This window comes from Microchirus variegatus (assembly GCF_963457635.1).
Source record: "Microchirus variegatus genome assembly, chromosome: 3".
NCBI lineage: Eukaryota > Metazoa > Chordata > Actinopteri > Pleuronectiformes > Soleidae > Microchirus > Microchirus variegatus.
In genome coordinates, this window is record NC_139804.1 from 8,479,386 (window position 1) to 8,535,430 (window position 56,045).

The 56,045-nt window shown below is 40.1% G+C and overlaps 1 protein-coding gene across 1 annotated transcript; it reads left to right on the forward strand.

Moving 5' to 3' along the window:
- Window positions 1-7,578: 7,578 nt before the first annotated feature.
- sox13 (SRY-box transcription factor 13) lies at window positions 7,579-43,689 on the forward strand (the record flags this gene model as incomplete). Its single annotated transcript, XM_083886611.1, has 13 exons — window positions 7,579-7,797; window positions 7,889-7,991; window positions 11,212-11,298; window positions 12,876-13,048; window positions 14,823-14,891; window positions 14,999-15,113; window positions 23,789-23,865; window positions 26,008-26,173; window positions 28,427-28,545; window positions 32,656-32,746; window positions 34,672-34,842; window positions 40,874-41,090; window positions 43,356-43,689. 13 exons carry the CDS (start codon window positions 7,579-7,581, stop codon window positions 43,687-43,689), a joined length of 1,941 nt encoding a protein of 646 aa, XP_083742737.1.
- Window positions 43,690-56,045: the final 12,356 nt, after the last annotated feature.

The following is a 56,045-nucleotide window of genomic DNA, read 5'->3' on the forward strand; positions in this document are numbered from 1 at the left end:
ACAAGAGAAAGAATTTGCATCGCCAATCCCTTGAGGGAGGAAATGTTAGTTTTTCACATGTTACAACTTGTTGAGTAACTGAAGGTTTTGTGTGAAGTGATTATTGTGTTGTGGGAAGTGTAAGGTTTCACTGTTGTGAGTGTTCAGGAGAGAAAGAGCTGTCATCCTGTCTCTTAGTCCACCCGGGATGGACAGGACAGGACAAACCAAACAGATCATGCATTTCATGTTTTGAAGCAAGAGCATTGGAGGTAAACGAAGATGTGCATTGCTGTTCTGAGGCTAAACCCACATTGTCTACTCTGTAATCTAATCAATATTTATTAAGTTTAAGTTACTTTAAAGCAGGGCTCTCAAACTCAAATGACCTGGGGGCCCCTGAGTGTCTAGTTTGGTCAGTAAGGAGCCGGTGAAGTCAAAGACATGGAAATAATAATATTTATCATGATATTTCACATACTTTCACATCAAAAGTGATTGTTTTACATTTACATTTAGGGCATTTGGCAGACGCTTTTGTCCAAAGCGACTTACAATAAGTACATTTGTCACAAGAAAGGAACTTTCCATAAGTGCTATGATACAAGTGCTGAAGGTAGGAACATATTAGTACTTTAGGTTAGTGCTATGTAGGGTCGAGGTGAAGTCTGAACAAGTGAGTCTTGAGTCTTTTGCGAAAGACGGCGAGCGAATGTTTTGATATGGAACAAAAGAAAAGTTGACAATATAAACATATTTATGACAGTTAACATAGTTTACATAACATAGTAATACAAAAATATACATAAATAACTCATTTAGAGCTGCAACGAATGATTATTTTCGTAATAGATTAATCTGTCCATTATTTTCTTTTATTAATCATTTAGTCCATAAAATGTGAGAAAATATTAAAAAACGTTGATCAGTGTTTCGAACGTGAACTAGTTTTTCCAAACCGGGAAATTACAATTTTCTCAAATGTCTTGTTTTTGTTTGAATGATTTATTTGTTTTATGGAGCAACGAATCTTGCTTATTCACATTTTGAGAAGCTGTATAATCAGAAATCTTGTTATAATGATGAAAAAAGCTTCAAACCGATTAATCGATTATCAAAATAGTTGACGATTGATTTAGTAATGGATTAATAATCAATGAAAAGAAAATTGGCCACATGTGCATATGTATAGTAGACCTCTAAGATCTTTTATGGTGTATGTTGGCCTCTTCTTCTTACACATTGAACCTTTACTTTTACACACACTACCAAAAAACATTTGATTCTTTATCTTCATTGATGTTAATTTGTTCTTCATTGATGCTAATTTGTTCCCACATTTAAATACGTTTTCCAGTGTTTTGATTGCTCTGTGTGCACAAGGTGAATATAAATAAAGCCAGTACAACAGAGCAGCCTCTCCCATAGCGAGCTGACATGCAGGTGACTAAATTCACTCAGTCATTTTGCTTATCCTCATAAAATAAAAGGTCAAATAAATCCCACCAACACCCACTACAAGGTATCCGCGGGTCTTAAAAAGTCTTAAATCCAATCATTTGAATCTAAGGTCTTAAATTCTCCTAAAATGTAATAAAAGGTCTTAAATACAATTTGAAAGATCTTAAAAATCTATTTACATTATCTTTATTTAAAAAATGCTAAACTTCAGTCTCTGGTTGAAATGTTTTTATTTTTGAGGATGCGATAACAACAATAACTACAACACGGAACTAAAGTAGGCCACCTGTGCTGCCTGGGGAGAATTTATCGAGCACCACTAGCTAGTGTGCTGTGCGCGCGCCGCTGTGTGTTACAGCTTAGCATAGCAGCGGAGAAAACTTAATGAAAGCCCACAGCTAAGCCGCATTGCAAGTTCAACGATTTGTGGCTCCAATTTTCCTTCATGACTTTTTTGCCAGAATGGATTTGAAATAGGTCTTAAATTGTATTCATTATGGTCTTTAAAAGTCTTAAAAAATCTTAAATTTGACTTGAGACCCTGCACTAACACTTGGCTAATGTCTGCAGTGGAAAGATAATACAATAGATCCACCAGTGATGGAAACAGCAAACTTGCTAAACAATATATAAAGCACAACATTCAAGGTGGTTAAACAATGATTTATAACCAGTGGTGCCTTTGAATGTAATACACCGTACAATATGCATTTGTTTACGTTTTCCATTAGGAATAGTGCCAAAATAGCCAACCCAAACTGTTCAATTTTTTGGTACCCTGACCTTGGGATACCAGAGTAATGGTAGCTAGACCCACGACAGTCAGCTGGTTGGGTGAGAGAAAAGTGTCACTCCCTGTAACGACCACAGTCTTTTCCCATACAGAGCCACAAACGAGCAGGAAAAGAGCTGTTGGATGTCCTCCAATGTTGTCTGTTGTGTTGTCTGTTACTTTGTTGTCTGTTGTGTCGCGTCCAATGCCGTTTGTTGTCACCGCACTGCACCGTTACAACATCACGCTACGTATCTTGCTGAAACAGCCATCAGACACAGCACACCGTCTACACTCTACTCTTAAAGCTACTGTTTCCGTCGAAATGCAAGACTGACCCAGGACTACATCAATGGAAACGGTGCCGTACTGTACCAAACCAAACTGTACCATCATGGAAACACAGCTTAAAATGACCATGAATACAAAATAGAAAAACTGGTGTTTGTTCTCTTCCTTGTTGTGGCTGCATCACAGGACATAGAGGTGAAAAATGACAAAACCCACAGAGTCAAAATTGAGTGTAATTGAATCACATTGACTACAGTGTAAAAAAACCATCTCAGCAATGTGTCACCTTGTTGATTTTCTTGGGTCTAGATACGTTTTCTCAAGAAGATTGTACCCTACCCAAGTGTTTTCAGAAGAACATTCTCAGGCATAATTGGTGGTCACTGTTGTACTTTGTTTAGCTCAGCAGCTGCTCTGAGGTCTGTATTTCGCTCTGATTTCAAAGCAGCATGTGGTGGTGAACACTTGTAAACGCTGATCAGCACTGTGGGTGATTGGAAAACAGGCCTCAATCAGATAACCTAGTAAGAAGGCAATGCTTTTTAAATCATGCAACACACACACACACACACACACACACACACACACACACAAGGTCAGGTTATATGGGTGCAGTTGGCAGCAGTGCTTATTTAACTAGATGAGAGTGATGTGGAGGGAAGAAATAACTTTGACTGGTTTGCATTGTTCAAGCTAAGATGCTAAAGGCATTGTTTAAAAAAAAAAAGACACACACACACACACACACACACACACACACACACACACCTTGACACATTCCTTGCTGTCAACAGTTGTGTGGGTCACTTAGATTCTGTGCATACCTCTGCATTGGGTGACACACACTTTACATACAAAAGCCACCTGTGGCAGCTCTACAGTGAGCTTCTGTGGAACGTAGGGGGGAGACCCAGGAATAACTTCTAGCGTGGGACAAAACTCAGTGTGCCGCCACTGCCGGCCCAACCCCCTGCAGTCAAGCCATCAAACCCTTGCTGGTGCCGACAGTGGTCGCTGCCATGTTGGCCTAACAGCTTCTCTCCTCTCAATCTCCAAAGTGCAGTTCTTATTCCATTTCTCAAGCTCAACAAAATACACGGCAGACCTGAACAGAGCAATCAGACAGGACTGGGCTGAAACAGAGAGCTCATATTTTAGCTCAGTGGTAGCACAGTGTCAGTGTTGGTGGAACACATACACAGAAATGTTCATTTTGTTGGCCTTATACATAATACACAGTATATAGCCTAATATCACATTCCAAAATGTTGCTTAATATTTGACTTTATCACTTTTATCCAACAGTTTATCATGGCTTTACCGATCAGAAAAGCTATGCCTGCTGAATACATATACAGTATGTATATATACTGTAACTATATTTATACTGCAACTGTTTACAAAGCAAAACTAAACTTCAGATTCCAGTTGGGAAAAAAGCTCATTATTGGCAAGAAAAGTGACAAATATATTATTAAGATATTAATAGTCTATAGTATAAAGTCTTATAAAGTACTGTATATTATAGAGTCTAAGATTAATCTGCTGCAATTCCACAAAAGCCAAATAATGGACAAAAAGTTGGAGAGCAACAGTCTGTCTTCCTCTTTTTAGCTTTGAGTCTCACCAGTAAACACAAATGTTCCCATTGTAGAGATGAATATAATGTGACCATATAGTGTAAGAGTAATAATTATCTCTGCATGACAATTGGACTTAAAGGTGTACTGGTGGAGTTTTGACCACGAGTAGTGCTGTGAATGAGTATTGCATTCATTGCACTCATATTGAATGAGTATAGACTGTTTCATGCTGTTTTGCAAAACAACACTTAATAAAGGCAGTTTGCCAAAGAGTTGTCCGATCGTTGTACGTATAGCATCAACTGATGCAAAAAGCCAGATGAAAAACACGAGTGCAGGTTTTTTTTGCACCAACTTTGCACTGAAGTTGTTGGTCAGGCCTTGTGCACACAGCAGGGTTCAGTGGGAAACAAAGAATGTAAACAGTGAACAATTTGGTGCACCTTTAATACCAAAAATGTTTGGATTGCAGGTGAACAACACATTGATTGTGTTGAGCTGTCACACACAGACATGACAGGGATCACCTGGGCTTTTTTAAACCAGGTGAACCCGGGTGAACGCTATTCACTTCACCAGTGGTTCTTCTGTCCTGTGCTGCATCACCCATGTGTGAATTGTGACATCAAGGACGTGCTGGACACAACATGAGACATTTACTTAGTTCTCTCTTTAAAATCAGATTTTACTCACATATCCACTGGCAGCCATGTTTTCAGTGAGAGGAATCCTGTGGCACATTGACATCGGAAGTAAGAACTGGGACCAGTGGCGGATCTAGAAAATTCTACATGGGTTTGCAAAGCAGTGTCAAGAGGTCTTGGCAGGGTGGCATGGGAGGACTGTACACAAGAATCCCCAAATGTAAATGGATTTAACATAACAAACTAATTAATCTTTTATCATGAACAACAGGAACAAGCCCAGTGCATCTCTTAAAAAGTAAAAGTATAAATAGCAAAATATAAAATATAAAATACAAAATGCAATAATCAAAAATATTTAATAACAAACTTAAAAGGCTGAGGAGTCAGTGAGGTTGCTGACTTCATCTCAGTTCCACATGACCTGGAGTTGTGACTACAAATGGAATGCACTTTAAGACCAAGAATTTACAGTTGCGCAAACAGCGTTGCTAATGCATGGAATATGAATGCACCTCAGAGCAGAGCAAAACAAGAAGAGAAAATGAATACACTTCACACTCACTACACAGTCACATGTGTAACCTGAGCACCATTTTGTTGTAGTTTTCTTCTTCCACTGACTTATTTTTGATGCATTTATCAAAGGACAACACGGAACAAGCCCAACCACTTGGCAATAGAAATGATGTTCTGGGATTTTGGGACGTACATTTATTGCTGCTTTAATTTTAGTCTGCACTGTTTTCTGTTCAGTGTCATTGCTGTCTTTTACTTTGCAGGTTAAAACACACATATACACACACACACACACAGTATGTCTGTGGCTTGGAGCATTAGACCCTGGCAGACAGGTGGCTTTGTTCACAAGCACAGTGCTCAGGCTGGGTGAGGAGGAGAAAGGGTCTAATCATTATTATGCTTTCCGCAGAATGGTGGCGCTCTGCTTTTCTTCTTTTTTTTTGCTGTGTTCCCGAGTTGGTCGGCACATTCCGCTGGCATTGTTATCCGGCCTGTTTCCTGCGGCCGGCGGCTTTTGTCAGCCTCTCCCCATTGTCTCGGCTTCCTTTGTTCCCCGGCTCCAACAATGGCCTTTTTTCTGCCTCTTTATATATATGTGCACTTTTTGCCCTTGTGTGTTCTGTTTGTTTTGTTCTGCTGTCTGCAGTGTTTTTCTTTCCTCCTGCTGCTGCAGAGCTGGGAAATAACACACACACACACACACACACACACACACACACACACACACACAGGTTGATTTGTTCAAGTTCATTGTGTTACAACCCTTTCTCACTCAACCCGTTTTCTCCTCCTTTCACTCTTTCGCCCTCACTGAGGCATGACTGTCTCCCTCCCACGCACACACACACACACACACACACACACACAGAGACAATAAGCGTCAGTGACTTTAGGTGGTGGTTACATCACCTAATCCTTGACCGCTGACCCTAAAACAGTGTCTCCTAACTGTCTCCCCTATGCTCCTGCCTCTTCTGGAAATAAGTATTCACTACAACCATCCATCCTTTTTGCAAAGTCTACCACCATCTGTCCCTCTGTGTTCCTGTTCTGGATACCAAACCTGCCCATCACCTCTATTTCCTGCACTAACATGTCCATTGAAGTCTGCACCAATGACCACTCTCTCACCTCTGGGGATATTCTACCTCACTCCAAAATGATTCCTTCTCCTCTAACTCACATCCCACCTGTGAGGCATAGCCACTAACAACATTTAGCATCACACCTTCAATTTCTAGCTTCAGTCTCATCCATCTATCTGACACTCTTTTCACCTCCAGGACATTCCTAACAAACTCCTCCTTTAGGATAACTCCATTTCTCTTCCTATCAATACCAATAGTAATACAACTTAAAACCTACACCTAAGCTTCTCACCTTTCCACCTGGTCTGGACACACAGTATATCCACCTTCATTATCTGCACTATGTCAACTCTCTAGCTTTTCCTGTCATCATCCCAATAATTAAAGGGTTATCAACAACAATGGGGGTTGTTGTTAACCCGGGCCTTGACTGATCCGGTATGAAAGTCGTATGTTCGATTTGCATATTTGGTTTTGGCACAAGTTTTATGCCGGATGCCCTTCCTGACGCAGCCTTAGGGGGACACTGGCTTGTGTCCCCCTAAGCCTGCATTATCTGGTGATTTCAGCCAGAATCAGACCTAACTTAAAGTTTTCCTTGTGTTTACTTCTTGTCCGGTTCGAAATCCAGTATAATGTAGTAAACTCACATCTGCTCTTCTCTTTCTTTATGCTGGAATCAGACTACACAATATTTTTACAATGGTCACCATGTCAGATTATCAAACACAGTGGATTCCATGTCCACATTGTTCCGTGGACTGGCAGCACTACATGTATGACCCCAACCAATCATTGTTCGCAACAAAGACACAAACAAGACACAACTGCAAACACACGTTTCAGACATAAATTCTACCGTTCAAAAAACCTGGTCATTATACTGTACATTGCCCTGCTTTACTGCTGCATACACACAGACGCTCCCTCAAGCCAGGTCTGATAGTTTTGCTTGACAGAACATGCATACAATTAAAGCCAAGAATAGTAATTATAATAATATCACCAAAGCATCAACACAATCTTTTTGTGTTTTTTGAACAGTAGAATTTATGTCTGAAACGTCTCTGTGTGTTTGCAGTTGTGTCTTGTTTGTGTCTTTTATTTATATATATATATATATATATATATATATATATATATATATATATATACACACACACACACATTGGATTTCCATACCCTCTCCATCACCAAACAACACTTAGTATTGTGTGTTTTGTTTGTCTTTCGACAGAATGGTTGATCCCAGCCATCCAGTGCTGCACCTCCTCTCTGGTGGGAATGTTAGCATGGCAGGAGTTGGTGTCAAAGTAGAACAGGAGGAGTTCGGCGAGGGAGGCGGAGTCATTGCAACCAACACTGATCCTCCTAAAACATCTCCTTCACGTGACTGGGCAGGAAATCAGCCAGTGGAAGCTCGACAACTGACGCCACCACTGTCCCGCTCCCCTTCTGTAAGAACATCAAAGGCTAATGCCGGGTTCTGACCAAAGGTTTGGGTCTGATGCTTTGTCAGTTAAGGTTGTCTTTTCTGTGTCCTGACAGGAGGGCTCCCCGGGTAAGGACCTGACACACAGGCAGAGCCCCATGGGACTAAAGAAGATCAGGACACATGACCAACCACAGGGACAGTCCAGCTTCAAAGAAGGTCTGTCTGTGATCTTAACAAACTTCACTCTCAGAACTAGTGTAGACAAAGCTGCCGTGTAATCACTTTGGTACCAACTAGTGATGGCTGGATACTGATACCACTATCTCATACTTCTGATATGGTCGTTTTACACCATTTAAACCATCAAGCTGTTAACAACACATCTGTGCTTATGCATTTATCACCTACAGCCATTTCAAGCTATTCCAAACACATCATTCTCCAACTATGCAATAAAAAGCATTTTGTAACAGATTTTACATTTTTGTATCGGACCAATAGTACGGTGGCCCTGAGGGGCAAAACACAAAATCAAATCACAAAACACAACAATGGAGCATCCAGCATTTAATGTTCTTTCCTCTTGGCATGTGGCATACTTATCACAACCCTAATATTGAGGGAGAGTTAAGCAAAACATGCCTGACTCTCCCTAACTATAAACCTCAGATGAAATCAGTCGTATAGAACTGTTTGTTGCGCTATGCTCTCGGCTTGGATCCATGGGCAATGAGTATGTCTTTAAGAGATGTTTTATTGTTCTCTTGACAAATGACAAAACCAAAACAGGAGCTCAACCTAGAGCGGTCAAGGGGAGAGGGGAGCATATATAGGAGAGGTAACAAGGGCCAGGTGCAAACCATCAGGACATCACCACAGGTGCAGACACTCAGGGAAAATCAGACGAGACAAGGCCAATGTAGATGAAGTGCAGACAGACGGGAACCCCTACACCCACCAAAATAAAACAGGAAATGTGCAAAAACATGAAAACCAACCTAGGACACAAATACAAAACTTAACATAACTGACGATGCATGACAATGTTTAATTTTTTTTGGGAGAGAGAGATATGAATGAAAAAAAAAAAAAAAAAAAGGCTGCATTAGCTGAGTAGAAGCAAAAAGAACATTACATTAATGTAGTCAATTCTTGTCCAAATGCACAGTTACAGATCAAATGTTCTACTCAGTCAAATCGTATTGCTCTGTGTAAGCAGATGTGGCTCCAGGCATGGAAAGAGCATACTAAAGTGTTACTGTTGAATAAACACTGCCAAATCATTCCTCACTACAATGCAGTTAGGATATTAAATGCTATTCTTAACGTGTTTTCAGTGGGTGTTTCTATACTCGGGCCACAGAAGTAGGTCATACCTGCCAAGTTTTTTTTGTTTTTTTTCCAGACATTTATCAAGTTTAATATGTTAGTTAATTCAGTAAACCTGCAGCAACTTCAGTCACCTAAGAAGCGCCCACATTTTGGTTGCTTAGCAGAAACAGGTGCCACAGAAGCACAATGGTTCCAAATAGACGCTGCTTTTGAACGGCCCTTTTTCAACTCATTTTCAAGGTCAAATGCAACCTGTAACATCAGCAGACTGAGACCAGTATACACCAGTATCAGCTGCTCCCCCTTTTTGCCACCTTCATATGAAGTACATTTTCTCATCAGTATTGTAATCTAACAAAAGTACAAATACTTTGTTACTGTACTTAAGTACAACATTCACGTAGTATCTGTACTTTACTTTGTTATTTATATTTCTAGCAGCTTGTACTTTTAGCTATCTTTTTTACTTGTTACTACCAAATAAAATCAAAGGAGAAGAGTTAGTATTATGGTCTGTATTTATATAGAGCACCAGGGATAAAAACACCCACAGCCACTTGACATTTGGTTTAATGTGACATTGCAATGAATGAAATGATATAAAAACTGGTTGACGATTCATAGTTATTACACAGAAACGATCACAGCTGTTTCATGTTAACAAGTCCCTGCGTTATAGATGATATGACTCGCATTAGCTTCAAACTACATATTGTGTGGGGGGTAAAAAGGATGAGTTGTAACTTTGCAGTATGGTAATTACACTTTAATTGTGATTATAGCGATTCTCACGACCAAGCTATCCAGGAGATTACATTGGAAATAACATTGGAAATAACATAGTAACAAAGGTAACAGATAGGGCTTTACTGAATGATTGGAATGCTGAGCTATTTGATGATGAACTAAACTACAATGTCAAATTTACCTTTTACTCTTTTGACTGTAATAAAATAAAGACATAACATAGAGAACTGGGCCAGAGGAAAAGAGAGGAGAGAAATGATGCACGCAAGGAGATGAAATCTCCAAATGAATGGCGGAGAAAACTCTGAGCCCATTGATATTAATGATAGGGTGCTGCACACTTGTTCACTGCAGGGAGCGCACGACTGTTTACTGAACGTCCTCTTCCCGTTTTAATAAGGCCACAGACGGAGCGATGGCTGTCCAGTAAAGGGGTGTACTAACTTTTGCCCGGGGAGCTCCGAGGAGCAACTGACGAATTGAAACACAGCTGCTCTCCCATGGCCGCCATGTTTGATGAATTCAAAAGTTGCTTGCCATGGCTTCTCTGTCATCATTGTGTTAAGTGTGCCTGTAAAAACCTGTTTGTGGTTGATTCTGTTTTTTCAAGGATTCTGTAGATTCACCAGAGTGAAATCAAATGGCTGGCAGACTCGGCTAGGTTCACCAAAGATACCTTCAGTATTCACATTTAAAACTCCACCTGTCTGCCTCTTTTCTAAACCTCTCACCCGGAGTCTTTCTCTCATGTACTGGAACAAAAAAAAAGGTCCATCCAGTTTGTGCACTGGCTTTCATGACTCCATAGCTTATGTGTTTAAGTGCACTACCCCCTGCTGCCATTCAGCATTAAACAAAGCAGTCGGCTGCAAATTGATGTGTAGAAGTGATGGTTTTCCAGCAAAGCGAGGATGTTGTTTGGTTCTTGAATGGTTTTCAGGGGGATTGAGGTGCTTTTTTTTTGCTTTTTACTTCTTTTTTGTGTTTTTTTTGTTGTCCGGTTTTGTTCAGTCCATCACATGTGGAGTAGAGTGCTGCTCCTGGCGCCACTCCTGAGACTCTCCGTGCCCTCCAGTCTTTCACCAGCCTCCACTCCTTGCCTCAGATTTTTCCATCTGAGGCGAACTCTCTTTACCAGCTGACCTCAAATTTGTTCGCCTGTCCAAATATTGATCCACTCAAACACTTAAAACTTCTCACAGACACACAAACAACCTCTGCTCTTCTGCACCTCAGATGTCTTCTTCAATAAATGTCATTACGGAGGCAGGGGAGAGGCTGATGTCAGATGGATTTTTATTTGACAGAATATACTTTTTCACGTCATCTAATGCAACCTGTTGTGTCCTGTTAATAGTAATGCCTACCATTGAGAAGCTGCTGAATACTGACTGGAAGGAGAAACTTCTGGATAAAAGCACAGTGGGGGCAGGACAACTCAAAGGTCAGCACTCAGCCTCCATCAACACCTTTATATAATATTTTTCAAACATGCCACAAACAGAATTTGCTTTATTTAAGAGCTGCTTTATTTATGAAGAATTATATAAATGGCATATGATTAGGTTGTTAATGAAGTCATTGACATTTGAGATTGAGATTATTATCTGTCAAATAAGGTGTTTTAACTAATCAGATAAAATTGGCAGTGGTGATTTGTTGCTTGCCAAATAGTGAGCCCATATGTTTCCTCCATCAGCTGCCAGTCACACCTGTCAGCTTCATTAGTTAATGAATAACTTATTTGAATTTAACCGCAAAGTAAAAAACAAGAGATTTGAGAATATCATCATCTGGAGGTTTGGGAAAGATTGATCAGCATTTCTGACATTTAATGGCCCAAACAACAAAGGCTGCCGCCAACCATTATTTTCATAATTGATTTACTTGTTGATTATTTTCTTGATTAATAGATTAGGAACATAATTTAAGTAATTAGTGTCAGACCTACTAAACTCATATACTGAATCAAATGTATAGTTTGGACTTTTTGAAGCTGGTGTGTACAAGGCTCTTATGTTTATTACCAGTTGCCATAAACAACAGAAATATGTTATGTTTATCATATGAATACACAAAATATTATATTGTATATATCAAAAAATATATATATATATTTTTTAATTTATTATTTTTAAAAGGTTTTGTTTTATTAATATTAATCTCAAATACATGCTGTCATGTCGCTCTGTATCAGTGAGTAACCATTAATAAACGGTGATATAGCTTAAAATTTAAGCCTTAAATAACACACAAGGTGACAATAGGCCCTCTTTCAGTTTGTTAATATTAGGCATTTTCCAGTTTCCCTTGTGGATTTGTTAGCAAGTCTTGCTACAGCTATGAACTTTAAAATATTAAAACAAATTTAAGATAATGGAGAATCATGTATTCATGTGTGGAAATAGGGCTGGGTGATATCATGATATAAATGTTATCATGATATGATTTTATAGAATTCGATATAGATATCTATCACAATATAAATCAAATCAATATTTCTGTAATGTAGATATAATATCCATTTATTGCCCAGTACTGTGTGAAAACTGATAAAAAACATTGATTGATAAGTGTCCATTATCCATAATTATTCATTAATAACCTAATCATGAATTACATTGTGAAAAAGAATGTGAGTTTACAGCCCAACAAAAGATTGCGAGTTTTTCAAAATTTATTTTAAATAAATTATTTTTTTTATAAATTTTTTACATTATCTGAACAAGACTAGTTAGCCAAACTGTTTAAAAAAGGGAAGTTGGCACAACTTAAAAGTGTGTCTAACAAAATAATATTAGTTGATTTTTTAAAAACTCGAGATCTTTAGTTGGGCTGGAAACTCAACAATTGATTGCATCAAGTTGCCTTGAAATTTTGAGTTTTCTCTTTTTTTTTAAAGTGTATTTATGTATCTTTTATACATATAGTGGGACCTGGCTGTGTGCAGTATCTATTGTCTAGTGTATTGACTGAGACGCACATTAAAATAACAAAGCTGCACATCTGACATTACATTAGGAACCCCTGAGTCTCTGGCAGAGAAGGAGCTGCAGTTGCTGATGATGATCAACCAGCTGAGTGGTCTCAGGGAGCAGCTCCTGGGAGCCCACTCTGAGCAGAGGAACATGGCCGCGCTGCTGCTGGAGAAGCAGCAGCAGCAGATGGAACTGGCTCGGCAGCAGCAAGAACAGGTACCACTCACAATCCAGACATCCGGACATGCAAACAACACACAAGTAAGCTTGTGTCCACAGCCAGGAATGGGAGGAAATGGAGGAAGCGTTATGATTAGGGAAATTAGATGGATTCAGTCTGAGAACAAGCTCTGTTTGGGAGGTTTAATCTGAACAGAATAAACAAAAGGACACAGATGCATGGAGGTTTTTTACTTCATATCTGAATGAATGTTAACAAATTAGGTTGTCATTAGAGTAGAAAGATTTGATCATTTGTTTTGTGTCTTTTTAATACTTACAAATACTCAGTAACTGATTGACTTTTTATAATCAAATAAATAATGGAATACTTGAATACTCATGCCTATCCATAGACTGGCCAACTATTGTTTCCTTTCACCCCAACCGGTTGAGGCAGATGGCTGCACATCTTTGAGTCTGATTCTGTCAAAAGAGAGTTTTTTTTCTCTCAACTGATGTCCAGTGTTTACTCATTGTGTGAATTGTTGGGTTTCTCTGCTCTGCATGATGTTGTCTATGTACAGTGCCTTGATATAATGTATGTTATGATTTGAAATGTAATTTAATTTAATTTAATTTAATTTAATTTAATTTAATTTAATTTAATTTAATTTAATTTAATTTAATTTAATTTAATTAATAAGAAAATGGTGATCCCTAATAAAATACCCAGTCAAATGAGGAGGTATTACTGTTTGTTATGCAGAAGCAAGGCTCAAAGACCCAAAACTACATGTACAACAAAATCTTAATAGTGTTGAGTTCAGTCAGAATGTTCACACCCACAACTAAATAGATGAGCGCCGGCCTTTTGGTGTATGCAAAGTGATGACATCATATACAATGTTACAGGAAAAATGCAAAATTTAGGCACCGGGCAATGCCAAAGATACAAATGAGGCGACATAAATTGCACAAAAACGGGGTATCCGTGGGGTCTTAAAAAGTCTTAATCAAATAATTTGAATTTAAGGCCTAAAAATGTCTAAACTTCATTTCATAAAAGGTCCTAAATACAACTTTGAAAGGTCTTGAAAATCTATTAACATTACCTTTATTTAAAACATGCATAAACTTCAGTCTTGCGTTGAAATGTTTTTATTTTTGAGTTTGTGATAACATAACTACAACACAGAACTAAACTAGGCCACCTGTGCTGCCCGGTGAGAATTTATCGAGCACCACTAGCTAGTGTGCTGTGCGCGCCGCGCGGTGTGTTACAGCTAAGCATTGCAGCGGAGAAAACATAATGAAAGCCCACAGCTAAGCCAAACGATTTATGGCTCCAATTTTCCTTCATGTCTATTGTACTTTTTTGCCAGTATGGATTTGAAATGGATCTTAAATTTTATTCATTATGGTCTTGAAAAGTCTTAAATTTGACTTGTTGAACCCTGCAGAGACCCTGTAAAAAACATACTAAATATGTCAGTCATGACTGATATGACATGGAAGTATGTTATAATGTACTATAGCAGATACTAAGCAGTGATTCCCAAACACTGGGTAGGGACCCACAAATGAAATGAATCATTTGGAATAGCTTAGTGAGGCTGGGATCATGGTCACTCAGTCAGTGGTGGTTGCTCATTTTCAGGCTCAGTTATTTATGCATAAATATATTTATACTGTTAGTAATGACATTTAAGTACAACAGTGCATATTTGACCATTCATTTTCTGACATTTTAGAGGAGGCAGAGCATCCCTTGCTGTGTACCATTGGAATTCACAATGTTTGTGAAAACAAAACATGTCTTGTGTCACAGATTGCCAAACAGCAGCAGCAGCTGATCCAGCAGCAGCACAAGATCAACTTGCTCCAGCAGCAGATACAGGTCAGCTCCTCTTACATGCACACATACACACACACACACACACACACACACAGCACGGATGACGCTAGAACTCATATGTAAAGTGCAATTGTCCTGCTTTGTCCCAGCAGGTGAACATGCCCTACGTTATGATCCCGGCCTTCCACCACAGCACACAGCCTCTCCCCGTCACTTCTGACCCCCAGATGACCCTGCCACTGCAACCAATCCCCTGCAAGCCAGGTCAGTCATCAAGTTAGCAGAGACGTTTCACCGTCCCTGGTCAGATTTTCATCCAAATAACTGAAAATACAATAACTATTACATTATTACATTAAATCAAACATAGCAACATCATAAGCACTTATTATGAAGCAAGTCCATAGAGAACATCAGTGATTGCGGGGACACAGGAGCTGCTGGTTGACTGCTGCCCCGTGTGATCACTGAGGTAAATATGAACAAATTATTTCAAACACTGAAGTGACAAAATAAGGCAATAATGGAGGCAGCAGTGGATCAACAACTGTCAAATGTGTGGTCTTTGGTGTGGGAGAGTGAGTGCTGTCACGTATTCTTCACACATCACAGATTTAAGCAGGAGTAGATTTCATCAGCTGAGCTCTCTGTGCAGTGGCAATAAACTGTTTTTCAGCCTTGTGTTGAGTATAAGCACGTATCTGTGTCTGGTTCTTGCCAAAGGGGGCGCTCACAGCGTAGTCAGCACTGACTGAGTTTATACAATACACTTATAGTTGGTTCTATAACTGAATTAAACATAAATTAAAAATCTCACTGTCGAATGATGCATATACAGTGATACACTGGGATCTAGTGCTGGTGCCGTCACTTTACGGGTAACACAATCCCCATGCATTGTGGGAAATGTAGTTTATGGTCAACACACACCTTAAAGCAGCATAGACCTATTTTTACACAGCTTTTTAAGACCAAATAATCACTCGCGGTAAATTAGTTCATTTACTTATTTTGTGTAGGTGTGTAGGCTGAATACGTCGCACAAGTAAGCGAGTTTTGCGAGTTTTGCAGAGATCTCTCTTTTCTGAGAGAGATCTCTGCAGCGGCTCTCGTAATTCAAAAACTCTGGCCAGCGCTCTCCTTTCGGGATGTGTCAAGAGTGAGTCATAGACGAATGTAATGGAGGGAGTCCAGTCATTTTTCAAAATAAAACATTGTTCAGACCCCGATAATAAATAAAACGCAAATAATGTAATGTAAAGTTATTTATCCTTTCTGTGCGGTCCGGTACCAAACGACCCACAGACTGGGATTGGTCCGCGTGTACCGCTGGTTTAGGGGAAGGATACAGAAAGCTATCTCAGAGATTTAACCTGTCAGTTTCAACTGTCACCACTGTGATCTATCGCACTATCACCACTGTGATCTGTTACTGTGATCTATATCTCTGTAACTGTGATTTCGCTCTCTGTTTTTGTGATCTATCTATCTGTCACTGTGATCTATCACTGTGATCTATCTCTCTGTTTATGTGATCTATCTATCTGTCACTGTGATCTATCACTGTGATCTATCGATCTGTCACTGTGATCTCGCTCTCTGTTTTTGTGATCTATCTATCTGTCACTGTGATGTATCTCTCTGTTTCTGTGATCTATCTTTCTGTCACTGTGATCTTGCTCTCTGTCACTGTGATCTATCTCTCTGTTTCTGTGATCTATCTGTCACTGTGATCTATCTATTTGTCACTGTGATCTATCTATCTGTCACTGTGATCTATCTGTGATCTATCTATGTGTCACTGTGATCTGTCACTGTGATCTAGCTATCTGTTTCTGTGAGCTATCTCTCTGTCACTGTGATCTATCTCTGTCACTGTGATCTATCTATCTACTACTGTGATCTGTCTATATGTCACTCTAATCTTTTATTATAATCTGCAACTGCGATCTAGCTCTCTGTTTCTGTGATCTATATATCTGTCAGTGTGATCTGTCAGTGTGATCTATATATCTGTCACTGTGATCTGTTATTGTGATCTGTAACTGTGATCTAGCTCTCTGTTTCTGTGATCTGTCACTGTGATCTATCTATCCATCACTGTGATCTATCGCTCTGTCACTGTGATCTGTCAATGTGATCTCTCTCTCTGTCACTGTGATCTATCTATCTGCTACTGTGATCTGTCTGTGTCACTGATCTTTTATTATGATCTGCAACTGTGATCTAGCTCTCTGTTTCTGTGATCTATATATCTGTCACTGTGATCTGTCACTGTGATCTATCTATCCATCACTGTGATCTATCTCTCTGTCACTGGGATCTATCGATTTGTCACTGTGATCTGTCACTGTGATCTGTCACTGTGATCTGTCACTGTGATCTGTCACTGTGATCTGTCACTGTGATCTATCTCTGATCTATCTCTCTGTCACTGTGATCTATCACTGTTTGCAGTTTCTCAGTGCAGAACAAAATAAAGGTCCTCACTTTGTCCAACATCTGCGCAGGTTTTCAAGAAGTTCTGGTAGATCTTCACCGTCAAGTGCTTTTCAGCAGAAACATCACTTCAGCTCAAGGCCTGTTTAATAGAAAAATGAAAAGGCATCAGTGAGATACAAATGTAGCCTTCAGCTGAACAATGTGGTTGACAGTACCTTTCATACACTTGTGCTTGTACAGTTAGCCGGCTGTAGATGGCATAGCACAGACAGCCTCGCCTTTGTTCACTCTTGCTTTCGTCTTAAAAGCTGTGCTCCGAGCAACGTTTTCAAAACAAAGTGGCACAGAGTAAGTCTTGTTGGGGTGTCGTTGGTGGAATTCATGGCTCACCATTTATTTTCTTTATATGAAGAAATGTGTGCAGCTATGTGTGACTAACCATTATTTGAATAATCAATTAATCTGGCAATTATTTTCTCCATCAACTGATCAATTGGTTTGGTCCATAAAATGTCAGAAAATGCCCATAAGTGTTTCCCAAACCTGGACATGTTGATGTTAATTAGAGATGCATGATTTTTTGTTTGCGATATCAAAAAAATAAGTCTGATAGGATAATGTTAAACTATGAAGCTGCTAAAAAAAACATTTGTGCTGATGCATTTCAAGCCATTTCAAAGACATAATTCTCCAAATCTGTAAAAAATATTCTTCTCACATAAAGAAGAAATATGTTGCAGATTTTCACTGTCCATAGTGAAGCATGTAATGTGTATGTACTGTATATAGGTGTATCAGATTTTATATTTTTATCTGTCTGATATCCAACCCATTGATTTTGAATGTGATGTGTTTGTCTAATTTTTAATCAGGATAGCTGTGGATTAATCACGATTAATCACGATTAATTACCATTCGTAAATATGCCAGAAAAAAATCTATAAAACTAAAGTTATATAGTTTTCTTGGGGGAACTAAACCCACAGCAGGAGAAGCACTGCTTCTACTAGTTAGCGTTAGCGTCAGCTAGCATTCTGACGCTAATGTTAGCTGCTGTCTGTGTCCCCGTTAGTTAGACAATGACTGTGAATGTTATGATTATATCATTATCTGCGCCAGTAGCGCCACTTACAACTGTGTGTCTTTCTTTCTTTTTTCTTCCTCCTCTCTTTTTTATTCCTCTTTTAACGACCTGATTGATAACTCCTCTTCATTTTCCTTCAGCTTCACACAGGTTAGCGTGAGGTGACGTGGGGCCCCTTTAGGGGGTTTCCGACCGAGATGTCATTGCAAATCAACCCTTGTTGTTTAAGGGGGACGGGGATGCAGCTGCTCATTGATGCATTAAGGTCCGAGTGTCGGGTTCCCCCTATCGGCTCGGGGCCCAGAGCATTTGCCTGTCTTGCCTGTTCATAAACGGCACGTCTACTCGTAGCGCGATGAAAGTGAGAAAGTGCGTTAAAAAAAATGTACGCGTTAATTACACAAAATAATCCTCCTGCGTTAACATGTTAATTTTGACAGCACTAGTTTTAATAACTAAAATAAAACACTCAAACGGATAGTTGATTAATTTAAAAATCGATTAATTATCAATCAATCATTGCAGCCAGACACCATATTATTGGCACGATATCTGTATTGGCCGACATTGGCTTTAAAATGTATTATCAGATACATTCTATGTGTAATATTATAGATCAGTAGTTGGTGATTCAGGCAGAAGTAGACAATGTGCTGGCTTCATATGAGATGAGGTTACACCTCTGATGAGTACACCATCATCTTTGCTTCACTGTTTCTGCAGCTTTGGCCCCATGCTCTTGCATCACATCTCTCTGATAAAGTTCCACGTCTGTGTAATCTGGTTCATAAAGATATCCAATTTGATCTTCTTCATCGGTTTCATAGTCAGACATGTTGTTTGTTAAATTTCCTTCACATACGCTGATTAAATCAGGTAAAACGCCACGACCTGTGACTTGCCTGATGTAGTGATACAGGCCTGAAAAAAGTGTCAAATTGATATGGTGATATCATATTGGTGATATGATATTGAGTGGTTGTAATGTTCAAAGAACTTCTGCTGGCCGACAAGTTTTTATTTTCATTGCAAGGAAAAGGTCAATCTTCACAGGAGTGATCCTTGCTGGAGGAAAAAACCAGAGCAAGTGAGCACTCCACATTTATACCTGAGCAGCTCCCCTTTCACATTCCTCCAATAGACAAAGACTCTACCTTTTCTTTGTCCACTGTAGGCATCGGGGAGCCGGCTCCCTGCAGGTGCTGCAGGAAGGTGCAGGTTCAGGCTAGACACAATACACAATATACAATACACTATACACAAAGGACCTGGTATTCTGTGTTCGGCATGTATGGGTGATGGGCAGTTTTAGCTCTGAGTCAGAGAAACTTAATTTTACCATTACAATGTACAGTAACATATGCATCCTTGTTTGTGGTAGTTTTGTGACATTGACTCATGGATCAAACTCATGGTAACAATAATAATAACACAATTAGCCATAACAGAAACATAAAAATAATTATTTCAATTAAAAGCATAATTTAGGGCAGCTGTGGCTTTGGGTGGTGGTCTGATAAGGCACTGTATTGGCGCAAACACTCAGCATCATGGATATGAGCAAAAGGTATTTATTGTGCATCCCTTATTTATCAACTTAATATTGTCCTTTGGAGAATTTGTCCTGAAGTCTAGACTAAATGTGTCTCCTTTTAATTACTCAAGATTTATGACACAAAGATTAGTTTAGAATGAGCAAAGCAAACACATGTTTAACATTTGCACATTAAGGTCCAAAAGTTAACCCACAAAGCTTATATCTGAGCCACACTCTTAGAAATTAGGGTTCCGAAAGATTCCTTCGACAAGGGCTGAGGTTCTACCTGGAATCTTTGCTTCTGAAAAACCCTTTCATCGGGAAAGGGTTCTTGGTAACACTAATGGTTCCACTAATAACCATTTTGATCCAGGAACCCTTTAAAACCCCTTTCCTGAATAAAGGGCTTTATAAGGGTTCTTGGTAACACTTAGGGTTCCAGGTGGAAGCTTTATAAAAGGTTCTACCTTGAACCAAAAAGGGTTCTCCTGTGAGGACAATGGTTCTACTTAGCACTTTTATTTCTAAGAGTGTATTTGTAGAATTAAAGGGATAGTTCAGGGTTTTTTTCGTCTGACACGGATACTAAGGCTTTTATTAAGTGAAAAAGGCTGTAAATTTGTAAATTAACAAAAGGCTCACCTGATAAAACCTAAGCGTGTTTAAGTCTGCAACATCTTAGTAGTATGTATCTTGCTTTATCTCTCCATTAGACAGGCTTTTACAGATGGTAAGTGAAGTTTGTGTCGCTTTGTAAACCACCCACTCTCCATAAAGAAAATCAGTGATTTAACATCATAGCACACAGGAGTTGACGATCCACGGCTGCCTCCATCAGTAAATTCAACTGTGTTAATCTTTTTGACTTCTGTGTTTAAAATCCTTTATTCAGATTTCCCTCTTTGACACAAAGTGACCACACGAGGCAGCAGTAGACCAGGAGCTCCTGTGCTAAAATCACTGATTTTCTCTATATTGCCTTTGGTGTGGGAGAGTGAGTGGTTTGCAAACCAGTAAGTAGGATGTTTGGGGACCAGTGCCAATACCGAAATTAGGAACAATTTTCAGACAGTGTTGATATGAAACCCATGTGACAAATAATTAAGGTTCAATATTTTGATTAAACCATTTATTTTCTTAAAGGTATATATAAAACAGCCAGATTACATTTATATTCAAATGGAAACACAAATGTAAGAGCAGGTGACATTTATTTTCATAATTATCTCTCCTTTATTTGTCAATTCACTTTCTGTGATGTCTCAAATCTAAAATGCTGCCACCTTTGTTTGTGAAGAAAATTAGCTCAGCTTAGGTTACAGAACGGGTGAGTTACAGCCTGTCAGTCTGTGGATTTGGGTTGGGCAATAGGATTAATATACCATGAGGTGATTTCTACCATTATGCATTTCATTTTTATGGTATATAAAGGGTATATAAGCTGGATTTAATATATATATATATATATATACAGTGCTATGCAGAAGTCTTAGGCCACCATTAGATTTGTTGTTTTAGCAATGCTACAATGACAATAGAGGATAATATTTCACTTTACTGGAACACATCCAGAAAATATGTATGCAGTTTTTTGTTGTTTATAAGAATAAATAAAAAAAAAAACATGCGCAGCCTCCGGGCTGATGAGTGCAAATGTTCCTCCAGTATTTTCTGATAACTAACTGCATTCATATTTCCATCAATTCTGACCAAATGTCCTGTGCCTTTGTAGCTCACACATCCCCAAAACATCACGATCCACCACCGTGTTTCACAGCAGGAATGGTGCACCTTTCATCATAGGCCTTGTTGACTCCTCTCCAAATGTAGTGTTTATGGTTGTGGTCAAAAAGTTACATTTTGGTCTCATCACTCCAAATGACATTGTGCCAGAAGATTTGAGGCTTGTCTCTGTGCTGTTTGGTGTATTGTAAGTGGGATAATTTACAGAACCCCTCATTTTGCACTTCTAAATGAGAGTTTGAACACTGCTGATTGGCATTCTCAATTCCTTTGATATTTTATGATATCCCTTTCCTGAAGATGGTTACTTTAATAGCCATTCAAACCCGTGTGTGTCAAGTTGTGTGCATGTTATCAGACCAAATCACCAGGGTATGTAAACTTTTGATTCATTTGGGTAGTTTGTGTTGTGATTATGATTTTAAAAGAGTAAACACGGTTGTTTGTAGGGGTGTGACGATACACTTAGCTCACGAGACGAGACGAGACACGATATTGGGTTCACGAGAACGAGACGAGACGAGATTTTGAGAAAATTACAATGACAATATATCTGACTGTACCAACAGATTTATTTAAACAAGTTGCACATGCATTTTGAAATGTATAACTCTTTACATGCATGATGTAAGCAGGGTTTCCTCCCAGAAAACCGGCTAAGCCCGGTGGTATCTCTCGGGGCACACTTGCGGCCAACTGCGTTTTTTTGTAAAAAAAAAAAAAATGTAATTAAAAGTTCACTGGAAATGTTTAATTATGACTATTATGTGTTATTGTAAGACATTTATTAACAATACTTAAACACCAACTATAGTCTTGCAAAAAGACACTCTTGAAATTAAATAAATAATATACATTTTTTTCACTTAAGTTAAATATTAATTAAGTAATCGGCCAGTGAATCTTAAAACAAGCCATGCAATGGTTACATTTAAAAGTAAAATAAAGCAACATAAACATAAAAGTGGTAGTGCCCCCTCATCTGCCTCATCTGGTGCAGACAAACGGCCCTTTTATTTCTGCGCACCGCCCCTGCACTGTTCACTTCTCCCTCTCCTGCGCCGTTCCTCGCTCTGCGCTCCTGTGTCTCCAAGCGGTCTCTTCCAAAGCAGACTGGATAATTTCTCTACGTGTTTTATCCCCACATAAGAATAATGATCTTTATGACGAGGATGGAGTACAGTCACGATAAAGTGCAGGTGATCCGAGTGAAACGTGACAGACTCTGAAGAGCAGAGCGCCCTTTTCATCGTTTTCACTCCGTGGTCTTTGTGAAAGAAGACGCTTTAAAGCTGTAATTAAGGGAATAACAGATGCATCAGATGAGCTGATGTCTTAAGTTAACTGCTCAAAGAGAGAGAATGTTCTCTGCTGTGAAATGAATGTCGCGGGGAGTTCATAATCTGTGCTGCACGCAGCCAAGTTTCACTTTTTCGCAGAGACTTTCCAGCGTTTAACAGGTGCGTGTTTCGACCGCCGAATTATCGCTGAATCCCTAAATATAACATCTTTATTGACAAGAATGATGTAACTGTAATAATGACGGACTTGAAGTGTGACTTGGGTTTCAATCGGCACATGGACAAGCGTGCGCTGCGCTGATTACATGCGCTCTTGTTCCCCGAGGTGTATAAAAAAAATCTATTTTAAATAAATAAACAAGCAATGCTGGCGACCTGCCAGGCTTATAATACACTGGGGGAAACCCTGATGTAAGGATGAGCTTTTAATAAACTTCTCATTCCACAAATTGAAACAAAAATTCTTCTTTTCCTTCTCCTTCTTTAGGTCACAAATCTCGCGGGACAGTTTTTTACCGCGACGAGAAATATCGTCAAGTTTAATCTCGCGAGATCTCGTGGCACGAGATCTCGTCACACCCCTAGTTGTTTGACAATAAATGGCTTCAGCCAACCACTAACCATGAGTGAAAGAAAAGTTTTGTGTTATCATTCATATTCTCTGACAAATGGTTAAGAAATCATAAATTCTCTCAGGGTATGTAAACTTATATGAGCACAACTGTATGTGTGTGTGTGTCTGTCTGCCATAGTTTTGATGTCCTTTAGCTTCTGTATTAAACATGCACAGAGAGGGACCAGTGTTTTACAGAAAATGTTTCATCCTCCACAGCAGTGGACTATCCCATGCAGCTGCTCCCAAACCCTCATCCTACCCCCGTCAAGAGGAGCAGCGGTTCCTTCCGACAGGTATGGTCTCACTATAGTGTACTGTGTAGACCATGTAGATTACAAAATAATTCTGAATATTTATTAATATATTTATATTTATATTTATTTAATATATATATATTTTTTACAAGTTAATTAATGTGCAAACATGTCTCCAGTTACAGTTATAATTTATAACATATACTATATACATATAATATATACTACACCTGTAAATTTATACTTCTGCTATAGGCCTACAGATTTGGAGCACTACTGTATCTCACTGTAAGGCTATACACTTATATTCCATACTATTTATACTGTAGCTCACTATATTTTTACCATGCCATCTCAATATGTTTTAAGTGTATCTGAATTTTCATCCTTTCACTGCTGTAAAAAAAAAAAGGAGTTGGAAACTACTAGATTATGTCACTTGATTCCAGCCTTTGAAAATGCTTGCAGGTGACATCACAAAGCCATGAATATTACATTACATTACATGTCATTTAGCAGACGCTTCCATCCAAAGCGACTTACAATTGAGTACAACCAGCCAGGGGTGGAGTTGGGGTGAATTCCAATTCCTTGCTTAACCCTCAATCTCACAAATGCGTGCTCCCGCTGTCCAGATTCTCAGAAAAATTAAGTTGAGGGGCAAGTTTAAGGGCTGTATCGCCCTCAATATTGAGATTTTACGCGACCACCATTGGGAGCAAGGGCTACCCAGAATGCATTGCGTGTTTTCACATAAGAGAGATGGCGTGCAGAGAAGAGAGTGCAATACAAATTAAGTATTTTCTTTGTTAATAGAGATATAAAAATGATGAAAACCATTGTATTATCTTAGTTTAGGCCCATATTATGGATTACTGACGTCATTGTTGCGTAACATTTATTATTATTTTACGATCTTTTGTCAATAGCCAGCCGGTGCGCACACGCAACTGTTTGCTATCGTTTACCCTTCAATAAGCCGTGGTGTGTGGTAACTGTCAGCTGAATTTGTCCGTGGTTGTGGTATTTGTATGAGTATCATCTTATAACTAACTGACAACTTAATAACTTGACTGAAATAAAATAATAAATAAATAATTGTGACGTAAATGTGTTCTTCTTCTTCATTTTTGGAGTTGACAGACTGGACGCAGCTTTCGGGTTATTCTGCCCCCTACAATCTGAAGACGTATCTGCATTTAAGGGGTGTCCCATTTCTAAGTGACCAAATAACCCTCAACACTTGGTTTTGACGGACAGTTAAGATTAAGGGTTGCGCTTGAGGGTTAAGATTAAGGGTTAAGATAGGAATTGGAATTGGCCCTTGAACTTGTGACCATGATGTCTCCTGCACATGGGAGTAGTGGTCTTAACCACTGAGCTACTCCGCCCCATATATAGACACAATATGGCAAAAACATTGACACATTGTAGCATCTCTGATGTGTTTATACAGCTTGTGTATGCTATAAACTAAATGCAAATCTAATTGTACGAAACTCAAGTGCCAACACAAACATCACCTTTTTTTATGTATCCACCCTCTGCACAGTGAGACAGATTGATTGAGGATTATTGTATTACTTATTGTGTATTGTGAAGTCTTGTGTTTGTGTGTAGTGGATGGTGGTAAAGAAAAGCTCTCCAGATTAAACAGATAATAAACTGTCTTGGCATTTAGAGGCTGAGAAGCCTGTTTGACACACCACACCCTCTCTCTTATGTTTGGTGTGTGTGTGTGTGTGTGTGTGTGTGTGTGTGTGTGTGTGTGTGTGTGTGTGTGTGTGTGTGTGTGTGTGTGTGTGTGTGTGTGTGTGTGTGTGTGTGTGTGTGTGTGTGTGTGTGTGTGTGTGTGTGTGTGTGTGTGTGTGTGTGTGTGTGTGTGTGTGTGTGTGTGTGTGTGTGTGTGTGTGTGTGTGTGTGTGTGTGTGCAGCACGAACTGTTGGATTTGCAAGACTTTTTCACAAGCAGAAATGACAAGGTTTAGGAGATAGAGAGAGAAAAGGTGAACATGAAGACAAAAGAGCAGAAATACTACAAAGGCGTGACAGATGTGCTTCGACACGCCAAATCTGCAGCGGATAACCGGAATACACGCACACCCTCGCCTTTCGCAGCTACGCCCGAATGTGCGTAAATTGCCCCTCCCTTGCTAATCTGTTCTCACTGTGTGTGTTTAGGAAGCGAGTCAACCCTTGAACCTGACATCTAAGCCAAAGGGGCTGGAGCTGGGAAAAACACCCAGTCCACAGAGTCTGGAGCTGGGAACCCTGGCACTACAGGGAGCATACAGACCCAGAGATCTGCAGAGAGAAGTGCCCCACAGTCCACCACGATCTGCCCTCAGTGAGTTCCAACAACTGACTCTCCTGATAATGGAGATATATGTGGATATAAACTGCACACACAGGTTGTTTCTCTGGACTCATGAAAAGTTAGAGAGTGACAATACACTGTAAATACAATGTCAAATAAATGTAATCCACTGATTATGATCTGTATTAAATAGGGCTGTCAAAATTAACGCGTTAACGCAGGATGATTAATTTGTGGAATTAACGCGTTAATTTGAAAGAACCAAGGGTTCTTGGTAACACTAATGGTTCCGGTAAAAACATTTTGATCCAGAGAACCCTTTAAAACCCCTTTCATCAATAAAGGGTTTTAAAACCCAAGAACCAAAGGGTTCTTGGGTTCAGTCCTAACCCTCCAAAAGGACTGAAGCCAAAAAGGGTTCTCCTATGAGGACAAGCGGAAGAACCTTATGAGGTTCTACTGAGCACTTTTACTTGTAAGAGTGTACACAACCCATTGTAATTGAGAAACAGCACAATGAAAGCTGAACATAATAAAACACAGTTTACCTTTTAAAGTCACTGTGTGCAGCCTGTTCTTCAGGTCATTCATTTCATTATTGTGAGTGAATATTAAGCGTGTAGAACAGATACAAGTTACTAAAGGTCAAAGTCAAGCATTTAAGTAGTAGCTTTACACACTGTATGTATACACACTGCCGTTCAAAAGTTTGGTGTCACTTAGAACTGTCCTTACTTTTTAAGGAAAAGCACTTTTTTCAATGAATATAACATCAAATTAATCAGAAATACACGCTATATATTGTTGATGTTGTAAATGACTATTGTAGCTTCAATCGTCTGGTTTTTAATGGGATATGTACATAGGTGTATAGAGGCCCATTTCTCTCCAGTGTTCTAATGGTACATTTTGTATGATGAAAGGAAAAAATATTATTTTAAATAAAAATCATTCTTTCTAATCTTGTCAATATCTTGACTATATTTTCTATTCATTTTGCAACTCTTTTGATAAATAAGAGTGAGTTTTAATGGAAAACAAAAGCAAAAAAATGTATAGGTGACCCCAACGTTTGAACAGTAGTGTACATATATACATATCAATATACTGTATACAGGGCCTTTCTGCGTGGAGTTTGCATGTTCTCTGTGTGTGTGTTTTCTCCAGCTTCCTCACACCGTCCAAAAACTTGCAATATGGTGACAGAGGTGGAAAGTAACAAAATACATTTGCTCAAGTTACTGTATTGAATACTTTTTTGTGTATTTTGTATTTTTTAAGTCAATTTAAAATAAGTATTTTGTATTTTACTTGAGTATGTATCGACTCAAGTATTGTACTTACTTACTTTATAAATCCTATTCGTTACTGAGTAAAAATAAAAATTCAGCACAATGAAGACCTACAGGGGGAAAATATACACCAGAACCAGACGAATGATGATGTGATTAGCACCAGCACTGGCGCGTGAACATAGAGGGCGTGGCCAAAAGTTAGGTAATATCCTGTGTCGCGCCGGGCGTGAGCTCCAAAATGTTTTGGATTTCTGACCTCTTGTCATATTTCTACTACCCTCACACCCCACGCAAAGTAACTAAGTAACTTTTACTTAAAGTACATTTCAAATCAATCAATCTTTATTTGTATAGCCCACAGTTTACAAAACATAGTTTGTCTCACGGGACTTCACAGGGTTGGTAACATCCTCTGTCCTTAGACCTTCAACCAGGGTAAGGAAAAACTACCAGGGAAAAAACCCTTGTAACAGGGAAAAGGGTAGAAAAGTATTTCATCAAAGTATTGGTACTTTTACTTGAGTACATTATTTTAGTACTTTTTCCACCTCTGTATGGGGATTAGGTGAAGTGGTCACTCTAAGTTGACTGGAGGTGTGAGTGTGATAGTGAATGGTTGTTTGTCTATGTGTCACTGTGGTGATCTGTCCAGGGTGTACCCCGCCTATAGCCCTCTGTCAGCTGAGATTGGCACAGTGCCCCCCATGACCCTCATGTGGAGGATAAAGCGGTAGAAAATGGATGGATGAATGATATATATATTTGCTGTGCAATGTGCATGTATTAAATATTAAATACATCCTCTTTAATACTGTGTGCCTGTATGGATGAGGTTTGAGTTTAGAATCATATGTTTCTTGACTGTTGATTCAGGAGATTGATGAAGTGGATGTCATGTTGTCATGTGACAACACAGTATCACATTCCTCACCTGTCTCCACACCATTTGTTCCTCCTCTCGTCTCATCCTGTGGGTTTCTGTCTGCAGGTTTCCTTGGCGACGGCGATGTGGTCAGCCAGGCCATACATGATGCCCAACAACTCCTGAAGAACTACAGCAGTGGAGGACGAGAGAGGGAGAGAGGGAGGGAGAGTGGAGGAAAAATGGTGAGTTTATTTCCACAAAATAAACGTAGGACACAGAGAAGAGCGACTGAGCTCAGAGAAGTCTAATTAAATCTGTCATGAATGGAATGTATGCTAAAGGTGACGGTCGCTCACAGTTGTGTCTATTAATCGATTGCTAAAAGTCACCCACTTGCAGCCGGCTCCTCAAGAAAATTTCAGGATGGGCATTTTTTTCTGATAATGATTAAGGTGACCCATTCAATAGGTGCATGAAGAAAAACACTATCAATTTGGTGTCCAGCAACCACATAAAGACAGGGGCAGCATATTAAGTCAAGTATTTATTAACTGACCAAGGATCAAGAGCTTTCACAACCTTTACCAGATACATACAACAAACATATGACAAGACAGTCACGTCAAATTGTTCATTAAGTGTAAAGGAAAGAATTGGAATTGAAGAATTGGATCTTTACATGTGTTGCTAAACGCATCTTAGAATAATACTCTCTTACACGAAACAGTCCGATTGTCTGATTTTTGTGAAATTTAACCTGCAGTTAAACCCTGAGCAGAGCAATACAAACATCAACAATGTTAGCAAACAAGCTAACGAACGTAGCTTCAAATAACTTCTGTCCACTGCTACGAGCCATAAACAGCTAACACGTATGAAAGCGTGAACTCCGTGGCACTGGTAAAACTACATGTACTTACCAGTTAGGGTTGCCACCCGTCCCGTAAAATACGGAATCGTCCTTTATTTGGCAATTAAATGTTGCGTCCCGTATTGAACCAATACGGGATGCGGTTAGTTCCGTATTTCCTTAAATATCCAATCCACATGTCTGTCACACACACATCGACACTAAAGATAAAGATGAAAATAAAACACAGGGAATAATAAGACCAGCAAACTTGTCGTGGCGGGATCTACGCAGGATCCCGGCCGCCCCGGCTCCGGTCCTCTGTGCGCGTGCTGCTGTCACGGTTGCCTAGCAACAGACGGCACACATTGGTGCTGCTCACAGTTAACTTAAGACATCAGCTCATCTGATTAATCGGTTATTCCCTTAATTACAACTAAACTAAAGCTCTTCTACAAAAAGATTGAGACCACGGAGTGAAAACAATGAAAAGTGCGCTGTTAAGAGTTGTCGTCATCGCACGTCATCGCGACTGTACCGATCCTCGTCATAAAGGTTATTATTGGATGTAAAGATAAAACTGCGTGTAGAGAAATAATCCAGTCTGTGCTGATACGGAAAGATCGCTTGGAGGAAAAGCGCAGAGCGCAGCAGCGACGCACAACGCAGCAGAGAGAGAGAGAGAGAGAAACCACAGTGCAGGTGTGGTGCACAGACAAAAAGGCCCGCTGCACCAGATGAGGGGGCGCACTCTACAATATAATATACTATAATTGCAATGCCTTGACCTTAGTGAGGTAAGCACACACAGTCCCTGCCATAACAACATTAGAAAAAAAAAAAACAATGTTACAGAATTTGCACAATAACTTATTTCGGCTTTTCTGTTTCGGCCAACTGTTTCCTGATTTTCGGTGCATCCCTAGTTATATTGCTCTTGCCAATAAAGACATTTCATGTTCATGTGTTCCCCCAGCTGCTTCCCAAAGTAGATGTTTTCTGTAATACAGAGTTCTGTAATGTTTTGAGTTACTTGGCCTTACTTCATGTCACCATAATGGTCCTTCAAAAAGCCTCAGAATGCCCCATTTTTACCTCAAATTTTCAAATGCTCCACACCAACCCGCCTCCGCTCGGTCGCTCCGCTCCCTCGCCATGTACTCTCCATAGTGAAATTTTACTAGAAAAACCCCCGACACCCTTACAACACACGTGTCTAGATGTCCTAGATTAGTCGGCTCCGTGGTGGTCATGGCCCAGAGGAGCCGTGGTGGGGCGTCCCTTATTTTCATTTCTGAAAGGTGGCAACCCTATTACCAGTTAGTGCTGGGACCGGTTAAACGAGCACAATCCTCCGTGTATTTTTAAAACGGTGAGCTGAGTAAAGATATCCCCTCCTCTCTCTGCTCAGTTTACATATGACGCAAGTATGTTTGTGCCTGCCCAAAGATCCTCATTGAAAATGCATTGGAGAGTTAGTTTTCCTGAAATTTTTTTATTTAACATGAGAGTCAATGGGAGAAGGCTGGGGCGATTCTCCACGTCAATCATAACCATAAAACATGACTTGAATCAGACGATTCTGATTGGACAATGACAGATGATATGTCTAGAACACTGATAATAACTTCTTTTTCTGGCAGAGACGAATATTAGTACTAAGGATATATGGAATTACTTAGGAAAAAAAAATCTTTCTCCTCCTAGTTGGTAGTGCGTCGCCCAAATCATCCCTATACACGTCCACCCCTGCCCACTTGTATGTGATTTGTTGGAACATATTTCTCTGTTTAGTTAGTTTAGAGGCATCAGTGGGTCAACTCCTAAAAGTCACAGATTGTCTCTGTGGACTTTGGTGTGGGACTTCAAAAACCTGTACCATGACTCAAGTCTTTTCAGCCTGTGAATGCTTAATGACTGTTTGCTGACCTTATACTGTGAACATATGGAGGTCTAATTAGCGGTCAGAATTTAGTTTAGGGTTACAGGGAGTCTTCTTTCTCCTCCTGAGGATTTAACGGACAGAAGAATATCCCCCAAGCTGTAGTGTAACTACACACACACACACACACACACACACACACACACACACACACAGTATTTTAGGTGTTCACCGCTGGTATGTGTGCATAAATCACTGTGTAAAGCAGATGAAGACACTGTCTCTTGTTTGCAGTTTGAAGAAGTGTCTTTTCTTTGTCTTACCAACATGATATTTAGTGAGCTTTGTTCCACAGAGCTCCCCAAGTCATTAGACGCCATTACAAGATAATAATCACTCCTAGAAAACCAGAACAAGCACGATTGTTGACATCACTCTACATAATGTCATCCTGATCATTGCTTTGTATTGGTTGTAGGTCTATACATTTCAGTATTTTGAGCTACGTCTGTTGGTTGCGCCTCTTGAAAGTGGGAGGAGACTACACCCTTTGAAACATAAATGCAACAGTACATTTATTTTTTCAACAATTTATTTGATGACATTTTAGAGAAGGCAGTCTTAGAGCAATCACCTCTGGTATGTAACACCCATTCTACATAAGCATCTCATACATCATCTACACTCTTAGAAATACAAGTAGAACCATATAAGGTTCTACTTCTTCTTATTTTCAAATTAGTGTTACCAAGAAGCCTTGAAAAAAAAAAATTTCAGAAGCAAATGGTTCCAGGTAGAACCTCAGCCCTTGTAGAAGGACCCTTTTGGAACCCTTATTTCTAAGAGTGTACTTAAAAGAACACATTAAAAAAGCTATCCCTTTAAACTATAAAACTATACAGTATTTCACATCTCTTTATTAAACATTTATTCGATTTTAATTAATATTTAAAGCTTTTTAAAATGAACAAATTGCTGTGTGTTTTTTGTTTTCATTGCCCTGGATTCTGGTTTTGATTGTGTGTGGTGGCTGCAGCTCTTTGGTCTCTGCCTCATCCTGGAGCAACAGCTGTTGCCTCCTCACAAAGACCTCAGTGTAGCATTGACGGAGCCACCTGCCCTCTTCTCTTTGTCTCTCATAATACTGGACTCAGTGGCTCTTTTCCTCCACTCCATTATCCTGCTTCATTATCAAGCCTCCACTGTTACTGCTGTTGCTGCTGTTACTTTTACTGTTTCCGTACCAGTATTGACTGACCTATTTTTGGCATTCCACTCCAGCACATGGAGATAAATAAAGTTTTACAGCTTGGCAATGAATGAAAGATAATCCACTAATGGTGTTATTGATAGCTTCGCAAATTCAGAACTTGATACGTTCCCACTTCTGCTGTTTCACCATCACCCTAAACAATAAACTTTCCTCCTCCTCCTCCTCTGTAGTGTCTTCCTTCCTGCATGTGTCATTATAGATCTATGTGTGTGCATTCCACATGCCTCTTTTTTTTTTCTCTCTAGTCCAAATTAAAATCGTAACCTTTGTGGTCAAATGTTAATATTTTTGGGTCTTGGTTTACGCCCTGTCCAACTTCACCTGTCTTTGTCTTATGTTGTCCACAGGATTATAAAGTGTCTCCTCACAGTGAGAGAATGTCTCACTCAGAGCGGGGTGAGGACAGACATGAAGACCACCTCAGCAGTGACTCTGAGGGTAGGTGTCCCAACATGAACCTGTGAAAGAGTGTTGAGTTTCGAGGTCAGACGACGCACGGCTTTTTGTCTGTTTCCGTCATTGGCCGCGTCATTTTAGGTTTAGGTGTATGAGACTAAGTAAAAACAAAATGAAAAATGAAAATAAAGGTCACACCAGACGGCGACTGTTAGAAAATGGAACATGGTAAGCATTTTCGATCGATGATCTATATTTTCAATTTAGAATTACCGTAACATAAATTGTTAAATGGTCTGTATTTATATATCTCTTTTCTCGTCTTGATGACCACTCAAAGCTGCTTTACACTACCGTTTCCTTTCACTCACACTCTCGTACAGCACATCTATGTGCAGTGTATTTTCTATCACACATCTTTCACACCCATATACACAAGTGTCATGCCCAAGAACACATTGGTATGTAGAGGAGCAGAGCCAGGAATCTAACCCACAACCTTCCATTGGAAAGATGGCTCACTCCATCCCTGAGCTACCGTTGCTAAAATTTTTACAGACTTATTTTATAGATAATTTAAGGCCAATTCCAATTCCTATCTTAACTCTCAAGCTCAACCCTTAATCTTAACTGGCCCTCAACACTTGGTTTTGAGGGCCAGTTAAGATTAAGGGTTATTTTGTCATTAAGAAATGGGACACCCCTTAAATGCAGATATGTCTTCAGACTGTGGGGGGCAGAATAACGCGAAAGCTGCGTCCAGTCTGTCAACTCCAAAAAAGAAGAAGAAGAACACATTTATGTCACAATTTTTTATTTATTATTTTATTTCAGTCAAGTTATTAGGTTGTCAGTTAGTTATAAGATGATACTCATACAAATACCACAACCACAGACATATTCAGCTGACGGTTACCACAAACCACGGCTTATTAAAGGGTAAACCATAGGAAACGATTGCGTGTCCACACCGGCCGGCTATTGACAAAAGATCGTAAAATAAAAATAAATGTTACGCAAAAATGACGTCATTAATCCATAATATGGGCCTAAACTAAGATAATACAATGGCTTTCATCATTTTTATATCTCTATTAACAAAGAAAATACTTAATTTGTATCGCACTCGATTCGCTGCTTTCGACGCCATCTTTCTCATGTGAAAACACGCAATGCATTCTTGGTAGCCCTCGCTCCCAAGGGTGGTCTTGGAAAATCTCAATATTGAGGGCGATACAGCCCTTAAACTCGCCCCTCAACTTAATTTTTCTGAGAATCGGGACAGCACTTGCACTAGCGGGAGCGCATATTTGAGATTGAGGATTAAGATTGAGGGTTAAGCAAGGAATTGGAATTCACCCATAGTATCGGTGCTTGTCACCCATTCTTAATCTGAACTGTCCTGTGATTGATCAAAATCTACTCTGACAGGCCAGATTTTCCCGTCTGTTAACATTGGCGGCTGCATGGCGGAGTAGAGGCTAACGCTGTTGCCTCACAGCAAAAAGACCCAGGTTTGTGACTTGGTTTCCTCCCACAGTCCAAAACATGCAGAGGTTAATTGTTGGCTCTAACTTGACTCTCTAAACTCAGTGTGAATGTGAGAGTGGATGATTGTCTCTGTGTGTTCGACCTGTGACGGACAGGTGACCTGTCCAGGCTGTGACCTCGCCTTTCACCATATGTCAGCTGGAGTGTCAGTTCACTTGCTTACACAAAGGTTAATATGGAAGTATTGATCAATGAATTTTATTGTTAATAAATAATACAGAGTAAAGGCAGAAAACTGTACTGGTTATCATTACAAAATGTCTCTATAATCTCTATCATATGCTTCCTCAAAATATCACAGTGACATTTAGGGCGACTTAAAAACTATACTAATTACACCACTCTATAGAATAGAGAACATACTCCAGCAGCAGCAGTTTGGTGTGTTCCCCTGACTGGAGTCTTGTGTCTTGTAGGTGCTCTGCCCGTTACCGTGCCAGGCAGCTACTCCGAGGCTCGGCCCCCTCCCTCCTCGGGCCACATTAAGAGACCGATGAATGCCTTCATGGTGTGGGCCAAGGACGAGCGCAGGAGGATCCTGCAGGCTTTCCCTGACATGCACAACTCCTCCATCAGCAAGATCCTGGGTGAGTCCAGCTCTGGGCTGGGGTGGGTTTCACGCTGTGTCGCTATTCTAAGACACTGGCTCGCACAAGTGAGGACACGAATATGCACCTGCTCTCACACACACACACACACACACACACACACACACACACACACACACACACACACACACACACACACACACACACACACACACACACACACACACACAGTCTCCCTTTTTCTATTTCTGTACACCATGATGGTTTAACACTAATATAAATGTAGTTACGGACATTCTGTTCCATTACTTGTGGGGTTTGTAGGGTATAACACTGCTGAATCTAGACGTGACCAACTGAATCAACACTATCCCACTGCTTAATTTCATCTGCCCCTCTTTTCTCTTTATTGTTCCAGGGTCCAATCTTGCGAATTAGAGCTTTTTTGTTTAAATTAGCTTCACTGATAATCAACTGGTTTTAAGCATAGCTGTTTAATCCCTTTAGTTCTCTTTGCATTGCTTGTGTGGAAATACTCTTATTTGCAATCTGAAACATAGCTGTGAGTTCTAATAATTAATTAGAATTAATTAATAATTTGTGTTCCAAGCAATCATTGTTTTCAAACAGCTGTTTGTCCACTTGCTTCAGCTTTAGAATTAGTTATGTTTGCACACCAATTTGTGATAGTGATTTTGAACCATTTAACTCATCCTTATTACCAGGAGTGAACACATACAGGCCAAGAGCATTTGACAACACTTAGGGAGCAAAAGGTGATTGGGTGCCTGGGATTTGAACCAGCATCCCTTTGACAAGCCCCAATTCCTTTCTAATCTATTGACCCTGACGTGATTTGACCCTTCTGATCTGGAGTCCAAAGTTGATCAATGCTTCAGACTAATGATCAGTCTATGGCTCATCCAATAAAAGTAGGTCCAGTCTCATAATAATAATAATATAATGTCTGTTGCTGACCAGTGAGTCAAGTACTGTACAAATGTTTATTTACACTGAAATAAGCTTGTAAAAAGTACTGTCCTTGATATTTTTTTATTTTAATTTCAGATGAAAATTAGTGTTTGTTAAGTGTCACTTAACCTCACATTGCTCCTGGTGGCTGTGCTGGGAGAGTGTGGATGATGTGTGATAGAAAAAGTGTGTGAATGACAAAACTGTCTTGAACCAGACTAGTTAATTTTCCGAATCAGCTGTTTTAACACAGATATTCTTCTTATACATTCCTGCAGCACAAGGTGCCTTAAATAGTTTTTTTTGACGCTGCAGTTAGTTTGTCTTTATACTAGGGCTGTCAAAAGATTAAAATTTTGAATCAGATTAATCACAGGATAGCTGTGGATTAATCACGATAAATCACGATTAATTACCATTCGTAAATATGCCAGAAAAAAACGCATTTTCTCTTTATATTGTTGTAAGAACGGAGAGATAAATAAAGTATGTGAAAATATAAATGTAAAGAACAATAAAATACTGTAAATAACTTGTAAAAACCTATACAAACTTAGTAAAAAAATAAACATCACATTGTAAAGAACCCACATTATAAGACAATATAAATAAATAGAAAAAATAACATACTGTAAATAACTTTGAAAAAACTTTTTAAAAACTACACATTGCACTGTAAATAACTCACATTATAAACAAAATATAAAGTATAGAAGTTATATAGTTTTCTTGGGGGAACTAAACCCACAGCAGGAGAAGCACCTGCTTCTACTAGTTAGCGTTAGCGTCAGCTAGCATTCTGACGCTAATGTTAGCTGCTGTCTGTGTCCCCGTTAGTTAGACAATGACTGTTAATGTTATGATTATATCATTATCTGCGCCAGCAGCGCCACTTACAACTGTGTGTCTTTCTTTCTTTTTTCTTCCTCCTCTCTTTTTTCTTCCTCTTTTAACGACCTGATTGATAACTCCTCTTCATTTTCCTTCAGCTTCACACAGCTTAGCGTGAGGTGACGTGGGGCCCCTTTAGGGGGGTTTCCGACCGACATGTCATTGCAAATCAACCATTGTTGTTTAAGGGGGACGGGATGCAGCTACTCATTGATGCATTAAAGCTCACATAGAGTGGTCCTGTTGCACATATATGTTAGTTATGGAGGTCTTCTTACATATATTAACTTGTTTTTATGGTCAAAAACCTCCAAAAACCTGGAACGGCGGATGCACTGCTCCTCATTATCAAAACATTGTTTTAACAGTGTTTAAAAATAGCTTCGTCACGACTCCCCGCTGCAGTCCCTTTTATGACTTTAAACCGGAGTCAGACCCAGAGTCAGAAGACACTGTTGCTCGTGAAACACCTCCACAACGGACGTTATTCTTCTTCTGCGGTTCAATATACGTAACCGGATGTGCCCGGACTACCGCCCGGAGCAGGACGATCGGTTGTTCAGGAGAACCGCTGCTTACGTAACTATTATGGGATTTTCAGTGATTTCGTTGAGCCCCGAGATTACAATAAAACACAACGTTCTCAACGGCTGAGCTGTTTGTTTCGAACCGTCAGGGCTTCATAAACAAGGTAATGACGCAGATACACACCAAAAAAACAGCGATAATAGGAACTTCCGGTCTAGTTCCGCTTTAAGGTCCGAGTGTCGGGAGCCCCCCTTTCGGCTCAGGGCCCCAAGCAGTTGCCTGTCTTGCCTGTTCATAAACTGCACGTCTACTCGTAGCACGATGAAAGTGAGAAAGTGCGTTAATGCGTTAAAAAAAATTAACACGTTTATTACACAAATTAATCATCCTGCGTTAACGCGTTAATTTTGACAGCCCTACTTTATACAGAACTTTTCTGTCTCGATGACCAGTCAAAGCTGCTTCACGTTACAGTTTTGCCGTTCAACGTCGCCAACATGGGGTAAACCCTGCATGTTACTGTTGCTGGGTGCGCTCAAACTGTCTCAAACTCGGTTTTGTTCTCAACAAACATTTCAGCCATTGCTGAGAACGCTGTGTTCATTGTAATCTCGGGGCTCAACATATCTCTGAAAATCCCGTTATAGTAGTAAACAGCGGTTCTCCTGAACAGCAGATCGTCCTGCTCCGAGCACTAGTCCGGGCACATCCGGTTGCGTACATTGAACCACAGAAGAAGAATAACGTCCGTTGTGGAGGTGTTTCGTGAGCGACAGTGTCTTCTGACTCTGGGTCTGACTCTGGGTCAAAGTCTTAAAAGGGACTGCGGCGGTTGGGCGAGATGCTCAGTTATGTCACATATATAGAAAAATCACACAGCCAGTTTGGATCTGACAGTTCAGACAAGGGTTTTCCTTTACTCTGCATGAAAAGAGCAATGTCTTCCCCAAGCTCAAAATTTTTTTTTAGGATTTTGCTCCTACTCAGCCACCTCACTTCTGTATGCTCGGAGTCCATCTCCTGCAAAAACAGCTGGAACTGGCGGTGATTCAGGCCACACGCCCGAATGAAGTTTACTGTTTTCATGACTGTGGTCATTATATCATCCATCCCCAGCTCATTTCCGCACAAAGCTTCTTGATGAATAATGCAATGATATGTTACCAGAGGCGCGTGACAGTTACTTTTTTGCGTTTTCTCCTTCATTAGTCCAACCAAGCCCGCTTTTCCTCCACACATTGCAGGTGCACCATCTGTAGTTAATCCCACCAACTTTTCCCAATCCAGTTGTAGTTACGGACTTCTCCATCGCTTCATAAATGTCCCGTCCCATTGCACCCGCAGAAAAAGAAGCACGAGCGATTTCTTCAGCCACAATAAAGCTAGCTTTCACTGCCTCATCGTTTTTGGTTGTGGACACGTTCTGCTGGCATACTTGTTTGGTGTCAAAATGCCGACGTAGATTGTACTCTTTGACGACCGACACCGCCTCATAACACAAAAGACATACCGGTTAATCTCCTTGAAGCACAAACATGTATTCGCCTTCCCATCTTTCTTGAAACTGCTTTCCATCTGCATCAATCCGTCTCTTCCTGGACATTTTGGGATCATTTGGGGATATTTCAATCTCAATTTCACTCATACACTCATACAATGATACACTGCGATCTAGTGGCAGGATGCCGTCACTTCGCGGGGTAACACAATCACCATGCATTATGGGAAATGTAGTTTATGGTCAATGAATGCCTTTAAGCAGCATAGACCTATTTAACACAGATTTTTTAAGACCATTTAATCACTCGTGGGCCACATAAAATGACATGGCCCCATCTGGCCCCTGGGCCTTGAGATTGACAAGGCAAGATCAGAGTCTCTGATGAGGAATTGCCTGCTGTGGGTTTAGTAAGAAAACTATTCAACTTCTATACTTTATATTTAGTTTATAATGTGAGTTATTTACATTGTAATGTTTTTTTTAAAGTTATTTACAGTATGTATTAGAACTTTCTGGCATATTTACGAATGGTAATTAATTTGATTAAAAATGTTAATCTTTTAACAGTGACAATGACAATGTTAAAAAAAATCAGTTTAACATGCAACTTAACTGGACTCACATCAAGAATTTTACCATTAAATGGTATACTGTATGTTGGTGTGAATTATCATATATAAAATACCTCTGTGGTTGTATGAGGTATGGACACTTCTTGCTTTCACTTAAAACACAAACACAAGACAATCAGAGATGGCAAACTTCACCCAATTCACACAACAAGCCTCTGGCGGCCTCTGTTGGTCATATTGGCAAGTGCAAGTGCAAGTGAGGAAGCACACACAAACAAACAGACAGACACATAGAGCCACTAAAAACAATACTTCACTTACTCTCTGCGGGGTGAAGTGATAATACAAAACAAAACTCATAAAATATACACTAATATAAGTCTGCGATGTCTTAGGAATATGTTTGTCTCTTACCTTAATGTTCTGAATTTGATTTAAAATGTTGAGCTCACAAGGACACATGAGCTGTTGGTCTACTGCTGCCTCATGTGGTCACTTTGTATCACTGAGATAAATACATATGAACACTTTAAGTCACAAAATATACAGTGGTCTGCAAAAGTTTGGGTAAATGTTCATGATTTTCTTTCATAAATAATGATTTATTTATGAAAGATAAATAAATCATGGTTGTTTGAATAAGAAATGTCAGTCAAGTATATCATATTGGAGACAAAAACAGTGATATTTGAGAAGTGAAATAAAGTTTATATGATTAACAGAAAGTGTACAAGAAATATTTTGCATGTGCATAAGTTTAGGAAAAATAGAAAAATGTACATCCTCCTTTTGCAGAAATAACAGCCTCTAAACACTTCCTTTAGCTTCCAATTAGAGTCTGGATTCTGGCAGAAGGTATTTTGGACCATTCTTCTTTACAAAACATCTCCAGTTCAGTCAGGTTTGATGGTTTCTGAGCATGGAAAGTCCACTTTAAATCACACCACAAATGTTCAATAATATTCAGGTCTGTGGACTGAGATGGACATTCCAGAACTTTGTATTTGATACACTTACAATTGGCCACCTTAAATACTCTTTCTCATGATTGGATTCTCCTGTGTATGGAGGTCAAGGGTCACTGAGGTTACCAAACCAATTTTGAGCTCCAATAATTAGTGCTAAAGGTATTGAAATCAATAAAATGACAAGGGTGTCTAATTTTGTTTAAATAATTCTTGCACACTTTCTGTAAAAAATATAAACTTTATTTCACTTCTCAAATATCACTGTGTTTGTCTGCTATATGATATATTTAACTGAAATTTCTTATCCAAACAACCAATGATTTATAAAGGAAAATCATGAACATTTACAGGGGTGCCCAGACTTTTGCATACCACTGTAACAGTTCAACTTACAATGACAGTCATGATGTAAAAATCATTGGCTTTCTCTATGGAGTTTGGTGCCAGCAGTTGACACAGTCTGTTTCCTGTAAATATGTTGGTTTTTTTCTTGGCAGCCATGTATACAGTCAAAGCAAGCATCCATGTGTGAGTGCTGAGTATAATTATGTCAGTACCTCATACAGCCACACTTCTAAAAACCTGAACTGTCCCTTTAATTCACTTCATTTATGCATCCATTGTATCTTTGCCAACAGGTTCCAGGTGGAAGTCTATGTCCAACCAGGAGAAGCAGCCTTACTATGAGGAGCAGGCGAGGCTGAGCCGGCAGCACCTAGAGCGCTACCCCGACTATAAGTACAAACCACGACCTAAAAGGACCTGCATTGTAGAGGGGCGGAGGCTGAGGGTGGGCGAATACAAGGCTATGATGAAGAGCCGCCGGCAGGAGCAGAGAGCCACATACACACACAGGTAGGAAACACAGAGGCCAGCCAGATAGATTCATGAACGGGTCCAGGGACCCAAGGGCTCAGAGGGCCCTGAAGCCCAGGTCAAGTATCTTTGCTACTATGTTATTCATCCTGATATTTTAGTTTCTCAGTCATATACCATGGTTCTTTTTCCAGTCTGTGTTAAAAGGACAGAATTTGTCTGCGACAGTTCGGTAAGTTTAGAATAGCATACCTCACCATTGTTCTCTCAAACACCTTTGACTAGTTCAAATGCAGCAGGATAGAACTGTTAACACGGTTTGGTTTAGAGTGATTTTCTTTGTCTCACAAGATCTTTAGATTTTATGGTCACATACCTGTGATCCAACTTGGTACACAAAAGGACTGCTACTGGGTGTCCCTGTAATACATTGTGATAGGAATTAAGGATATTCATATTCATTTGCTGCAGTTGAGTGAAATAGTGACGTATTCCTACTATGACAGGGGTTCTCAAAGTTTTGATACCTGAGGGCCAATTTAGGAACCCAACGTTGGACTGAGGGCCGCCAAAGGAAAATAAACAGAAACAAATCCCATTCGTAATCATTTTAATGACCAGATTGCAGTTCTATAGTTTACACTTATTGCAGGGTATCCGCAGGGTCTTAAAAAGTCTTAAATCCAATCATTTGAATATAAGGCCTTAAAATGTCTTAAATTCTCCTAAAATCTCATAAAAGGTCTTAAATACAATTTTGAAAGGTCTTAAAAATCTATCAATGTTACTTTTATTTAAAACATGCATAAACTTCAGTCTCACTTTGAAATGTTTCTGTTTTTGAGGATGTGATAACAGAACTACAACACGTAACTAAAGTAGGCCACCTGTGCTGCCCGGTGAGAATTTATCGAGCACCACTAGCTAGTGTGCTGTGCGCGCGCGTCATGGTGTTACAGATTAGCATAGCAGCGGAGAAAACTTAATGAAAGCCCACAGCTAAGCCGAATTGCAAGTTCAACCATTTGTGGCTCCAATTTTCCTTCATGTCTTTTGTACATTTTTGCCAGTATGGATTTGAAATAGGTCTTAAATTGTGTTCATTATGGTCTTAAAAAAGTCTTAAAAAGTCTTAAATGTGACTTGTTTAAACCTGCAGAGACCCTGTATTGGTCTGTATCCAGTAATGTCCAATAAACATTTAACAAGCTTAGTAGCTCCTGGATTAAAACTATCAACTGTAATTCATTGCGGGCCGCCAGAAATGTTTCTGCGGGCCGACATTGGCCCCCGGGCCGCACTTTGAGAACCAATGTACCATGAGAACAAGGGTGAATTCCAATTCCTTGCTTAACCCTCAATCTCACATATGTGCGCTCCCTCTAGTGCAAGTGCTGTCCCGATTCTCAGAAAAATTAAGTTGAGGGGCAAGTTTAAGGGCTGTATCGCCCTCAATATTGAGATTTTCAGAGACCACCCTTGGGAGCAAGGGCTACCCAGAATACATTGCGTGTTTTCACATAAGAAAGATGGCGTCGAAAGCAGCGAAGCGAGTGCGATACAAATTAAGTATTTTCTTTGTTAATAGAGATACAAAAATGATGAAAACCATTGTATTATCTTAGTTTAGGCCCATATTATGGATTACTGACGTCATTGTTGCGTAACATTATTTTTTATTTTACAATCTTTTGTCAGTAGCCGGCCGGTGCGCACACGCGATCGTTTGCTATGGTTTACTTTTCAATAAGCCGTGGTGTGTGGTAACTGTCAGCTGAATATGTCCGTGGTTGTGGTATTTGTATGAGTATCATCTTATAACTAACTGACAACCCAATAACTTGACTGAAATAAAATAATAAATAAATAATCATGACGTAAATGTGTTCTTCTTCTTTTTTGGAGTTGACAGACTGGACGCAAATTTCGCATTATTCTGCCCCCCCACAGTCTGAAGATGTATCTGCATTTAAGGGGTGTCCCATTTCTAAGTGACAGAATAACCCTCAACACTTGATTTTGAGGGCCAGTTAAGATTAAAGGTTGAGCTTGAGGGTTAAGATAGGAATTGGAATTGGCCCCAGATCTGTTTCCCTTTGATTTCCCACATGTTCACTGTTAAACTATGACATATGCGTCAAACTTAACAAATCTTCAACTTCAGATGATGTATATTTTCATATATGTGGCTTAAATCTGTTATACATGTTCTCGAGTGAAACAATTATAATAATAATCGTCATGATGTTTATTTGAGTTCTATGGTAAATATGAGTGACTTTGACGTTTTGTGTCTGCTTTCAGTCAGTCAGAACCTCAGCAGATCCACTACCCCCACAGTGATGGCCAGTACCCAGGTGGCACTGGCTCGGTCTCCATGGCAACCATGCCCTTTCACCCTGCATTGCTGGAGCATTACCTGCCGCAGGTCCCGCCTGCCCCACATCGAGCGGAAAGCCATGCCACGCCCCCCTCCTTACCCAGGGAGCTAGAGAGAGTGCGAGAGAGGGAGCGAGAGAGGGAGCGAGAGAAGGAGCGAGAGAAGGAGCGAGAGAGGGAGCGGCCTCTGTACAGTGAAGGAGAGGAAAGTGACGGAGGAGAGAGGAGTGAGGGAGAACTGGTGCTCCTGACAGACTGAAGGGTTTGGGCTTGTGTTTGTTTGTTTGAAGGTAAAAATGAGGCAGGAAGAGACGCTCTTTCTTAATGATTCAGAGGATAATTATGATGAATTGTGGCCCCAAACACACACACACACACACACACTCTGATCTTATTCATTTAGAAAATGTGTCATCAGCAGAAACTGAAGTTTAAATGTTGTTCATTTGATTTCTCATGCTGGGGATTTTCCTCCTCTTATTGACAAACACACTGGTGTAAAAGTAACAAATAACAGCTGAGTTGACTTCCTTCTCTCTGCTCATATGTTGTCAGTGCGTCACTACTGACCCCTGCTGGTACTTATGGGTTATTGTAGCACATGCACACACAAAAATCATGATGATGTCAGCTGTTACATGGAACTATTATAACTCACAGCAGATCATCTGGATTTGAATTGGTGTGATTACAAACACACAAAATACATTCAGGACAGAAACATCAACAACAGGTCATACTGTTTTGTATGAGTTAAAGAAAATACACAGTATCTGGACTTATTTTTCTTTTTCCAAACAGCATCAGTAAATAGATTTTCATTCTCTCATCTTCTTTAAGATGATGTCTTGAGTGAATAATAATAGCTGCAGTAGGCAGGATGGCTTGATTATTAAAATACTGAGCTCCTTTTATGTGACAGATGACCAGAGACAATATCTATATTTATATGTGTACCCCAACTCTCTTTTAGCCTTTTTCCTTTTTTAGGTTTTTTTCACATTAAGTGTTTTATCATATCTGCATTTTATTCAAACGGAAACAGAAATGTTTGATTAACTATAATGATTGCGAAGGGATTTATGTCTTCTTCGCCACTTCTGGTGTATTGTTGTAGCAGTGTTACAGCGCCACACAGAGGCCTGGTAGACATACTGCAGCGTTTAGAGTCGTTCTGGGGGTTCCGTGTGGATGAACAGGAAAACTTTATCGAAAATGTTTTGTTCCGTTTCCGTGTGGATAGTATCTTAACAGTGAAGCTGTGCAAAGAGCTGGGAGGAGGTGTTGCTCTTTTTCAATTTACCCAACTTTAAAATGTCACTTTTAATAGTTAAGCTTTTCCATGGCAAATAGACTACATAAATAATGGAGGACTTTTTTGTCTCGGTTCAAAACCCCAACCCTGTTTTCTTAGTCTGAATACCAGAAAAACTCAAAACGTTAAGTATGAAATAGTTTTATTAGCAGGTATCTGGTAGATTTGTGGAACAAACAGAGGAAGAACAGATTAAATATCCAGTGAATATCAAATGGTTTTCAGTCTCATACAAATGATCATCACAGTGTACAGTGGAGCTGAGCTGTTCTGTATTTGTCTGTCTTCATAACATGGTGTGTTGTTTTATACATCACTGTTTTGCTGTTTAAATTTTCTTTTTTTTAGCACTTCCTGTCTATGTTTGAAAAAGTTGTTTAAAAAAAAAAAGGCAGCCTCCTGCATACAGATATATTTAGTTTTTTATAACATCTATCAGGAATTGTCATTTTCTTGGCCCGCTTGCATCAGGTTTTGTTCCTGAAGATATATATTTACCCTTTTTACTTAAATTTTTCCTGAAGCTGCACTGGAATTTGTGTCATACTTGAAGACTGACAAGTGAAATTACATTTTTTTTTTATTCTCACAGTGACAGATCAGTCAGTGTGCTCAGCCGTTGTCTGCTCATTCTCATTTCATCTTTCATTTTCTACATCCTCATGAACGTCTAACAGGTTGGACTTTACACCACTAAAAATGCCAATGTAAGTGTGAACACAAGTGAAAGGAACACGCTTAGTTTTTGAGAGACAATAAAAAGAACTCAACATTACATCATCTTCTCTGAGGGGAAACCACCATTCACTACCCACACCAAACTCCATTGAGAAATTCATTCATTTTACAGTGAATGCATTTGTTGGTCTTTACCTCAGTGACACAAAGTGACCACAAGAGGCAGCAGTAGACCAGCAGCTCCTGTGTCCGTGTGAGATACAATCATTGTTTTTTTTTTTATATGGACTTTGGTGAGTTTTCAGTTCCCAGAAAAGGCTGTTTATACATTTTTAGAAAGTGAGCCTATTGTTAAGTGGCTGAAATATATTTTTCCCCCGCTGTGTTGCTACTGACGACCATGTTTAGTGAGAGTGAGAGCGTCCATGGTTCAAGCTGCTTCTCAGGGCAGATGTAGAGCTTGTGGTGCAGCTCCCTGTAGTAACTGTTTGTCAGTAGCTCATACAAACACACACTCTTTGATTTGCATTTCATTAGTGCAGTTCAAACAAAAACATACTGATAACTGTTACCTCATTCCTGTCCCTTCCTCAGTATGTTTAGCTAATAGCATGTTGCTATAAGACTGTGCTAAGACTTCAGAACACATTTGGTGTCTAGGTTTCCATCAATCAATAGTAATACGACAATTCAGCCTTAAGGCCCATTTATACTCCATTTTCTTTAGTTTTACGTCAGTCCATTATCTGTGTTTCTCCCTTACATACATCTGTATGGTTGTTATGCAGTACTTCCTCTACAGTGTTTCCCAACCCTGGTCCAGGGAACACTTCCCTGCCATGTTTTCACCCTGCTCCAAAAACACCTGATTCAAATAACCCTCATCATCAACTCTACAGAAGCCTTGTTAGAACTTTTTTTTTTTTACAATTTAATGTTTCAACTTTTTTTTTTTTTTTTTAAATCAAAAATTTTGTTTCAACTTTTGTCATTTAAAAAAAAATACATATATTTCAACTTATGTCTTCTTAAAATAAAAATATATATTTTTTCAAAATATGTAATATTTCAACTTTTGTAAAAATAAAAAATAAAATAAAAAAAAGAACAGTATTAACTTTTGTCTTTAAAATTTATTTTATTATTTTTTTTTTTTTCAAAAAATGTATGTTTCAACTTTTGCAATAATAATAAAAAAAGACCTTTGGGGGCGCTACAGAGCCATTTTGCATAGGTTTTTCACAAGTCCATTATTTTGTCAAAACTTTCCCCAGTTCTGATCTGCATGGACATTTTCGTCGTTCAGGGGGTCAAATTCGAGTTCCTCGTCGGAGAATAACAATAATAATAATAATAATAATAATAATCTGAGCAATTTCAATAGGTTCCTCGCCACCTTTGTGTGCGAGGTCCCTAAAACATGTGTGTGTTGGAGCAGGGCAATCTCTAAAACAAGGCAGGGCAGTGTTCCCTGAGGACTAGGGTTGGGAAACACTGCTCGAGAGAGCAGTGCCAAGTTGCATGAATCAACAAACATGGCGAACATTAAAGAGGTTATTTTATTGTGCTGAATCCGAAAATAGAGAGAAACACAAGCGGATCTTCGACGGTGGAACGTAAACCACTCAATGTAAGTCGTCTCATTAACATCGTAAAGACAGATGTGATTTAGCACCATCTCACAGAGATGTTCATCAAAACTGTAAAATGCCCATAAAGACTGTTCTATTTTCTTGACTGATTGGACTATTGTCTCTATACTGCCCCCACTATTTCCTCTGCATTGCTCCATTTAGTCTGTGATTGTGAGCTCTTTTGTGACCTCTGTCTCCGTCTTTTGTGTGGAGTAAAAATGGGCCTTGATGAATATGTACCTGAACATCACTGGGGTCAATCCACCTTTGGTGAGGTTGGCAAATGGGCTGTATGCAGTCAAGATGCTGTCTGTTGTGTACAAAGACGTTATTTTGGTGGTGACATGCTGTAGCGCCTCCTGCTGTTGTACATATAGAAAGAGACTATTTTGTCAATAAGAGCTTGTGTAATTTAAAGGTGTACATTTCTCTATGTTTTCAAAGTCGTGTGTGTTTTTCTTGAAAGATAATAAATTGGTTGTGTTAATTGTGCCTATGTGTGATTTATAATTTTTTATCCACTAAATGCAGTTCTATTTCATCCTTACTGACCACCAGAGGTGTTGCTTTAGCACTGAATGTCTCCATCTCGTTTATACCAACAAAGTCACCCTTGACCCCTGATGATACCAGACAGTCTATACCTTAGGGTGACATCAGAGGATCTGTTCCTTTTCATCTTCTCGCTTCGCAGATTGACGCACATCGGTGAGTTCTAGCTGAACTAAAAGCGTTCATTGCCGCTTCGTCGCCTGAAGCCTTGTGACAATCTGTCAGAGCTGCTCGCCCTCCAAGGGCTGCGATGAGTGGAGACAGGAGTTCTGCTGTGGTTCGCCGTGGACACCCCGAAATAGAAGTTTGGATCTCCAAGGCTGAATCCCAATACCACCCCTTAGGCTGAATCCCAATACCACCCCTTAGCCCTCCCCCTTCCCCCTACCCCTTGTTTTTGCGCGTTCATGTGAGGTGTAGTGCTGTCTCATTTCTCATAAGGGTTAAGGGGTAGGGCCAAGCCGTAGGGCTACGTAGCCCTCGAAACGAAGCTTCCTCAGGACCACACTTGGAACGGAGGGCTTTGAGGAATTTCGCAGCTTCTGCCGCGTCACCTGTCAGCGAAGTTTGAAAGCTGGCCGTTAAAGACTCGCACAAATGTATTTTCAGTATTTTAATCACGACAGTCATGTGTAATGATTGTATTGTGGTCTTCTTCAATTGTCAACGGTGTTTCTGAATCACTAGTCAAGTTTGTTTTGAATTACTAGCTAGTCGTAGCCGATGCTATCCCGGCGTTCCTTTCGTAAGTGGTTAGCTAGCTGCTATCGCTATTTTTTTTTAACATTAACAAATAGTGCCGGAGTGCACAGTTACGTCTTCAGGACAGAACAGGAGATTCTGTCCCCGCTCTCCTCCGCTCTGTCTGCGAGCAGCTTTCTCCCTCTGCACCGTGTGTGTGTGTGGCTATGATAATGCAGCGGGTCTGCAGTCGCTGTAACTGTGTGTGTGAACACTCCTCACAGCGTCGCCGCCGATGTCGTTGGTTAGCAGCTGACAGTCGTAAAAACAGAAAAATAGCCCAGGCAACAGACATTACTTGTGAGGACGGCATTTTTGGATTGTTACATCAACAAGCATCGCATCGGCTTGTTGATGTAGCAGTCCGCGAGCGTCAAGTCCGGACGACGTGATGACGTAATGGAGGTGTGTCTCATTTCTTAGGGGAACGTTCGTACCCCTCGCTCCCTCAACTCTGTTTTGAGGGCCAAGGGGAACTCTGACAAAGGGGGAAGGGGAAGGGGGAGGGCTAAGGGGTGGTATTGGGATTCAGCCCAAATGTGTGCGAATCACTTCATTAGCGAGTCAAAAGGACATAAATGTATATGACGCATTTGTGCGGACATTCGCCCTTCTCTAATCCGAACGATCTAATGTCGCTCTGTAATGATCAATCAGACCGGGATTTGTTTCCAAAGCATGCTGGAAAGTGTAAGTGATAAACGTGATAAAAGTGATAAACAGCAAAGGTAAGACAACACTTCTGGTTGTATTTCTTGAAAGTCAGTTGTTGATCGTGAATCTTGGTCGTAGAGTGATAAAAAATGGTACCTGCTGGCAGAGTGTTCAGACATAGTCCAACGTACCATACTGAGCGCTAAGGTGCTTTCTACCCAAATGCAGTGTGTGAACAGGTGTAAACTGTTTCTGCCTGGTGCCCGTGCACTGTACAACTACAAAAATTCTGTAGTTCCTACAGCCACTCCTGAACGGAGGACGGCCCCCCGCTATTCTGAGGGCTTATGTGGCAGTCATTTCCTCTCGACACACTCAAGTTGATGACAACACTGTGGGGTGCCACAGACTTGTGCCCCTTTTCCTAAAGGGAGCCTCAAGGCTACAACTACCAAGGGCACAGAGAATTCCAGCTTGGGATCTGCCCCTGGGAGGCCTTGTGTCTGCTCCCCTTTGAACCCCTTGGCGCAGGCAGAGTTGAAGTGGGTGTGTTGGGGAGCAACACTCTCTCTCCGTGAGCGACTCATGTCTGAGGTGGAACTCAGATGGCTCAGGGGTCACTCTGTGGCCGCATATAGCCTTTTCATCCTAAGGTTCTGTCATCGTCAAACTTTATTCCTGGCACAGTTTATCCCCCCAGCAGGGACTACTGTGCTCTGTCTGAGCCTTAAGATTCTATATAACTTTGACCACAAGCGTGAGACGGGCAGAACAGGTGTTCCTCTGCTATGGCGGTCCTAAGAAAGGCTGTGCTCCCTCTAAACAGCGCACTGGATTATGGACGTCATCACCCAGGTGTATAAACACAGTGATTATCCCCTGCCATCCGGAGTGAGGTGTCACTCTACTAGGGCTGTCTCTACATCATGGGCATCACCAACTACCTTCTCCAGTGAATGTGGTCACCCCCAAGCAACTGAGTGTGACCCTGTTGCCCACCCCTACTGCTTCCTCTCACTGAGGTACGTGTTGGCATTCGTCGTGACTTTGTTTTTATGGGTCATCCAGTCTGGCGGTCGGTAAGGATGAAATAGAACGAAAGTTACGTATGTAACTACGGTTCTATGAATCCTGGATGACCGCCAGAGCATTATGTCACTCATAATCTTTGTGGTGTCGCGAGAAGATTCTGCAGGAACAGATCCTCTGATGTCACCAGAAGATATAGACTGGCCGGTATCATCAGGGGTCAAGGGTGACGTTGTTGGTACAAACACTCGACCGTCGCATGCGTGAGAGGGTGACATTCAGTGCTAAAGCACCACCTCTGCCGGTCATCCAGGATTCATAGAACCGTAGTTACATACAAAACTTTCGCTTTAACTCTTCCCACAGCCCTGGTTGTTATGCAATAAGTTCCGCATAGGACACATAGGGCCTGATTTACTAAAGCTTTGCGCGTGCAAAAACGCAGATTTGCGTTGATGCTGATCTACTAACAGGGCGCAACGAGGAGTGTGTCCCTCAGACGGGCAAAATAGCACTCGCAACCCATTAGCGTTCTTGCCTTAATGCATATGCAATGTGGGGCGTTTACACGCAATTCTGCGTGTGATGGGAGGAGAAAATGTAAATATATTATTTAGCACACGCAAAGTGATTTATCAAACCTGAAACTGATTGCGGTGGTTATTTTTGCGTCTATATTTAGCACGTTTGAAAGGCAGGTCTTAACTGGCACAGCGGTGCGCGCACATGGCTGCGGTTACGCACATTATCCTCTGAGAAATCCATAAACAAAAATACTATTTGTAAATGAGTAAATTATGCTTTTCTAGAGCATGTTCAACTACGCGTTCACAGGTGACGCACATTAATTTATTATTTGGTATATATGAATAAATTAAATATAGATATCCAGAGGAGCAATGTGTTTGTACTGGTATGGGCTTACCTTGGTCTGCAGTTTGTGGTTCAAGGGGGAGTCGTACCTATGTACACTGGTTAAGACCGGACAAACGGGGAACCCCGCTTTACCTTAACGGGTCCAGCTCTAACCTGGTCTACACTCGATGCACGGCGAAGCGCAGGCGGCGCAGTGCGCACACGTCACCAAAACCTCACAGGCAGGTTACCACAGTTCCAGGAACATTTAAATGCAATAAATAATCACAACAATCCCTATTTAATGCAACTATCTGAATCAGCTATAGATATATCATCTATATCGATTGTCCCGTCACCTCTGACGTCAGATCAAAGGCTGTTGGCACGCGTAATGGAAACTCAGCCTGACTGAATGAACACAGATGAAACCAGGGACAGACTGGGACTAAAAAGCCGTTGTGATGATCCGCTTTGTTTATTTATTTACTTATTGACAAAAAAGTCGCACATCCAATGAAATTAGACCTATGTGTAATCTTGAGAGAAACAGCAGAGCGCCCCCTGGCAGCTGTCAGTGAGCTGCAGGTGAGTCAGGAGGAGAGCGCAGCACCTTCTTTTTTTTTTTTACGGCAACATCCATAGTCCATAGTTTTCTTTGTCCGATACGTCAGGTAATGATGGAGCTGTCCAAAATACCGATGCAGGATAAAAATAATAATAATAAAAAAAGGTCCTATGGACCCGGGGAACAAGGACGTCATATATGCCTTGATCTCAGTTATCTGCTCATCGCAGAATGTTAGCTGTACTTTCTGTGTGGCTTAAAATTTCATTCTGCGCTTCTGTTGAGTCTGCTCTTTCTCCATGTTGACAACCCTTGACTAGCGCAAAATCCTCATTTAAATAGGGCGGCCTTAACCACTTCTGCTCCTGTAGTCAATTGCGGCCGCAATCTTAGTAGTTCACCCGCAAAACGTAATCCAGTAGCAGGCGCAGTCTTTAAGCTCGCGCACGCAATTTAGCGCTCTCTATTTGAAATCTTAGTAAATCAGGACCATAGTGTATGTGTGTATATTAGGGCTGTCAATAGGTTCTAGAAAATTAACTAATTAATCTCACATTTTGAAATTTGTGAATCTCGATTAATAATTTGAATATCTTCGAAGATAAGATAAGAGTAGGGCAGTGGGGAAATTTGCATTGTTACAGCAGCAAAGACACTAAAGATAAAGATAATAAATAATAAAAATGCATTACCAAAAAAAAATTACAATATATACAGATATTAACACTAAGACCATTAGTTAGATAAAGTTAAAATATAATGTAGAATGTACATTATATTACATGGTAGGGAGGAATGAGGAGCCTGGTTATGTGTGGTCTACTGAGAGCAGTGCTTTTTGTACGGTCTAACAGCTGCAGGGAGGAATGACCTGGAATAACGCTCCTTCAGACATTTATTTAGTCTGATATTGAAGGAGCTGTGATGGTGTCTTGCAGGGGGTGGGAGAGATTGTCCATCTAAGGCTACATTTACATGATGACGGTCTGAAGAGAAGACGCCTTTTGCGCCCGTCTTCACTTTTTATTCCGCGTTTAGACAAGCGTTTACGGGAGGAAATCTGCGTGCATATGGAGACACAAAAGTGTGTGAAATTCGATTGGGTTATGCATGCCAGATGACTAGGTGGTGCTGTGATACACTATCACACAACACCGCCATGTCTGAGCGCATGCGTATAATCTTCCTTCTTCTTCGATCTGCGCCGTGAAAACCAAAACATGGCTAAACTATCTGTACATATTCTGTACATTTCTGGAAGGTCTGACGCGTGGAAATAATCCGACACGTTTGTTTATTTCCCTGTACTGGCGCATATATGTGACATAAGCGCGTACACGACGTGAGCAGGTCTGAGCAGAGTTTTGTTCTTGGCAGTGTAGACGGAAATGCTACGGCGCAGCGTATTCAAGTTTTCCACTTTGGAGGGTGGTTTCAAATTTGTGCATTTTTAAGCCCCAAAAACTCTGTCACCTTCTAAACGAAAGGCACTTAAAAATAAAATAGGCGATAAAATATTTTGTCACTTTTACCCGCAAGCGTTCTCGTGTAAACGGGGCCTTAGATGATCGCTTGGTAGCTATTGTCCTCTCTCCCCCCACCTCCACTGGGTCAAGGGGACATCCAAGTACAGAGCTGGCTTTTTTATTCAGTCTGTCCAGCCTCTTCCTGTCTGCAGCTGTTATACCACTGCCCCAGCAGATCACTCCATAAAAGATGGCTGATGCCACATTACATTACATGTCATTGAGCAGATGCTTTTATCCAAAGGAACTTACAATTGAGTACAACCAGCCAGAGGTGGAGTTGAACTTGTGACCATGATGTCTCTGCACCCACTGAGCTACTCCGCTACCACTGAGTTGTAGAAGGTCTTGAAGGGATACTCTAGAATAGCAGTAGTATTTTTTAGAAAATGTGCTTCCCTCCCTCAGTTTTTCCCTGACTTATCCAAATGTGCCCTACTGTGATGCAAAACGTGTCATTTGACTCACAGTAGGGCACATTTGGATAAGGGAAAAAATATTTTTTTATAAGTCAGGGAAAAACTGAGGGAGGGAAGCACATTTTCTAAAAAATACTACTGCTATTCTAGCAATACAAAGCCACATTCAAATCGGTGAGGTATCCCTTTAAGCAGTTCACCCTACACTCCAAAAGACCTTAATCTCCTCAACAGGTAGAGTCTGCTCTGAAACGTCCTGTAGAGCGCAGCAGCATGATCAGACCAGTCCAGTCCAGGATGTACATGTTTTCGTGGGCGTTTGTTTGTTTGTCTGTCTGTTAGCAACATAACTCAAAAAGTCACAGACGGATTTGGATGAAATTTTCAGGAAATGTCTGTATTGGGTCCAGGAACAAATGATTCAATTTTGGCGTGATGCACTATCACCATTTTTATTGCTGTTTTGTGGTTGGCTGAGCTGCCTTGGCGGAGGTCTGTGCTCTCTGAGTGCTTCTAGTTGTTAATGTGAACAGCCAGGTACTTGTAAGATGTTACCCTCTCAATGTCCATTTTCTGGATGTTCACTGGTGTTCTAATGACTAAATTAATGAGTGATCATACATGTGCATTTCAGACACCATTGTTTAATTGTATCTTTCTTTTTAAACACAGAACTAGAACTATGTGATTTCAAAAAGACCCAGGCCTATCAAGTGTCAAACAGGTCATCTTAAAATAAAGGCTCAGCATGGATGACTGCCATCCTGTATGCAACAAGAACATGTGTTAACAAATGTCAGCTAAAAACAGTGGGGTTTTTCTATGGACTTTGGAGAGCGGTTTACACATTTCAGTTTCCAATCAGAAAAGGCTATTTTGACAACCATGTTTTAGTGAGAGTGAGCACGTCCTTCTCTCGGAGCAGATGCTGAGCTTGTGGTGCACCCCCCTTTAGTAACTGTTTGTCAGTAACTCAAACAACCACACACCTGAAATACCCTCTTTAATTTGCATTTCATTAGTGCAGTTCAAACAAAAACATACAGACAACTGTGACCTAATTCCTGTCCCTTCCTCGGTATGTTTAACTTTGTGACCAACTTGTTGGAATAGTTTAGTTTATCATTGATTTTGTAGAAACCTTTGTTGGGTGATTTAGCTCGGTAGTTGAATCTAATGTGGTGTGAAACATAGAACAAGTCGACTAATTAGTTCTAATCGTTGTTCTGTCCTGTTTAATAACTTGACAAACTACAGACTAATAAGACATTCAAAAAATGTAGGCCAATATTAAACAAACATTTTTGTAACTTACAGGTTGCCATGATGTTTACAAAAATAATTAAATTACTCACAAATGTTTAATAGTTTCGAAAGTGAGTTTAATTATTCACAAATCGCATACAAATTAAATTTTTGTGTTCGTAAATGTCAACACGAGTATTATATCCTTCTCTATTACTGTCACACTCCGGGGTAAAGGACTCTTGGTAAAGGACTCTCTCTCCATGAAATATGTGTGTATAAATAAAGTTTCAATAAAAGTAAAGGAGGGAGGACACATACTGTGTCAGGATCAAATCAAATCAAATCACATTTTATTTGTATAGCCCACAGTTTACAAAACATAGTTCGTCTCACGGACTTCACAGAGTTGGTAACATCCTCTGTCCTTAGAACTTCGACCAGGGTAAGGAAAAACTACCAGGGAAAAAACCCTTGTAACAGGAAAAAGGGTAGAAACCTCAGGGAGAACCACAGGTGAGGGATCCACTCCCTGGACCGACAGACATGCAGTAGATGTTACCCAAAACATACAATACACAATTACAAAGAATAGAAAGTAAAAAGTCTTCAAATGCCAGGATCCATCTGGATCACAGGGTTTGTCGCAGCCTGTAGTGAAGGCTGTTGATGTCCTCAAACATCATTCCTCCTCTCATGGTCCGGTTTCAGGGTCAGTGAGCAGACACAGACGGACACAGCTTCGCTGATGTAGAATGATCATTGTCACTGTTTGATCATATAGCTGGAAATGTACAGAGCCACAGGGTTCAACTCAATATGGCCTTTATTTCTTATGAAGGCATATTTGGTGCAAAAGTCACGAGCACACTAAAGTCACAAATGTGTAACCGTAAATTTGAAGTTGTACATATTTTTTTATACCTTGTTAACACAAATCCTTGTTACAGGTACACAAATCCTATCCTGTGCATCACAAATTCCAGCAGTCATGCACTTTTGCTCCAATAGTTGCGGTGCAGTTGGTGCAAAACACATTCACACACCTGTGATTCATAATCTGAGAACATGCACAATATTTGTTTATTGTAAACCGTAAAGTTGAAGTTGTACATATTTTTTTTATACCTTGTTAACACGAAATAGGGCTACAGGTACACACATCCTTGTTACGGGTACACAACTACAGGTCAATTGATACAAGTGCTCGAATCTGCTTCTACTTCAGATACTTTTTCTCCTCACTAGGTGGTATAAGTGGTGCAAAAGGATTTGTAACTTGTGCACGCCGAGCGAATTGATCGATAAGAAAACAAGGCCTAGAGTGGGCGGGCCTTAGGAAGCTCTCTGCTGATTTTTGAGTGACAGGTCGGAGTCGCAGATTCAAGACATTAAAAGT